The sequence below is a fragment of the Physella acuta genome, unplaced genomic scaffold (assembly GCF_028476545.2).
Source record: "Physella acuta isolate Inbredline_101_S28 unplaced genomic scaffold, ASM2847654v3 ptg000845l, whole genome shotgun sequence".
NCBI classification, from domain to species: Eukaryota; Metazoa; Mollusca; class Gastropoda; family Physidae; genus Physella; species Physella acuta.
The window spans coordinates 54,265-126,353 of NW_026732362.1; the positions used below are offsets into that span (position 1 = coordinate 54,265).

A 72,089-nucleotide genomic window follows, 5' to 3' on the forward strand; every position below is an offset into this window, starting at 1 on the left:
TAATTGTTAGTTGTTGTTTTTTTCATTGTCACATAGATTTCTCGACGTGAGTCCATGTTTTTAGTAAACAATACGTCTTATTTTCTACATTGGGGTTGTCCATAATTGACGTCACACTCGTAGGGGGAGGGGGGGGGTCGGACATTTTGTGACGACGAGTGACGGATGGGGGGGGGGGGTTAAAAATCGTCCAAAAAAGCGTGACGTCATTTATGGATGACCCCATTTGACATAAAGTGTTTTGAAATTGTGTTCCAAGTTTCTAAAACAAGTAAATTAACAGAATCTCACGCACAGCGGAGAGGGTTGGGGTACCGAAAATATGATTTCTCTGCATCTTCCACGTCAAACTATGAAAAAATGTGTGGTTTACGGCAAAGAAAAAATCAATTACCCCTCAGATCTAAAACGTTGTTGTGGCATTTTAAAGAAACAGCACAGGAACCGAACTGAAAACAGTCGTCTAAATACACACTGCACTAACACAAGACCACACATGTAGTCACACCGACTACAGTTATGTTACGAGTTATCGATTGTTTGATAGTAAAGTTCATTTTTCAAACCTGACGATCTATGGGGCAAGTGAAGTAGAGTTCACTTGTTTCTGTGACCTCGGCATATGAAGGGATAGTGTGGTCAGCACTATGCCCAGCCACCTTGACTTTCCCTAACGTGAGTTAGGTACCCATCAGAGCAAATAGCAGCAAGACATCCCATTGACCACACAATATGCCACAATACATCCTACTGACTTGAACCCGGATTCGAACTGGACTTACTGGTTAGCAGTCAAGCTCTCTACCGCTAGGCCTCTCCGTATTAATATTAATGTTGATTGGGACTTTGATCTCCGTAAACAATGTCTAAAACCATTGGAGCGGAACAAGTCTAGAAATAAATAAACACGAGACACACACTATATACTTAATGCTTTTAATGAATGAAAATTATAGTAAGGGTCGCCCATAAAGACGTCACATTCTTAGTGGGAAGGGGGGTGTGTAGTGTTGTGACAATGTGTGATAAGGGGAGGAAGGGGGGGGGGAGTTCATCTAGCGAGATATCACACGTTTACTTAAAAAAAAGTAATAATAGAAACATAATTTTAGCCGCTATTTCGCGTGTTAGAGAGTTGTTTTTGTGTAAAAAAGAAATTGATGAATAAATTATTGTGATAACCGAGGTTGAATTGTTAGGGGTAGAGGGGTCTGGCTTCTGTGACTTATGAGAGGGGGGTGGGGGCTTAGGTAAAAATAAAAAAACAAAAACAAAGCAAACAAACAACGAAGCATGATGTCATTTATGGATGAACTCTTTATTATTTAACGAAGAATATTTAACAAAGAAATATTTTTATAAATGAAGGATTACATTTTATATGAATTAACACTATTTAGGATATTTTGTAGATAGTGTTTTACATTACACACTGGATGTGAGGTTGTATGGATGAGAGTAATATTTAGCGTTTGGTCTAAAAACATGATTTAATCTAATGAATGGTTGCTTTTAGTTTGGTCGCTGGTCGGAGACTCCCCCCCCCCCCCCCCGAACGAAATGGAATTATATAATTTTAACATTTGAAGTGGCCCCCGGAGAAAAAAGTCTGGAAGAAACGCTGTATCCACTGAGAGTTACAATTTTATGATAGACGTATCAGGCTATATAAAAACATTGCTTCAGAGCGTTTAATATTATGGAATATTACTGCTAACCGGCAAGCAAATCAATTACTGTTCCTCCTCTACGGTTCGATTGTCCGGTTTAACAAACACTCAACACCATCCGGGAGACCAAACTCCCCCAAAATTGGTCGGATCCGCGGCCGGATTATCGGGAGGATTATTCGAGGGGACATAACTCTTCTTGTATTCGTCTAGCCTAGCTTGGAGACGTGCGGCCACCCTGGGGAGTCTGTGGTACAGATTTTGCCGCTCCGTGGGGTCAGCTGGGGGTAGAAGTGTAAAGCGTACGTTAGTAAAGGTGTAAAGTACACGACAGTAAAGGTATACAGTACACGTTAGTAAAGGTGTAAAGCACACGTTAGTAAAGGTGTAAAGTACACGACAGTAAAGGTATACAGTACACGTTAGTAAAGGTGTAAAGCACACGTCAGTATAGGTGTAAAGCACACGTCAGTAAAGGTGTAAAGCGCACGTCAGTAAAGGTGTAAAGCATACGTCAGTAAAGGTGTATAGCACACGTCAGTAAAAGTGTAAAGCATACGTCAGTAAAGGTGTAAAGTACACGTCAGTAAAGGTGTAAAGCGCACGTTTGTAAAGGTGTAAAGCGCACGTTAGTAAAGGTGTAAAGTACACGTCAGTAAAGGTGTAAAGCACACGTCAGTAAAGGTTTAAAGTACACGTCAGTAAAGGTGTAAAGCACACGTCAGTAAAGGTTTAAAGTACACGTCAGTAAAGGTGTAAAGCACACGTCAGTAAAGGTTTAAAGCACACGTTAGTAAAGGTGTAAAGCACACATCAGTAAAGGTGTAAAGCACACAGTAAGTAAAAGTGTAAAGCACACGTCAGTATAGGTGTAAAGCACACGTCAGTATAGGTGTAAAGCACATGTCAGTAAAGTTGTAAAGCACACAGTAAGTAAAGGTGTAAAACACATGAGTCAGTAAAGGTGTAAAGCACACGTCAGTAAAGGAGTAAAGCACACGTCAGTAAAAGTGTATAGCACACGTCAGTAAATGTGTAAAGCACACATCAGTAAAGGTGTAAAGCACACGTTAGTAAAGGTGTAAAGCACACATCAGTAAAGGTGTAAAGCACACAGTAAGTAAAAGTGTAAAGCACACGTCAGTATAGGTGTAAAGCACACGTCAGTATAGGTGTAAAGCACATGTCAGTAAAGTTGTAAAGCACACAGTAAGTAAAGGTGTAAAACACATGAGTCAGTAAAGGTGTAAAGCACACGTCAGTAAAGGAGTAAAGCACACGTCAGTAAAAGTGTATAGCACACGTCAGTAAATGTGTAAAGCACACATCAGTAAAGGTGTAAAGCACACGTCAGTAAAGGTGCAAAGCACACGCCAGTAAATGTGTAAAGCACACGTCAGTAAATGTGTAAAGCACACGTCAGTAGGGTGTAAAGCACACGCCAGTAAATGTGTAAAGCACACGTCAGTAAATGTGTAAAGCACACGTCAGTATAGGTGTAAAGCACACGTCAGTAAAGGTGTAAAGCACACGTTAGTAAAGGTGTAAAGCACACATCAGTAAAGGTGTAAAGCACACAGTAAGTAAAAGTGTAAAGCACACGTCAGTATAGGTGTAAAGCACACGTCAGTATAGGTGTAAAGCACATGTCAGTAAAGTTGTAAAGCACACAGTAAGTAAAGGTGTAAAACATTGAGTCAGTAAAGGTGTAAAGCACACGTCAGTAAAGGAGTAAAGCACACGTCAGTAAAAGTGTATAGCACACGTCAGTAAATGTGTAAAGCACACATCAGTAAAGGTGTAAAGCACACGTTAGTAAAGGTGTAAAGCACACATCAGTAAAGGTGTAAAGCACACAGTAAGTAAAAGTGTAAAGCACACGTCAGTATAGGTGTAAAGCACACGTCAGTATAGGTGTAAAGCACATGTCAGTAAAGTTGTAAAGCACACAGTAAGTAAAGGTGTAAAACACATGAGTCAGTAAAGGTGTAAAGCACACGTCAGTAAAGGAGTAAAGCACACGTCAGTAAAAGTGTATAGCACACGTCAGTAAATGTGTAAAGCACACATCAGTAAAGGTGTAAAGCACACGTCAGTAAAGGTGTAAAGCACACGTCAGTAAAGGTGTAAAGCACACGTCAGTAAATGTGTAAAGCACACGTCAGTAAAGGTGTAAAGCACACGTCAGTAAATGTGTAAAGCACACGTCAGTTAAGGTGTAAAGCACACGTCAGTTAAAGTGTAAAGCACACGTCAGTTAAGGTGTAAATAACACGTCATTAAAGGTGTAAAGCACACGTAAGTTCTTCTACAAAATAAAGGGTTTTAATTTTTTGTCAGGTATTAGCTGTACGTACATTTTGAGTAAATCTTGGAATATTGAGCGCCCAGGTTTTAAATTATATTCATACCAGTTTAAAGCTTTAGTACGTTTTTACTATGGAAATATGTAGAAAATGAAAGAACATAAGCATTTTAATGAATCTGGGCGAAATGTATTAAAATGAATAGTTTGTAGGCACATATTTTTTATTTATTTTACAAGCATACTAAAGTTATTTTTACTTTTGGTACATGTTTCATGGATGATTTTGTTGTTATTTGTAAATACAATATCATCCTTTTTTTCTTAATTTATGTTAGGGTTATTTATAATCAAGTTACACTTTGCAAAGGATGAGTCAGTACTCATTAAAAAGGGTTAGTCTCGCCTTTCATACTTTCCATAGGAAACCTTAGGTAAGTTCATAATAGAGTTCAGAGTAAACAGGTACTTGCTATGTAGTGTTAAGACTATACAAAAAAAGTTGATGTTTACTTTTGAGATTAAGCATGTACTTGTTATGTAGTGTTAAAGACTAAATAAGATGTTTACTTTTGAGATTAAACCATGTACTTGCTATGTAGTGTTAAGAATGTATAAGAAGATGTTTACTTTTCAGATTAAACAGGTACTTGTCAGTCTTCTGCCCCTCCACCCACGACACCAAACACTCCGAGGGGTAAAAGAAGTCGGTGTATGTGAGGTTGGGGCCCTGGTAGGGGTGGTCAGGTTGGTACCAGCACTGGTGTGTCCCAGGAAATCCTTCAATCAGCTTGTAGTCTTTGAGTCTGTGGGTAGAGCATGGAATTTACACTTAGAGTGTAGTTTATGTTATAAAACGATGCGCATTTTATTGAAATTGAAACACCTTTAGGGGTCGGCGTGGTCGAGTCGGTAAAGCTCATGGTTGCTAAATCGAAAAGTCTCGAGTTCGAACCCTCGGGCAGATGAGGCTCGTTAGCTGTTGACAGCCACTCTTCTAGGAGAGACAACTCCAAAATCAAATAACTGCTGCCTTGTTGTCTTTTCTTGGTTTGACAAAGGCTATGGATGCAAATCCAAAAAGAACAGCAGGCTGAAATCGGAGTCGATGGCCACAATGGCGCATAACCAGTTGACACGTATCCTTAATTGTGTTGGAGGGTGATACCTTCCAACACTAAAACTTAAGAACAAAGAAGAAAAAAGTAACACCTCCTAAAAACAATTATGGCATTTTCCAGTTAAATTAAAAAAAAAAATTTCACACTTATTCGAAAGCTTCTTGAAGCAATGATTTCTTAGCAAATTAATGCGTGGTTGATATAATGAATGCAGATATGCGAAGCTACGTGTTCACTCATATATACTTTAGCTGCGATAATCTTAGTTATTATAGACTCTAGAGGATTCTGGCAAACATAAATTACGATATCCGATAAATTATATTTTTTCTTTATTTTTATCACGTGATAGAAATAGTTGTGTTCGGGTAAAGAGATAAGGTAAAAATGTGCCTTCTTAGAAGTGTGCGTGTTTTCTTACGACTTACAAAACAGCTTTACAGTTCTTACCGTGATATTGTAAATTTTTACCGTTCGATTTAAAACAAAAACTAATCGTAAGCAAACAGAGTAAAAATGAAGCGTGCCAAAACTTAAAAAGTCATGATATCGAAGAAAGTCTACCCCCCTCCACGAAAATATTAAGTGACCCCCCTCCCGGGAGGGGGTGGGGAAGGAAAGAAAGCCTGGAAGAAGCCATGGGTTCAGTTATTATGTTACGGGTCATATGTGGGTAAGATTAGATTAGGCTAGAAGATTCTAGAACTTAGAGGATAGCGGGGATGTGAGTTGAGTTAACCCCGGTGTGTTTATGTATTGTTATCGTAAGGTCGACTGCATGTATGCAAGTTGAGTGAACGATTGTTGGAGGGCTTTTTGGTAGCGACTAACTTAAGAGTAGGTTACGTGGATATAGGTGATCTGAATTAAACTACTTGAACTGTGTAGCCGTTGTGGAGTTGAATAAAAGCAGACAGCAACATACACGCTGGCGATAATTCAAGACGCTGTAAATTATTCTACCTGATAGCCGCTTGACCTTGTAGTGGAAACGGGTGGTAATCGAGGTTATAAACGAACTCTGTCCGCTTTGATTTCGTCATCGATTTGATGGCGTCCCATTGATCCACGCCGTCAAGTTTTTCATCTGACAGTGTATACATACATACATACATACATACATACATGTATATGTATATATATATATATATATATATATATATATATATATATATATATATATATATATATATATATATATATATATATATATATATATATATATATATAATATATATTGACATTTTTTTATTTTTAGGTATATTTTAAAAGGTAAACCCCACATACTCATACTTATCTACAATTTTAGATATACAATTAACAACAACACACACATACTTTCGTAATGAACGCAATACAAAACATACTCCGTATTATTAGCGATCCCATCTCCCAATATATGCCTACACTTATACACAAACCTACACAAAATATGATACATTCTGGCAATAACACCCACACACACCCACACGTATATATACACACATACACACACGAATACACATATAATTACCGTGGCTAGCAATCCCAGCAGCCTTGAGTAAAGTGGGGAACCAATCAACGGCGTGGATCATTCTAGAAATACATGCACAAGTCAAAGGTCAGGAGATACGTTGATACAATGTAAAGTGTATAGAGAACAACAAGTATCGGTCTACAATAGTAGTGGATAGTAGAGGACATTATGTCGATGGTCCTAGAAGTTAGACATTTCAATTTACAGATTCTTTTGGAATGGGTTCTAGTTGATTGACCTTGTAGTAGAGCCCAGTGTGGCGACGGCGTGGTCTAGCAGTAGATCGTCCTCTATGCTTGCTAACCAGAAAGTATGGAGTTCGGATCCAGGTTCAAGTAAGCAGAACGTCTTAGAGTGCGTTCAGCTCTAATGAGTACCTAACTTAAGTTAGAGAATGCAAAGGCGGATGTTCGTTTTGCTAACCACACTATCCCGTCATTAGCTATGCCCAACTAATAGAGATAGTTTAACTCTACTTCACTTGTCACATGGACCGTCAGGTTCGAAAAAAGGATTTTATAAATAAAGTTAAATTGGTACCTAGCACATCAAATTGTGCTTGAGATTATACAACTATTTTGCTGAGAGTATATGGGTGAGAAATTACATAGAAGATTCCATCACATAGATAAACAAGTACACACCCGTTATAAATTTTCCCCTTTCCTTCCTTTAACATCGGAGCATGGACAAACGCGGGCACTCTGGTGCCGCCCTCAAAGATGGTCAGCTTGCCCCCTCTGAGGGGCCAGTTGTTGCCGCCGAAGTACGTCCAGCCGCCGTTCTGAAGTGAGATTTACATTAGGCTTATAGCACTGGGATATAGTCCAGCCGCCGTTCTGTAGTGAGGTTTACATTAGGCTTTTAGCAGCAAGTTATAATCCAGCCGCCGTTCTGAAGTGAGATTCAAATTAGGCTTTTTGCAACAGGACATAATCCAGCCGCCGTTCTGAAGTGATATTTAAATTATACTTTTTAGCAGCAAGACATAGTCCAGCTGTTTTGAAGTGAGATTTAAATTTGGCATTTAGAAGCAGGACATAGTCCAGCCGCCGTTCTGAAGTGAGGTTTAAATTTGACTTTTATCAGCAGGACATTTAAGATTATAGTTCGTAGACACCTGTCACACAATGTAGTGTACGGGAAATTATTTTTTTTTAAATAATTAATAGGTTTTAGTGGTTGGTAAAGCACGTTGTTTCTAAACCGAAAAGTCCATAGTTCGCACTCCAAAAAGATGATGCTCAATAACTGGGGACTGCAACCCATTTAGGAGAGAACTCCAAAATCAAACAACAGTAACCTTGTTTATTGTCGTTGGATGGACAAAAGCTATGAAATAAAACCGAGAAAGCAAAATAGGCTGAAATCGGATTTTACTGGTCATATAGCGCATAACTTGTTAACACGTAATACTTAATTGTGTTAGAGAGAATCTCATCCAATATACATTTAAGAACGAAGAGAAAGAAGAAATGATGTAAAATAGGTATACAATCTCTACAGATTGCAAACATTTACTTTGTCTTCCACAAAATGTTTTAAACACAATGATTGTATCATTAAAAAATGTTGGTGCATTTGACTTACGTCTGAGGTAAACACGATGATTGTATCATTAAACATTTTGATGTAGGTGACTTACGTCTGAGGTAAACACGATGATTGTATCATTAAACATTTTGATGTAGGTGACTTACGTCTGAGGTAAACACGATGATTGTATCATTAAACATTCCCTTGTCCTTCAAGGTTTTTGTAATCCGACCAATATTATCATCTAGTGACGTCACCATTCCTGTCATAAGAACATACAGCTTTAGTTAGTGTCAGGGGCGTCACCAGGTTTTCTGTGTGGTGGACTGGGAGGAGGGGGGGGGGGTGAACTGAGAACGCTGACTTCAAAACGGGCGATTTTATTAATACGCATGTTTTAAATTTTTTATTATAGACCGCCATGCATTGTTTTCAATTTTGATAAGACTATGATAAAAAGACACAACTACCATGAACATACTGTCAGTTTAAGGTGCAATCCACATTACGTCCTCCCTGGCTACGCCTATGGCTACGTTAATTGCCTAGCAGTGTAGTTACAATGTGTTTTAATTCAATTCTTACTGACTTATGTTTTTAAACTCCTCTTTAGTATTTTGTTGTGCATTTGGTTATAGTTTGTTTTACAATTTAAAAAAAAAGTAGAGTTTTGGTCTAAGTATTGACATTCAACCACTAAAAGATTTGTAAGACAAAGGGTAATAACTTGGCATGTCAAATAGGTTTGTAAGTAAAAGGGTGCAACCCCATGGCATATCAAATGCCTCCCGCACCTCGCACCCCAACTCTCGATTAATCCAGAACGTAAACCACTTTTATCTATTTCGCCATGTACTTAATTTTAACCTTCGAATCAATTATATGACTGTTTATCTCGAAGTTATGTTAGATTTGTTTTAATAACGATTGAATAACAACTCATTAATACTTGTCAGGAAACAAATTACGATAAAAATAATGACAAATTAACCGAATACATTATTAGTTCTGACGATATTTTCTATTGAAATAGATTGTATTTGAAATGAAAATAAGGGTTATAAAATATTATAAAATCAGAATAGAATAATAAAAAACTGAAATATGAACTGAACAATACTAAAACGTACCTGATATAAACCGTCTGTTTTTGTCTCGAATGTTAGGGTATTTATCTAGGTAAGGCTGAGGCACCTGTAGTTGGATTTACAATAGTGCAGATAAAGTAGAGTCAAGCGGTTTCTTAATCCACCTTACCAGAATGCATTATGAATTGTTATACAAAATTATTGCTGCATTATATTGGTAACAACATTTACATTTCCTATACCATTCACATTTTATAAACACACTGATAATGTCGACTAGCCTATAAAAAAAATTAATATATTGCGTCTATTTATTTAATGGTTACTTTGCCAGAGACACTATCGGCTTGTAGATTTTGAAAATTATCCCCCAACGTGTTAATAAATAGGCAGAAAATTATGCTATTTTTAAAGGCCCAAGACAGCTAAAACGCAGACAAATATCTAACCGAGGCCAACATTGATTTTTCAATACATTAACAATTTAAATATTTGATTTTTATAGAGAGCAGGATTTCGTTAGTATTTGATGTAGGTATTCTGTATTGACGAGTAGAGCTAAAATATTACCTGTAGAGGATCGTGGACGCTGTTGAAAGCTATAAACATGAAGAGAGGATTATCCGGATTATTTTCATTGATAATTTTATTCACACGATCGGCAAGCTGATCCTGGAAGGTAAGATGATAAAAACAATTAGGTGTACATACATTACAGTTTTTTTTTCTTTCAATGAATGCGAACTCAACATGAGCGTATTAACTGTTAATTGGCGCATAACCAATTGACACGTATCCTTAATTGTGATGGAGGCGTGGTCGAGTCTGCAAAAGCTCATGGTTAATAAATTTAAAAAAGTCTCGAGTGCAACCCTCTGGCAGATGAGGCTCGATCCCTCCCAACGCTAAAAATGAAGAACGAAGAAGAAGATGAAGCAGTGGCGTAGCGAGGTCGGGTGTCACCCGGTGCGGCACTTAATGGTGTCACCCCCAGAGGGGTAGTGACCCTTCCCGGGGACAAACTTTCAAACTTTCTATTTCTTTCTATTTGCCCCACTCCCTCAAACTTTCGACTTGCACCCCCCCCCCTTCAAACTTTCGATTTGCAACCCCCCCCCCCCTTCAAATATTTTGCTATTTTTTGCCTTGGTGTAACCCCCCCCCCCCTAAATGGTGTCACCCGGTGCGGTCTGCACCCCCCGCCCTCCCCCTCGCTCCGCCTCTGAGAAAAAGAACTGTTAATTAAAATTTAACAAAATCTTACTGTCATGTAGCCACCAACCACTGCTTTGTCCACGTTTTCATTATCTCGAAAGTCAAACCCGTTGTCTGAAAAATCAAAGGTGGAATATTTACCTGTAAACGTACTTCAGCTGATGTAAAAAAATATTTTTTTGTTTTTCGTGTGTTGAAAAGATAAGGCGATAACACATTTCAAAATGTGATAAGAAGCATAGGACGTCAATAAATTGTATGGGATTGTTACAGCAAACTAGTGTATGATAAAATGTATACGTTAATAAAGTCAACTTGTAGTCAATTTAAAAAAAAAACAAAAAAAAAAAAAAAACACAAATGAAAACATTGATTTTACTTAAATGACAATCACTAGCACTCAGATTCCAAAATAATCAGTACGGACATGATGGTTAAGATTTGGATTTTTATACAACTTCTCTGGCGTACCTATTTGTTTGGTGTAGTAGTCTATTGCAGGGCTGTAAAAACCGTAGAAGGTGTCGAACCCTCGGTAGGTTGGTGTACAATCCCATTTACAGAATCCCATATGCCACCTGTTGCACGTGATATATACGTCTACATTACTTGCATAAGTATGGGATACAATGAACGTTAAAGTAAGTGTAAGCTACAATTACCAAAACATGAACTAAGAAAAGACTTGGTACATTGTACTAAACATATATAATGAAAAACAAAATCAAGCACTTTATTCCTCCCCAAGTTTCATCTGTAAGCCTCAGCTGAACACTGTCATGAACCTATGTTTTAACATAAGTAAACAGCCTTCTAGAAATTCCGTGCTTCTCTTGAAATGAGTCTATAGACCAGTGGTCGGCTGATTGTATGTGTATGTTTTTATATGAATAAATATTATTTCGCACTTAAACCCATTTATTTAAAATGGATTTACCTAATCCTACTCAAATACCATAATATTGAAAAAAATAGTTAGTGGCTAAAAAGAAAAATCGGCGTAGATTCGTTACTAAAATTAGAAATTTTGAAATTAAATTATTATGGTTAATTGTCTATCTTATTAGATTAGAAGTTATTGCATAGGCATCGAAGAAGAAGGCATCTAGAAATCGTTGTATTAAAAGGATATGAAGTGATATATATTCAAATTAAAATCATTTTAACAAAGTCTTATTCTGAATATATTATAAAAACAATGTCTTCGAATTGTAGAAGTAGTTTCGCATTGAAAAAGAAAAATTGACGATCTTTATAACCATGCTAGTAGATAAAGTGTGTGTTTTGTGGTTTTTAGTAAAAATTACATTTTTCAAAGAACATTTTAGAGTAAAGCATTTTTTACTTAAGTAGTTTATAAATATTTTATACGAGACTAAACGTCACACAATCCCGCGAAAGATTAGCTAATTTTAAAATTAATACGTCACATGGAGTCGAGGCGAAAAGCTTTAGAATGGGATAGGGGTAAAAAGAGTCACTAAAAATAGAAGCAGAGGCGTAGCGACCCTACTTGGCGCCGGGGACAAACTTTTCGATTTGCGCCCCCCCCCCCCCCTCAAACTTTCGATTGCACACCCCCCCCCTCAAACTTTCGATTTGCACACCCCCCCCCCCCCCCCCCTCGAACTTTCGATTTGCACCCCCCCCCCCCCATCGAACTTTTCATTTATACCCTCCCTCAAACTTTCAATTTGACGACCCCCCTAAGGTCGGCGCCCGGGGACATTTGTCTCCCCCCCGCCCCCCCCCCCCTCCCCTCGCTACGCCTCTGAATAGAAGCGTTGATGTTATTCGAGCTACAAAAACACGTATTCTTCCTTTACCAATATAAAAACTAACAACATATTGTAGAAGTTGAGTTTCGAGAAGATACATTCAGCCTCATTGAAATACATAATTTACTTCAACGATAGTGCAAGCCATAGACAGCGTAACAGAAACTCCCTGCTGAGACCAAAGACAATAATGACCAGAGGCGTAGCGACCGTTCCCGTTTGCCTGTGGACAAATTTTTATTTTGGCGCCCCCCCCCCCTCCATATATATATTTTTTTTATTTATAATGCAAAAATGCAGTTAAAATGAGCTATACATTTTTTTTCAACCCATTTTGGCGCCCCATAGGGTCAGCGCCCATGGACATATGTAAGCCCCCCCCCCCCCTCGCTACGCCTATGATAATGACACCAGTTTGACAGTGACAGGTGAGCCATAAGATAAGGACTAACATCGTACAAACGTTTACATCCAAGACATACGAGCTGAGCTTGAGAGACTAACATACGGATACCATATCAAGTTATAAACGTTATAAAACAACAATTAATTATTAAGAAAAAAATAAGATCTACCTTCTTTATCAGGTATACATTTTGATTTTATATTGAATATTTAACTTTTTAAAAACATGACACTGATGATTTTTTAAAATCATCGAGCGTATATTTAACATTAAAAGAAAATGGTAAGTTTGTGGAGGATTATTCTAAATCTAATATCAATGTGGAATTAAAGTGCAATTTGATTATCTCCCCTTTCGAAAACTAGTTAGGGGATGTAACTTAGAGTAAAATTGCTAAAATCGCAAGAAAATATAAAATACGCGCATTAAAAAATACAATACAATGGCATTGATGTAGTTGTACAAATTATCTAATTAACCATGTTTTAAAATTATCAAAGTATATCAAAATAGTATTATTGAATTATTTACTACTGAAATAAAATAAAAAATATTATAAACCAATAACAATAGCGTTATATTAAGACCAATTAATACAAGTTAAACACATTACGCTTCAGTTGATGGGGTTATTTTATAATGAAACAAACTTATATTTTGGCTTCCTCCAAATGCGAGGAATGTTGTTTGATGATTTATTTGTTGGTACAGGACCAGGGGTCAGAAGTCTAAGGATCGCGAGCCGTATGCGGCTCTCCAGTTCCATAATATACTTTATTATTTACAAAACTGATATTAAATACCATATTATAAAAACAAGTTTAAACAAGATAAAATCAGATTGAATAGGTGGAGCATAGCGTATACTGACAGCTGCTTAGGCACCAGGCCCGGCCCCAATGTTGTGTTGTAGCCAATCCTGTGGCAATGTAACCCCGGGTGACACCATTTAGTGGGGGCGACACCATTTAGTGGGGGTGACACCATTTAGTGGGGTGACACCATTTAGTGGGGGTGACACCATTTAGTGGGGGTGGCACCATTTAGTGGGGGTGACACGTTTTAGTGGGGGTGACACCATTTAGTGGGGGTGACACCATTTAGTGGGGGTGACACCAAGACAAAAAATTAAAAAATGTTTAGTAGAAAGATGCTTTTTTTGCTAGTTAAATTAATGACTAATTAGATTTAAAAAGTCTTATTAAGATTCCGATTTGGGGGAAGGGGGTGACACCTGGACGTAAACCTGCCAGTCATAGAGAAAACAATTTCACATATAACTGTATTACATACAGCTTTATATATATATATATATATATATATATATATATATATATATATATATATATATATATATATATATATATATATATATATATATATATATATATTTATAAACTAACACTTTTTGTTGGGGGAGGGGTGACACCAATAAGTGCCGCAACGGATAATACCCGACCTAACACTGTACTGAAGTGCATGTTTTATTCGAATATCGTTCAACATTGAGTGTTATTAAAGAACGCATTTCTTTATCTGTCAGTATGCAATTATTTGACCTGAGCGACGTAGTTTTATTTTTTTTAGATTATAAGACTCTAAATTGAGTAGGGATAGTGATATGGTTATATAGTTTGAGTTTATTATCCTAGCAGAGCTAGCTAAAATACTTCAATTATTTTTCTGTGAAGCGTGTATGTTGTTTAATGAATAAATAACTTAAGCCTATTTATTTTAAATGTGTTTACCTAATCCTAATCAACTACCAAAAATTGAAATAAAATACTAGTAGCTCTTTAAAAACTGGGATATGTTGTAAATTATAACTTTTGGCTCTTCCGCCTCAAAACGTTGCCAACCCCTGCTCTAGACCTATATTTATCTGTATACATTTAAAAACTGTTCCGACAAAGAGAACGTCACGGTTGCAATGCAGTTATTATATAAATTTGAGCGTGGCATGGATTAGTAGTCAGAGTTTGATTAAAATAATGATCTTGACTTAATTATATATCGCTCACCTCTGAGATCGCAGTTTTGTTACCTAATAAGCCCATTGGCTTCCATTGATGGTCATCAAGTTCAAAGGTCAAGTTAATATTTTCTTCGAATGATATTAAAACATAAAGCCATGTTTACAAGGTACTCAGATTCAGACCCGTGATCTATTTCTTTAAATACCACTTTACTAAGTATTTTAAGATAATGACCTACTTACTTTAGATTTGACCTACTTTCTCAATAAATTACTTGTAAACACCATTGATGTCGTAAGCAAGTACAAACACATCAAGAGCATCTTTAGTAAAATTTCATAACCTATTTATGAATGATGACCTACTAGCTTCAAAATTGACCTACTTTCCAATCATGTGTGTTGAGTAGCCGTGTGCTTTGAGGATCTTTGGGAACATGGTCATATTGGTCGGTACACACACGTCCTGCCGGTCAGTTATGACCATATGCTGGGGAGATAGATACATCATTGTAAGTTTCTTCTCAAGGTTTTTTTTTTCAGACATTTCGTCTGAGGGTGGTGGGGGGGGGGTGAATTGAAGCTTCCGGTTGGGGAGAAAGAGATGGAAGGCGGATAATACTAATAGTTCATTAAAATGTTTTCTATTTAAATTAATACATTTTCCTAAATGTCGGGGGCTGGGGGTGGGGGGGGACGTGATCCAAGGGGAAAAGGCGAGGGGGAGGAGTTGGGGTTAGTTTTGCCTAAAAATACACTGGTCGTTTTGCGCTACATACTCTATTGATATATCTTCTAAACGATTTACATATTTTACACAAGGGGACCTAGATCTAGATGGATTAATCACGCTAATAAAAAAAAACTAACATGAGGCTTAATTAATTATTCGCCGATATTTGAGGAGAAAAAAGCAACATATTTTAAAATTCTTATTTATCAATTAAAATTTATAATTAATTAATTTCAATATAGACCATGCGACACTAACTGACCAACAGTACAGGCGCTAAATAATATGGCTAATTAAAGTAATGAACTATGGCAAATGGAAATGTTATACAAATAATTGACCCCTACCGACAGGCCGTAACGATAGGGAAACACGCCTGTCATGATTGCTGCTCGGGAACTAGAGGACAGAAGATAAAACACATATTTCAATGATTATAATTAACATAACAAACGTAAGGTTAAAACTACAACAACAACAAAATCGGAAAACGTATACAATATTGCTGTGTTGATTATTATAATATAATATTTATAGTTTTTTTTTTAAAATAACTGAATATAAATATATATAAATAAATTAAATTATATGGCCTATATATATATATATATATATATATATATATATATATATATATATATATATATATATATATATATATATATATAAATATATATATAATTTTATTTATATATATATATATATATATATATATATATATATATATATAAATAAAACGAGATACAGTCTTGAGAGACTATTTACGGTGAACAAAGAGGTTGGACATAGCTGTTGTTTAGGATGGTTCCTTTCCTAGCTAGAGCGTCTATATTTGGGCTTATTATATCCGGGTTGTGGAAGCCTACATCGTTCCATCCTGTAGATTTACACAACAATTTGTTCACGGAATACATATGGTAGTGTTTTTTTTTTTTTTTTTTTTTTTTTTTTTTTTTTAAATGTCTTCTGATTGGATAGAATCTCCACGGTGGCTGTTACTAAACAATTCATGTTCCGGCCATATTAAGTCAAATGAAAATGAAATTCCAAATGTTGCACGATATTTGTTGCGGACTATTATTTGTACTTTATAAATTCGTTTTTTGAGAAATTTGATATCGCGAAAATTACTACTTCCGTTCAACAGAAGTTACTCAAAATTTGACAGAAGGCAGATAATTAGATCTTTTACTTTCATGTGAAATTTTATTTATATATCTGAAACAGTACTCAAGTTACAGGCTTTTGGAAAAGTTACACTTCCGGTTTTCTGAAATCGCTCAAAAGGTTATACGGATCTACGATTTTCATATAATATTAGCAAGTTTAGATATATAAGAAATGTTATCGATTTTTTGTGTGGCACGATTACAAGAATTTCTCTATACTTAGTATATACGAGAAAGTAAAAAAGAATTGAAAAGAAAAACAAAGAAGATAGCAAAAAACGTATTTATATATATACAAATCGGAAAAGTAATTGAAATATTTAAATCTTTAAATTACCCACTCTTACCCAAGTCATCTGTTACTATAAATAGTATATGAGGCGATGCAGGTTTTGACCTACTCACACCTAACACTGACCACATGAGTATCCAGAACAAGATCATTCTCTGCTCAAACACGCCAACCGTGTGCTCACTCCAGAACGACAGGGTTGTAAATAAACCATAAAAATATGTTTTTTATAACCCTATTCAATAACTTGATACTCAGACTGCTTCAAGATCATTTGATCTGTTAGGTAAATCGATAGTTATCATTGCATTGATCTAAATTCGTCACTATTGACTGTTATGGTGTTCGTGCAAGTATACATTTGATGTTAATGACCGTGGGGTAAGTCGGGAAAAATAAAATGTACTTTCTAACTTATTAGTTTCACACCCCCGCAATGTCTAATTAACCTTAACATAAATATTGATCTGTTTTGTATTAGGGTTGTTTAGTACGTCAGGACGTAGGTATCTGTGCCAGTGGCGTAGCCAGGATCGTCTCAAGGGGGGGGGGGTCCAATTTTTACCCGAGGACAAACTTTCGACTTGCACCCCTACCCCCCCCCCCCCCCCTTAAACTTTCGATTTGCACCCCCCTCAAACTTTCGATTTGCACCCACCCTCATACTTTATATATATATACCGAGGGGTCTATGGGGTTTATGACCCCCCCCTGCCTACGCCACTGATCTGTGCATCAACATAGTAAACAACACGGATGTTTTGTAGCCTTTCACTTAACCGTTGGGTTCGAAAAGTGACTTTGTTTTTGTGTAACGGCGTGGCCTTGCGGTAGAGCGCTAGAATGCTAATCCAAAAGTCTCGAGTTGGAAACAGGGTTCAAGTCAGAACAACGAACCTGAGTTCATCCTCCACTGATGGGTATCTAACTCAGGTTAGAGAAAGTAAAGGCGGCTGGGCATAGTGCTGACCACACTATCCCTTTATAAGCTTCAGTCACAGAAACAGGTGAACTCTACTTCCCTAGCTCTATGAAACGTCAGGTTTAAAATGGAAGTTTACTTACCTTTAACTTTTTTGCATTTTAGCTGAAGGAAAACAAGCCATAAGGTAAATTTCATAAGGTAAATATGGTTCTACAAATACTAAAGATACTTAGGTTAAAATATCAGTAGAATAGTTTTGGCCAAATACTTGAATTATTCTCGTTTAAGGGACCTAACTCATATTTACGTCGACTTGTACCTTTGATGTCGATATGTTGTAGATCTATATGCTATTGGAATAGAAAGGAGAAAAAACAGAGGAATAACCATCAACTAATTTTTTTTTTGGTTGTCGTGGTTCGCTACAAAAAATAACCGGATCAAATCTTTTCTTGTAATCAAGCTTAAGGTCTATGTCGGTGTCATTTTTAATGTCAATGTCCGTGGCAACGTCCACGTCTGCGTATGTGTATTTTTATGTGCATTTGTTTGTCCATGCGTCTGTAATCGTGTCTGTATCTGTGTCAGTTTCCTAACCAATGTCAACGTTGGTATCCGTAGGTGCAACGTGTAACGTGTAATGTGAAACGTACATAAGATGTGTTCATGCACATGCACTTGCACGTGCGTGTCAGTTAGCGTGTGTGTTCATGTATGTGCACATGTCACATTATTGTTATTTCCGAGTCTCCAACTTAAGTGCTGTCCTAAGCTTTCTATTGTCCTTCTGACCCATGTTTGTAGTGTCCTTCTGACCCATGTTTACAATGTCCTTATGACCCATGTTTGTAGTGTCCTTCTGACCCAGTTTACAATGTCCTTCTGACCCATGTTTGTAATGTCCTTCTGACCCATATTTATCGTGTCCTTCTGACCCATGTTTGTAGTCCCTTCTGACCCATGTTTGTAGTGTCCTTCTGACCCATGTTTGTAGTGTCCTTCTGACCCATGTTTGTAGTCCCTTCTGACCCATGTTTGTAGTGTCCTTCTGACCCATGTTTGTAGTGTCCTTCTGACCCATGTTTGTAGTCCCTTCTGACCCATGTTTGTAGTGTCCTTCTGACCCAAGTTTGTAGTTTCCTTCTGACCCATGTTTGTAGTGTCCTTCTGACCCATGTTTGTAGTGTCCTTCTGACCCATGTTTGTAGTGTCCTTCTGACCCAAGCTTGTAGTTTCCTTCTGACCCATGTTTGTAGTGTCCTTCTGACCCATGTTTGTAATGTCCTTCTGACCCATGTTTGTAGTGTCCTTCTGACCCATGTTTGTAGTTTCCTTCTAACCTATGTTTGTAGTGTCCTTCTGACCCATGTTTGTAGTGTCCTTCTGACCCATGTTTGTAGTGTCCTTCTGACCCATGTTTGTAGTGTCCTTCTGACCCATGTTTGTAGTGTCCTTCTGACCCATGCTTGTAGTGTCCTTCTGACCCAAGTTTCTATTGTCCTACTGACCCATGTTTGCACTGTCCTTCTGACCCATGTTTGCACTGTCCTTCTGACCCATGTTTGTAGTGTCCTTCTGACACATGTTTGTAGTGTCCTTCTGACCCATGTTTGCACTGTCCTTCTGACCCATGTTTGTAGTGTCCTTCTGACCCATGTTTGTAGTGTCCTTCTGACCCATGTGTGTAGTGTCCTTCTGACCCATGTTTGTTATGCCTTCTGACCCATGTTTGTAGTGTCCTTCTGACCCATGTTTGTTATGCCTTCTGACCCATGTTTGTAGTGTCCTTCTGACCCATGTTTGTAGTGTCTTCTGACCCATGTTTATCGTATACTAATTTCTCCCAACACTCTGATCAGAAAACGAAAACACATCACAGATGCGAGGCTATGACATACATACGACAGGTGCTGATTCCCCCCCCCCCGCCCCCACCCTCACGTCTCCTGTGCAGTGAGTAGTGTCTAATGAGACCGAACGTCCCTCCGATGTGTCGACACAGGTAACAGATGCTGAGGATCAAAGCTGTACTTTCGATTGTCAATATCATGTTTGATGTTTATCAGCTACAGCCAGTGGCGTAGCGAGGTCGGGTGTTACCCGGTGCGGCACTTAATGGTGTCACCCCCCCCCCCCCCAGAGACATAGAGACCCTTCCCAGGGACAAACTTTCAAATTTTCGATTTGCACCCCCCCTCAAACTTTCGATTTGCACCCCCCCCCCCTCAAACTTTCGATTTGCACCCCCCCTCGAGTTTTTCTCTATATATTTTGCTATTTTTTGCCTTGGTGTCACCCCCCTATATGGTGTCACCCGGTGCGGTCCGCACCCCCCGCCCCCCCCCCCCCCTCGCTACGCCCCTGGCTACAGCTAGTGTTGTTTTCGTTCTGTTGTAACTTAAACAACATATTTCATTATACAGTTTATAGCCTATATCTTGAGCTCTTTCCAGTCCTCACAAGGTGATTTCCAAAGCGGAACTTACGTGTTTTAAGTTTGACTGTCTTTAGTTATAATTGTAAAAAAATGTCTATATTGTGTGATTATTTAACGTACTTTTTGTTTTTGAAAAATAAAAGGTTATAAATGTTATAGATTCCAATCTAAAACTGTTATATATGAATCTTTTAGGAGAGGGTGAAAAATATAAAAAACAATTAATTAGATGTTAAATTAACGACTAAGACTGTATGTCTACTAATATTATGTGTTGCAATTTACAATGACTACTGATGTATTTGTTTTTCAACTTGATAATGCTAAAAAAACTAGCAAACTATTTTGTTTAGAACTTAAGCTCTATATATTTTTTTTTACAATAACTTAAAGTAGTATTTATATGTGAGAGGTCAACCTAGGGTGCAGGAATTTTAAATGAATGTAAAGTTAAGCAACGAATTATCTCCCATTTGAAAATACAAATTACAAAATTGTATTCAAGGGAAATAGCTTTCACAAGAATAGCTAAATTAACCAAGTGTAACTAAGACATGCTTCACAAACACAATAAAGCGCTCTAAATTTCATTACGTAATAATTATAACAAATCTTTTATATTTGATAAGTAAACTTGTAAAAAAAAAATATATTTTATCTATTGAATACTTAACTGTAAGTTTTGTTTTAAAGTCTAAAACTGGTAGCTTTATTGTAGCATACTTCTATTTAATTTAGATGACATAAGTTTTTTTTGTGTGTTCAGAATTACAAATACCATTAAATTTTTGATCCCTTAAGTAAAGGGACAGTCCTTAATTAGTTTTTTTTCTTTTTTTTTTAATTTTTTTATTAATTCAATTGTTTTTAACATTTAAATCAGTAATAATTATTTATTTGATAGATTTTACACAGCATCAAAGACATGAACATTAATTGCATATATAATAATCAAATGGAGAAAATAAAATGGCATAAGAACTAGACTAAAATAAGGTGTGCAAACTAGGTTTCTCTTGACTGCTTAGTTTACTGTGCTTTGTCCTTAGCTGAGGAGTCAAAAGTTCACATTGTAGCCGCCCATGGACAGATATAGATGTTTGAAAGGGAAGAGTGTTTGCTTTTACGTGTCTCATTGTAATAACATAGCTTTTCCGATTGCTTAAAATTTGTATCATTTTAATTTTCTGTAATCCCAAATTCATTTCAGCTCTACTATAAAAAAAAAAAAAAATTCCCCCTCTCCCCCCTCGTCCCCTCAGCCCACCACGCCGAGAAAAAAAAAATCCCTTGAATCCTCATTTAAGTACACATTTGCATTTTCAGTTTCAGGTTGATTTTTAATTTTTATTTTTTCTGTATATTTAGACGTTTTGTATTAGATCTATGTATAAGTAAACCATCTTAAATGAATGAAAGCAGGCTACAAGTAAGAAAGAAATATTACTATTGTAAATCTGTATCAGTCCTCACAAGCCGATGATGAAAACTGTAATACTAAAGCGAACACACAACAGACGCTGTAAATTACATGTCTGAGGCCAAAAAAAAAGAAAAAAAAATTGTCTAGTAAAGCTAATTACTTGTAAAACAAAACAAAAAAAAAAAAAACAAAAAAAAAAAAAAAAAAAAAAAAAAAAAAAAAACTTAAATAAAGGGACGTTTTTCAAAAAATCAAATACTGGTAATTGTTTTAAACATTGCTAGAAGTATTGATTGATTAAATAATAAAAAAATTATTTGATAAAACAAAGTTTACGGTTAGTTATATATTTCATCCTATTTTTAATGTTATATATTAATACTTTAAGAGTTATAATATAGATTCCTAAAAACCTAAAGATTTTTCAACTATAGAACTCCTACCTTTCTTTGTAGTGTGTTACGCACTGAATTGAAGTAATCTAACTTACGATAAACTAGACTAATCGATATACTCTACTTCATTCACAACACATATCACACTTCGATACCTAAACATAACGAGACCCGATACTCCAGAACTACGACACCAACTCGTTTACTTCACCAAGCTATACAAACGGTACTCCCAACCAACAACGATTTCATTAGACTTACTACTACTCTTTAACAGTCAATATAATTCGATACCTTAATACAACAAGAATCAATACTCCCAAACTCCCGAATTCCAGAACTACGATACTTCATCACCTACATTCTCATTTCTCTATTACCAATCAAATTCCATTAGACCTCAACTACAAAACAGCCAAATAAAAATTATGACACTTTAACACTTCGATACTTTGTACCTACGAAACCATATCAGCAGCAGCCTTCAAATCTAAAAGATGCATCATTACTTGCCAAACAAGTGACAATACTCTGAACACCCCGTCATTATAAAACTCTATACACCAGGACAGATTTCTAATTCAGAGTCAAAGAAAACGAGACTTACACGCCCTATTAAAATTAGATAACCGTTTGAAATGTTCGAAATTTAAATAACGAAAATATTTAATAGTTTTCTACATCAATTATGTGACACCAAATTAAAAACGCAATGTGACTGGTAAAAAAACGCCCAGACCTTTCCTAATTAGGGAGGTAGGGTTGCATTTTCACCATCGCGAATAGTCATAGGCCTATATAGACCTAATTTTGGGATGGGGATGCAAAATCGATAGTTCGTCCTGGGTGCCGAAATAGATCGCTACTCCTTTATAAAAGTTATTAATTATTAGGTACTTTTTGATAATAGCGATTAAACCTTTTTGCGCCCCCTTAGGAATGGCGCCCTAGGCGACTACATAGTTCGCCTTAATGCACGGACCTTTGACCATAGGACTTTTGACCATAGGGGGTTTGACAATAGGTGGTTTGACCACAGAGGGTCTTTGACCATAGGACCTTTGACCATAGGGGCTTTGACCATAGGGGGTTTGACCATAACGTAGCTTTGACCATAGGAGCTTTGACCACAGAGAGGGTTTGACCACAGAGGGTCTTGACCATAGGGGCTTTGACCATAGAGGTTTTGACCACAGCGGGGCTTTGACCATAACGTAGCTTGGACCATAGGAGCTTTGACCACAGAGGGGATTTAACCACAGGGGGTTTGACCACAGGTGTTTTCTCAGGAGATAGTTTTTGATCACATGTCGTTTGTCAACGGATGATAGATCACAAGCGCCCAGTCTGCCTTTAACCACAAGTGTTAGTCCATATAGGGTTTATGATCACAGGTGTTTTGTCTACGTAGGGTCTTTGATTACAGGACTTTTAGTTCATATAGGGTCTTTGACCACAGGTAGTTTGTCCAATGCTGGCGTTTGATAACAAGCGCTTTGTCCGTAAATTGTAAGGATTAATTTTAAAAGTTGTGTAATTATATTTTAAATTGCGACAGGATATAATAATATGTTAATTCGACATGTATAAATACAAGTCATTTAAACCTTACAATTATTTCTTTGTCGGCATGTTTTTTAAAATGTATTTTCAAGTACATCTACATTATTTATTTGCGAAACTTGGATACTCGCATTATTTGTGTTTCATTTATATTTAAAATGAATCTATGAGGACTAGCACCAGCATTTATGTGGAGACTAAAATATCGTTCTTGGCTTTTATTTTAGTACATATTAATTTCTATTAACGGACTCTCAGAAAACATGTATAGAATCTTATTAATTGTATCACAAATTTAAATCAAATAACAATTTATAATTTCTATTTAATATATATATATATATATATATATATATATATATATATATATATATATATATATATATATATATATATATATATATATATATATATATATATATATTATGGTAGTACATGTATTATCTGTAGTCAAAGTCCCGTTGTGGTCAAAGCCCCGCTGTGGTCATACCCCTTATAGTCAAAGCCCATCTGTGGTCAAAACCTCGCTGTGGACAAAGCCTCTATGGTCAAACCTCCTATGGTCAAAGCCCAACTGTGGTCAAAGTCCCGCTGTGGACAAAACCCCTATTGTCAAAGCTCCTATGGTCAAACCCCCTATGGTCAAAGCACCTGTGGTCAAAGGACCTAGGACCTTCGCCTTATAGGTAGCGTAGGCCCTGTTTGAGAAGAAGAAGAACATATGTCTTGCATGTAAAACAAGTTCTGGAACAAATATATTGCATGTGTACTACATGTTCTGGAACAAATACCAGGTATGCCTTTAAGAATCAGGAATGAATGTCTTGTATGTAGTAAGAGTTCTAGAACGAATTCATAGCATGCCATTTACAATCTGGAATAAATGCCTCGTGTTTAAGGAGTGGCTACTTCAATATACAGACATGAAAGAAACCAGTAAAAGAGAACGTGAGACATTAATATTTCCAGCCTGCCTTTTTTACTCTTTGTTGCCCTTCCTCCGATCTTGGAAAACAGGGGTCTCCAAACTAAGGCCCGCGGGCCGGATGCGGCCCGCGAGGTCCTTTCATCCGGCCCGCAGAGATCTCTTTGTCCACAGAACATATGTTTGTTGATGATGGCTGAGAAACTTGCCCAGAAAAATCAAAGACATGCCTGGAAGAAACTGGCCCGCGAACTGAAATTTGATAGTTAATGCGGCCCTCGGACTGAAAAGTTTGGAGACCCCTGTTGTAAACAGACGGTGCCAAAATGGTGTCCTAAGCCTACTGATTGGTTGGCTGGCATTGAGCTCAGAGCCCTCCAGCTTGCCCAAAGAGCGAACGTCGTAGAGGGCATTAGAATAAATGCGGGCCATTTGCACACTAAACGGTTGGGTTGAGTGGTGATCGCTCCGAGACCGATTCGATTTCTTGATAGCGAAGCAATGGCAGGACGAGTTCTGGAACAGTCTGGAACATTCCGTTTACTTTCTTTTAAAAAAAAAATTGGTTTGATGCGTCGAAATGTTTTTATGTTGCTAGTGAAAATGTAGAAGCAGAACAAACATGAAGAAAGTTTGGTACACAAAAGTATTGGACATGCGCAGAGTAGACGATGTTGAGTTATTACATACCTATATATATATATATATATATATATATATATATATATATATATATATATATATATATATATATATATATATATATATATATATATATATATATATACGAATAAACTGTTAGATGTATTTACAATTTTTGTTGGAATAATTATAAATTAGAATCTATCTGCATAATAATGCACAAACAAGTATGTCAATTACAAGATCGAATATTTATTGAGAAAATGCATGGAATAATGACCTGCATGCTAGATAATATCTTGAAATTTAAAATGCTTCATATTTGATTCAAAAATGTTCTGCTTAACAATATGTGTTGAATTAGTTTGTATATGGGTTCGTATACATGAAATTGACAGCTTTTGCGCGTTAAAAGTTTAGTGGTGTTGTGATGTTTCTACACCTGTATGTGTGATTACTTCATGATTAGAATCTATTAAAGACATGTTGCTGCACTCCACTTAAGTCAACCATTTGAATTACTCTTCGTCGTTTCGTGTATACACATATCTTAAACTATCATGCATTGGCTATTTATATTGATACTCCATTGTATGTTGTTAAGCTTTTGTTTCCTTCACATTGAGACCTTAAGTTTTACAATACCCTATTAAAATAGTCTACAGGAAAGGACAACTGCTATGGTGTTAGACTGCGTAACACATATTACACATACTTAATATTAGAGAGCCATGGTAGTGTATTAAATGTTTTTATCACAGAATCAATTATCTGAGTATATATAAATGAAATAAACACTTTGAATATTTACAAAATGTAGACTAGTATTGCTTTTAAACCTAAAAAAAGGGTTTGCAATGAACACAAATTCTTTTTTTTTTTAAATATGAATAACAAATGCAACGTGAATATCAATTGTAATTTTTTTTGTGCACATGTGCAATGGAAAGCATGACAGATTTAAACTCATGTTAGTTAAACATATGATCGAGCCTAAAATAGCACAACCACTGTGACATAAAACTAGCACCAGCCTGGAGACCACACACCACCATAGTTGCTGGGGTCAGCCCGGGGGTCACTGGGTGGGAAGTTGGGGTCGACGTATCCTCTCTTGTATGCCTCTAGTCTGTCGGTCAGCTGGCTAACGATGTCTGGGTGTTGGTCGTAGATGTTGTTGTGTTCGTTGGGGTCATCTGAAATGTGTACAATCACACGAATGGTTCATTCTTAAAAATGATTAAATTACGTGGCAAGTTAGTCGACCCAGACATTTGACAACAAATGTCTGGATTTCGATCTTGTCTAGTGGGATCGACGTGTTCGAGTCGGTAAAGCTCATGGTTGCTAAACCGAAAAGTCTCGAGTTCGAACTCTCGGGCAAATGAGGATCGTTAGCTGGGGACAACTACTCATCTAGGAGAGACAACTCCAAAATTAAACAACTGCTGCCTTGTAGTTTGTTCTTGGATAGACAAAGGCTATAGAAGCAAATTCAAAAAGAAAAAACAGGCTGAAATCGAAGTCAATGGCCTCAATGGCGCATAACCAGTTGACACGCAGGCTAATTATTAATTGTGTTGGAGGGGATACCTTCCAACAATAAAATTAATAATGAAGAAGAAGATGGTTTTGTCTAAAATGCCGGAAAGCTTAATAGATATATTCATATATTCATGCATCTGTATAATTAACTCTGGTAGTTTTTTTTTTTCTTAATAATATCATATTTTCATTGACGATTTAGTATCTTGACTTAATTTAGAAAGAAACAAACACATTCTAAACATCATTAGCAATTCGAAAAGTATTTAATGTTAACTTACCTTTTAAATTAAACAGTAACTTGTCATTAGCGCCGATGAGAACCTGTTGGATTACTTCCCCTGGTAGTGACTCCACATTCAGCTTCTCCAGCATGTCTAGAGAGATGTACAGGCCCTGGTCTTTGTCGTCTGGCTGGTACCAGCTTTGGTACAGTCCGGGGTACCCCAGGATCAGCTTGAAGTCCCCCACCCTGCGGGGTTTTACAGTAGAGGATTAAACCCACAGTTAATATTTTGTTTTAAAATGCATACATGATATGTGTTACGGTGGTATTTTTATATCTTAAAAATGTTAACGGTGAGGTAGGCATTAATAAGCAGAGAACAGCAACCTGTTTTGTTGCTGTGGCCAGTGGCGTAGGCAGGGGGGGGGGGGGGTGTTGGGGGATCATAACCCCCCTAACCCCCGCCCCCCCAATAGACCCCTCGGTATATATAAAGTATGAGGGGGGTGCAAATCGAAAGTTTAAGTGGGGGGGGGGGTGGGTTCAAATCGAAAGTTTGAGGGGGGATGCAAATCGAAAGTTTGTCCCCGGGTAAAAATTGGACCCCCCCCCCCCCTTGAGACGATCCTGGCTACGCCACTAGCTGTGGCTATTATTGTACTTATTAAGGTGTAGTATATTACGTTATCTTTATTTTTTTTACCGTGCGCTTTTATTTGAAGTGATTGGGTTTATAACTAATGCAATTCTTTGTTTTTCAGCCGTACGCCAGTCAGTTTTTTATTCTTTATGTATTTATTTTTGTGTTGTTGTTTTTTTTTTATCTCAGATTGTTAGATAATGAACGTAATGACGTGTTACTGCAAATGTTTTTTTTTTTCTGGCATTTCTAAGCTTTTTCTCATCAGATGAGATCCATATAAATTAGCTGTTGTATGGGCATGTATTATACCTGATGGCTGACTGGCCTTGAAGAGGAAGAATGTGATAGTCGAGATTGTAAACAAACTCGGATCTCAGTGGAGCACCGCGAAAATTCAAGGAATCCCATTGGCTGGTACCATCTTGGTCTGGATCTGATTGGTCAAGTATTTTACATAATGTTCATTTAATCACACTGTCCATGTAAATTTAAACATGATAAGCTTTGCATGTTATAGTTTAAAGATTGCAATTCAGCAATTTTAACATCTAAATGTTTTTCGTCCTAATTTTTGCAAGTGGAACATTCGTCACTCCATTTATATTCAGTACTATTCTGTCTATCTCTTTACAACTATTTCAATTTTTTTAATGTATTTTTAATTTTTTTCTTGATTCTAGTAAACTCCATGATATGTCATTTCTTGTTATACTTTTAGCCGGTTAGTTCAGCGTATACCCTATCAAACTCCATCTTTTTTACGAAATTCTCACTTCACTCTACTTTCTCCCGTCTTCTCACATACAGTTGTAAGGTACATTATTAAACTTCTCTAAATTTAATAATCGCCAGCATATAAATAACTAAATCATATTTAAACTCTTTAAAAAAATTATCTTACCTGTGTAATTAATTCCAGCTGCTCCTAAAATTGTAGCGAACCAGTCCACAGCATGAAATATGCTGACAAATTACAAGCTTATATTTATGGTAGAAAAGAACATACATGGGAACATATAGGTTTTTAGAAATGATCAATAAAAATGCTAATGAATTGCATCATTAAAAAAAAACTACAAAGATCGCTAGATTGCTAACATGAGAGTCTTGAGTTCGAATCTAATAGTCAGTAGAGTGTCCCTGAGTCCACCAAGGTCTGATGTATATCTAACTCACGCTACGGAAATGTAAGTAGGCTCGGCATAGTGCTGACCACACTATCCCTTCATACGCCGAGGTCACAGAAACATGTGAACTCTACTGCACTTGCCCCATGGACCGTCAGGTTCGAAAAGGGTACTTTACCTTGAAGACATCCTAATTATGATTGTTCTAATCATTACTCTGATGATTACAACCAAGTAAGATGCATTGTGATTTACGTAATGTAATATAATGTTAATATTTAATCAGCATTAACCCTTCAGAGTTTTGTTAAAATAGCTTTTAGAAAGGGTTGGAAAACAACTAGATATGAAGTCTGGTGGTAAAGGTAGATAACTCACCCATTATACGTGGATTCAGACTTTTCCAACATCGGCCCATGTAGGAAAGCAGGAACTCTGGTGCCGCCCTCGAATACTGACATCTTACCACCCCGCAGCGGGTAGTTGTTGCCCCCATAAGGAGTCCAGCCGCCATTCTGGTGACACGGTGTTTTAGGTCGTGATTTTAATGACTCAGTGGCTCAACGCTTAACTGTGGCGTTACTTAATGTGTTTATTATACTTTAGCGACTAACAGCTATATTATTCGCCCCGATAGGAAAAAGTCGCGGGATTCAGTGTTATTTAAACATATCATGTTATAAAAAAAACGTGATTGTGTGATATTTATGTCTTGTCTAAAGATTGAACATTATTACTGAATTCTGTATTTTCGATTACTAATAAATGTAAAAATACAAAACACTGTGGTTATTTTCTGTTTTCCTTGTGTAAAATATAAATAAAAATATGAGGTAAGTATGCCATGATGTCGTTAAAATGTTCATAGGCTTACGTATTAAAATTTTTACCGGAAAAAAAAATCAGCACAAAGTGGGGGCTTGCGAAATGAATTGCATCACTAATGTAAATAAAGTAAAGCTCCCTTTCGAACATGACGGCACATGGGGCAGATGAAGTAGAGTACTTTTGTTTCTGATACCTTGGCATATGAAGTGATAGTGTGATCCGCTCTATGCCCAACCGCCTGTAATTTTCCTAACAAAAGTCAGGTACCCATCAGAGCTGGGTAGACTCAGCGACGCAAATGCTACGACTCCAGCCAGGGATGCGATCTCAATACGTTCGTGTTATAACTCGGATGCGCTACTATTCGACCACACCTTCCCCATTTAGCGTTGATGGTTAAACATCTTTTCTCTCTGCATTCGAACATACATAATATTGATTCATAAAAAGTGAGAATATTTTTTTCAGCTCAACAGTTTTAGTTTCATATCTGACTATTTGACGCTGTTAGTGGTTTAGAGGTAAATGTGGCATACTGACCGCGTAATTTGCTGCGTTCGAGTTATTTTGTGAAATAAAAGCAACTGTGACGTACACACTACACATCTGTGACACGTGTCATCATATAATCGAATGCCATTGTGAAATTGTTAACTTTCGTTTTTATGCACTCGTTAAACACGTATTAATTATACAGATAATTAATTATACCTATACAAATGGCGTGTGGGACGTCGTGGCATAGAGGTAGCGCGCTAGACTGCTAACCCGAAAATCTCAAGCTTGAATCCGGGTTTTTCAGTGGAATGTCTCCGAGTCCATCTAGCTTTGATAGTACTCACTTTAGGGGTGGTAAAGACACAATTCTTACCACATTATACCTTCATATGCCGAAGTCAAGAAAGATGTGAGCTCGATTTCAGTTGCCCATTAGATCAATAGGTCTAAAAATGAATCTTTACTTTTAAAACTAAAATTGACGTAGTTGACCGTTTCGCATGAGTACATCTCAAACGAAATTCAGCGTAACAGTTGTAACAATACGTCATTTTAAACTCTGAGTTGGAAATTTTAGCAAAGACGATAAACTTGATTAACCTTAATATAAAGTGTAGTTTGGTTCAATCTAGAAATCATGTGATGGTCTAAGCCTTATTAGGAGCGATGACGACTTACATCCGATGTAAAGATGATGAGGGTGTCGTTATACAGTCCGTTAGTCTTGAGAGCGGCGACAACTCGTCCTACGGCTTCATCTAAAGCACTCACCATAGCTGAGATAGAGAGCAGCAACATATTACAACATAGGCATTCAAAGATAATATAGATAATAATCATTTAAAAAGTTTTTAAAAACCCACGTTTTCTGATTGAACTAAAAAGTAGAAAATAAAAGCTATAGATCACAATAATGCAAGCGATCACTCTACTATAAGCGATGAAAAACGTGGGGCGCCGAAGTAAAAGTTATATTACTATTGATTAGATAATACTATTGACTTTTATTAGGGAGCTTGTAGAGAGTCAACAGTATTAGAAACTGTAAGAAAATCACGGCACCCCACGTTTTTGATTGCTTATAGTAGAGTGATCGCTTGCATTATTGTGATCTATAGCTTTTATTTTCTACTTTTTAGTTCAATCAGAAAACGTGTTTTTTTTTTAAAACTTTTTTAATGATTATTATTTTCTACTTTTTAGTCTTTGTCTGTTTGTTTGCATTAAAATCTTGCTATCGATTTTATCTTTTCACTTTTTTTGGGTAAACGAAGACAACTCGTAAAAAACACGTTGTGTGAATACGTTACTGGCTAGAACACATAGATTTGAACTCGTGTCGAGTGGGATAGCAATCGTGTACCCAACCACTCGATCATATCGTCTCCCCCATAATGGCCAACAGTTGTTACCACCGCGTGAACAATACTCAGTAAGCAAAAAGAGGGAGAGTACCGAACCTTGTTTTCATCAAGTTACAGTTACTGGGTTTTGTCCCCTTTTCCCCACGTTTTTACTACAATTATATAGCGGTCTAAAATGCGCAATAAAATGTTTCCATGGATCAATTTAGTAATAATAACAATTGAATATTCTATGGTCATCGGAAACAAAGCTTCCCTGAAAATTTCAGCGCGCTAGCTAACTGGGAAGTGCCCGAAATATCGATCGCAAGATTTGATTGGAGAACCGGACGCGAAAGCAAGTTAAAGAAAACGTGGGAATATTAAAAGAAACGTGAAATTTCGTTTATCCAACTGAAACAGTACTCAAATTATGGGCTTTTGGAAAACAAAAAATAGAGTACGTTCCACTTCCGGTTACTGGAAATCGCTGAAAATTTTAACATAATACTTATATATAAAATTTCATTAACCTAGTTGTTACGGGTCTCAAGTTATTGTGTTCACAGACAAACATCCACACATCTATACATCCACACAGACACACACAGACTTAAGGACAGAATTTCAAACTGTGTTTTTCTGACATACATATGTATAAAACGTCGCGATATCTGAAAATCTCGATCTCGATTGTTGTACGATTACAATACTTCCTCTGTATTTCGTAAACGAGAAAGTAAAAATACAGGCCAATTAACCATGTCCAAATATATACAACTTGTAATTTCTTAATTTAACTTCATAGCTCTCAAACGTAGACTAGTTAACATCATCGCTACGTATTATATATCAATAATGTATTACCTTTTTAAATATATAAAATACTCTTGTTGAGATACATACTCACATTTTAGTAAAAACAACAACAACAGAACAACAGAAGAACAATGACCTTCATGTCTTACCTGATAACTCTTTTCTACTCTGGTTTGTGACGTTAGGGTATAGGTTCAAGTATCGTTCAGGTACCTGATCGTACACACAATTAAAAGACATAAGGTAATGGACTATCAACGAATATTACAGTATATTAAAACCAATACAAAATTAAAAGACATTAGGTAATGCACTATTAACGAATATTGCAGTATATTAAAACCAATACACAAATAAAAGATATAAGGTAATGGACGATCAACGAATAATTCAGAATATAAAACCAATACAGAACTGAAATATAGTGGGGTTACACAGACAAACTACAGAACACATTAGCAAATTAATATTAAAAAGTAAAAATCAGCATCAAATAGGCCAGTAGTTTTCAGTATCAACACATATTACACTATGCACACTTCACGTTAAAAAACACTACTGTGTAAAATATCATTACAGTATACGTGCATTTCCCTTTCCGGAACGTGACGACCCATGGGGCAAGTGAAGTAGAGTTCACCTGTTCATGTAACCTCGGCATACGTACGGATAGTGTGGGAAGCATTATGGTCAGCCGCATTTACTTTCCCTGGATCGACTCAGGTACGTTCTAATGAGTTGAACCCAGATTCGAATTTGAGACTTTCGGGCTAAAAGTCTAGCGCTCTACCGCTAGGCCACGCTAGTAGTATTTATCAAATAAACATATTATATATATATATATTTTATATGAAAATAGCATCAAATACTGTGTATAATTAGCATACATTACAGTTTATGAAAGAATCAAAATGAATTATATAAGATAAACACAGAACTGCAAATACACACACAATACACAATACTTAAAATAACATTTCTCAACTGGTCAACTTTCTGTAAGTGTTTGTAAGTATTGATTTATTTTTTAAAAAGTTTAACTCTTGTTTAAGTTCCTGTTTTATTCATTTTTATTCTTCACTTGGGAGTCATTGTTTAATTCTCCTCCAACACAACTTATTTGAGCTATTGTATTCATTCGAAATTTCGACCTTACAATTTTTACCTCCCCTTATCATCACGGACTTTTAAATGCAAAGTTATTCTCTCCCTTCTTAAGCAAGGACATTTTTTTTTAAATTTTCTCCAAATTGGTTAGGCTATATGGCAAAACATAACATTCTATATATACTGTACAGGTATTAGAGCTAAATTCCCATAAATTAACATAACATTTTATGCATCTAATTAAGCTTTAATCAAGAGAGAACGCACGTGTTACCTGGAGTGGCATATGCACGCTCTGAAACGGCAGGTATAGGTAGAGGGGGGTATCTGGATCATGGCTTTCAATGATGTCAACAGCTCTACTGGCGAACTGTTCCTGTCAGGACATAATCCCATCAGAGTAACACACGTCGGGAGGTATATTGTATGGGCAGTTAATACAATTACTACCATTTAGGGTATATATAAATATATACATATACATATATATATATATATATATATATATATATATATATATATATATATATATATATATATATATACGATGTATATTGTGTGGGCCTTTAATTGTATAATTGTAACTTAGTATGTTAATTTATAGCACTGTAAAATGTATATGTCATATAATCGTCACATTGGATATATAATATATACATACATATATAGGCCTATATATATATATATATATATATATATATATATATATATATATATATATATATATATATATATATATATATATATATATATATATATGTATATAACGAGAGGGAGAGAGGGAGATCATTCAAAGCTATATAATAATTATATGGTCCTCTATTACTAGAGCTGTCACTTAGAATATATATAACACAATAATTTGTATAATGTATGCCCTTTTAATACTTAACTAACACTTAGGACATCAATACCACCATAAGCCGTACTGAGTATGGGTAGTTTATTCTATACTAGTCCATTAGGATATTTATAACCCTGCAAGCAGCATGTCCGGTTAATACAGCAATAGTCGCCTGGGCTATTTATAGCACAAGCACTCACCGCTGAGTAGCCACCTGTTGCTTCCCTGTCAACTGACGTATTGAAGCGGAAGTCAAAGCCATTACCTGGTTAAACATTGTCATTGTAGTTAGTTGTTTTTTCATATCTCTTTCTCCAACTCTCCAACTATCTCTCTTCCTCTCTCTCTTTCTCTCTCTCTCTCTCTCTCTCCTCTCTCTCTCTCTCTCTCTCTCTCTCTCTCTCTCTCTCTCTCTATATATATATATATATATATATATATATATATATATATATAAATAAAAGCTGTGTTACATTGTTGTTTTCTTTATAAATATATGGATACATTTTTGATCGTCCCAAAGTGTGCTTATACCTCATCGTGTCAGAGAGTGTATTAACACATTATCATCTAGATTCTAGATGACCCTGTGTTTTCGTTGTCACTAAGCAAATACAAACCACCGTACCGAACGTTTTCTGGTAGTGGTCTTCTCCGCCTGAGTAGAAACCGTAGAAGGTATCGAACCCACGGTAGGTAGGCGTGCACTCGAGGTTACAGTAACCTAGATGCCACCTATTGGATACAGTCAAGACACATTCATCAATAAAACGAGCTTTAAAGTAGATGTCAATAAAAGGCTGAAGTTCAATACGAGGTACATTAAGCAGAGGCGTAGCTAGGGGGAGGGCAGGTGGAGGGAGGGTACCAAGGGCGCCGACCCTTTATGGGCGCTAAACTGGATACAACACAATTAAATTTTATTCTAAGCTGCGTTACTGTATCCTGCACATTCGAAGTTCAGAATATAAACACCTACTTGGCTTATGACTTATTTATCTGTCATTTTTTTTACATACATTGTGTGACTCCAACAAAAAAAAACAATTGTTAATGGACAGTGACCGTCGAGAAGCGCCCCCAAACTTTTGAAATGGGGTTGAGAAGGCGCATTTCGACAGCCTTAAAAACTATATAAAAGTGAGGGCGCAAAATGTATAGTTCGACCGGGTGGCGGAATAGGTTGTTAAGCATAAGACAATACAATAATTACGATCCTATGTTCAAATTAACAACTGTATATACATACAATTAAGGAGTTTAGAATGGATCAATGTGTGTTGATTTTGAGCGTAGTTACCTGTCTATTTGTGGGAACTGTTGGCCTTATGGTAAAGCGCGAGATTGCTAATCCGAAAATCTCGAAAATGAATCCGTGTTCAAGTCAATAGAACGTCCCTCATGCCACGTTAGGGATAGTAAAGTTAGCTGGGCATAATACTGACAACATTATCCCTTCACATGCCGAGGTCATAGAAACTGGTGAACTCTACTTCACTGGCGTCATGGACGCTCAGGTTCGAAAAGGGAACTTAACCAGTTGTCTACTTAAGGAGGAAACTTACTTCCCAACGATGTGAGTAGTGTATCCCTCAGCTTTGAGAACCTCTGGTAAGAACGTCTTGTTCTGTGGTACACATACGCTCTGTTTACTGCCAATAACCAAGTGCTGGAGAGATTTAAAAGGTTCTAAAATTTTCTTTTTCTTCTTCGTTTTTTTTTTCATTTTTAATTGGGTAATATTGAGGTAGATTCACTCTAACACACTTTAGTATATACGTCAACATTCGAAATATGGGACGTAGACCTAGCCTGCTTTTCTTTCTGGATTTTTAGGTTCCGTATACTTTGTCATCACGTGTTTGATTTTGGAGTCTTCTTGAAGTGTTGCTCTTCCCAGCTAGCCAGCAGTGTTTCTTTCAGATATTTTTCTTCGGTAGTGGGGGTAGGGGGTAGGGCACTTGAAACTTGGGGGGGGGGGGGGGCGACTTTAACAATTTCGGGGTGGGGTCTGGTACTAGTTAAGTAGATGTTTTCTGTAAAAATTATATTGTTTTCTATTTCGTTAATTTCCCCCCTTGAACCCCCTCTCGAAGAGATTACTGGAAAAAAAACAACTCAGCTTTATAACATTTTTATATGTTCTCTACCGGGATATTATACGTAGTTTAACATGAAAATAATAGGGCTGGTAAGTAGGTCACCAACCAGTTCTACGGCTCATTAAAATCTGCAATAGCCATATAACTATATGGTGACCTACTTACCAGCCCTATTACAACCACTGTTAATCTATAAATAGGGACCAATCAGCACAGTTGTTTTATACAGCGACCAATCAAAACGTGTTTACTTACTTGCAGCCCTAGCCTGAATGGGTAAATCCCTGTCATGAATGCGGTCCTTGACCTTTGAAAAACAACAATTATCACGTGATTCTTAATGGAGTAGATTGTTTTAATAAATACGTAATTGGTTATGGTTTCTATTTACTTACTTTAAGTGATGCATCCCAAACATCGTTTTCATATTAGGATTTATTTTATTTTGGAATTAATTACAGACATATACATTGTAAACAATAGACCTATGTGTTATGTGTGTGTATGTGTGTGTGTGTTTGTGAGTGTGTGTGTGTGTGTGTGTGTAAGTATGTTTATCTACATGCTTCATACAATTCACCGGGGGCTACTCAGATGAATGGAAACCTGGAAAACTTTCATTTTTCAAACTAACACAATAGTACACGGATTTGATATTGAGTGACTTTAGACTTCACTTTGAAAGCGAAAGTTGTACAAAAACAACAACAGGGCACCTAGTACGTATAGTAGGCGTGGTGGAGTAATGTGTCGGGGTGTGGGGCTGAAGTGAACTAAACTAGGCATCTTTATTGAACTATATTTGGTTGTAAAATGTGTGAGGTTGTGTGGGGTAGGTCTACGACTGCACTAGATGGTACATTGAATGTTGTAGGTGTGGTAAAAGTGTATGAGGTTGAGGTATAGTGTACTGCATCAGACATGACATATTGTATATTGTCGACGTTGTCGTGATATATGGGGTGTGTGTGGTTTTCTTCTGAATGTGTGGGTTTGGTCATACATTGTGTGGGGTGTGAGGTAGCACTGCACCAGACACTACATATTGCATAGTGTGGATGTTGTTGTGAAATGTGGGATGTGTGGGGTTTTTTTCCATCAGAAAGCACATACTCTATGTTGTAGGTATGGTTATACATTGTGTGGTGTGTGGGTTAGTACTTCACCAGACAGCACTAATTGGATGTTGTTGGTGTGGTCATAAATTTGGGTGTGTGGGGTGTGTGGGGTAGACAGCACATACTCTATGTTGTAGGTATGGTTATAAATTGTGCGGTGTGTGGGTTAGTACTTCACAAGATAGCACATATTGGATGGTGTATGTTGGTCATAAATTTTTAGTGTGTGGGTTCGTACTTCACCAGCTAACACATGTGTGTGTGGTTATAAAAAGGGTGGGGTGTGTGGGTTTCTTCACCATAATCACATTTTGGATGGTGTGGGTGTGATCATAAATTGTGTGGGTTGTGTGGGTTTCTTCACCATACATCACATATTGGATGGTGTGGGTGTGATCATAAATTGTGTGGGTTGTGTGGGTTTCTTCACAAGATAGCACATATTGGACGCTGTATGTTGGTCATAAATTGTGTGGCTGTGGGGGGGGGGGGGGTTCTTCACCAGACAACACATATTTGATGGTGTAGGAATGAACGTGAAGTGTATGAGCAGCGTTGAGCAGGTGACGAGTACTCACGGGGTACATAGAGGCTGGACGTAGCTCTGGTTCAGCTTGATGCCAGTGTTAGCCAGTTGGTCAAGATTAGGGCTGATTATCTCTGGGTTGTTGTACCCGATGTCATTGTAGCCTGCATACACAAACAGTCATTTGTAATCGTCATTTTAGATGAAAATTATTTAAACACTTTTCTTGTTGTATTTGGTTCAAAATCTACATTGTCATTTTTAAATTAATGTTAAAGAATGTTTAACAAATATAGTAAGCGATACAGTTATTGTAGTTGCATAAAAAAAATTAAAGCCATTTGTGAACCTCCGATTACTGTCAATTTCATATTTTTGTATAATGGATAAACCGTTCAAACGTATTTAATTTTTGTGTTGTAACATACACCCTTGTTCTGATCTATTACGCAATGTTGAACTTTAAAGAAGACACGCTTATAAGGTTTGTAGTTATTAATTTACGTAACATCAAATTTAATTTTTATCCTCATTAGTTAGTTTGATCTGAATGTTGACCTTAAAAAAGACAACACATCTAGGGTTTTTAGTTTTTAGTTTACGTCACATCTATAATTGTTATCAGCATTAGTTAGTTTCATTTATGAGGAGTCTTACTCTTGTTTCCTTTTTTATTAGTTAAAAACGTCATTTGTTTTCCTTTTGCAAACAATATTTTTAGGGAAACTAAAAGGACTCTAGTTTTTGCACTTGATGAATTGACGGTTTAAAAAATGAAGGTCTTTAAAAGAATGTCCGCACTTTTGTGTCCGGCCATTTGTAATTACCAACCAATCAATGCTCCAATTTTAACGGAGTAAAAATTAGCTCAACGGTCATGTGCACTATTAGCTATAAAGGGAACATGTTTTAAAGTGTTAAAAACAAAACATGAACACTATATCTCCTGACATCTCTATGTACCAAAAATATTACCCTTTGGTTTCTAGCCTTAAATGCTCTAAGAATACTAAACTAAACCTCATTTTACTGTTGTTTTACTCACCATATGTAGGCCTATGTTACTAAAAATAAATTGATTAGTGTGAACCGAATTTAGGTTTGTCTGCACGTGTGATCGTAGTTTTCATTGACACACTTATTGGAGTACTTTAAGCCCTGGTTCGATAACCCAAATGTTAAAAGCACAATCGCCAACTTCAAGCCAAACTAAATACTTTTTCACTATACAACGCGATGCATAACAGGGTGATGACTAGCCAATTTACAAGTAAATTTCCCAACACTCATGTTATTAATATATGTATTTAGTTTAGCTGAAAATATCGATATACATTTTCAACCTAGAAAGATTACCTTTGGCAAATGAAGTGGAGTTCGTATATTTCTTGCCATCGACATAGGAAAAGAAGGTGTGGTCAGCACTATACACAGCCGCTTTTACTCTCCCTAACATGAGTTAGGTACCCATCAGAGCTGGGTGGACTCGGGGACTTTCTACTTACATGAACTCGGATTCCAACTCGACTTTCGGGCTATCAGTCTAGAGCTCTACCGCTTAGGCCACGCCGGCCCTCTAGACTACCATTGCTACATCTGCCCAATGGATCGTTAGGTTTAAAGAGGATTCTTTTATTTCTACTTTACTAGTAAAATAACCTGTCTGACTGTAACCTTAGTACTGGACCAGCGATTTAGTATTAACTATACAGATACGTGCATGTGAATGGCAATGTAAATATGTGTAACGTTCGATCTAATTTTATTTAAAATAAGTTTTAAAAACCCGGGTAGATGAGGCTCGGTTGCTATGGATAACAACTCTTCTAGCTGAGAAAACTCCAAAATCAAACAACTGCTGCCTTGTAGTTTGTTCTTGGTTGGGCAAAGGCTGCTAAAGCAAATCTATAATGAAAAGCAGGCTGAAATCGGAGTCAACGACCTAGAATTCGCATAACAATTTGACACGTAATTGTGTTTGAGGGAAATCCCTTCCAACACTAAAATAAAGAAAAAATAAGAAGTAATTAAAATGTAATTTCAATCGCCATGTCGCTATAATCCCTTCCAACACTAAAATTAGGAACGAAGAAGCAGTGGCGTAGCTAGGATTTTTGGGCCACAATGCAAAAAGTGTTAGTGGGCTCCTCAGAGGCGTAGCGACCCTTCCCGGCGACCGGGGACAAACTTTCGACTTGCACCCCCCCTCCTCAGACTTTCGAATTGCACCTCCCCCCCCCCCCCTCAGAATTTCGAAAAAGGGCCGCTATTTGCCTTGGGCCCTATGCCTTGCTTATGCTAGCTTTTCGGTAGCTACGCCACTGCGAAGAAGAAGTAATTAAAATGTAATTTTAATCGCCATGTCGTCGTATTCAAATACAAGCGGAGGTAACACGATTAAGAATTAGCGACGCAAATCGGTTCGGTGATTTTTAATCACGGATGTTTACAAACATAGGACCCACTATAGACCCTATTTACGAGCAGATAATTGGCGTGTCCGGCTACTGATCACGTGACAAGAAAATATTTACAGACTTCTAGGGGGTCAGCTTAATGAAATGGAAGGCACGTATTTAAAATTTAAAAAAAAATGGAGAAATTATTTTTAACTTAAATTATTATGCTTACACTTCTATTTTACAATATTGCGGAGCTAAAATATATAAAGTCGATCAAGATTGAAATGCTTTTTTAAATTACAAATTTAAATACATTGAAAAGAAAACACAGTTTTTTTGAAAACATAATAGAATTATTGAAAGGTTTGAAAGGGAACTTTAAACTTTACTTTACTTACTCCATGCAAATACAACAGCTAGCCAAGGGACATCACCATAAAAAATATAATAAAAGGAAAGTAACCAGCTATCAAGACAAAGCATAAGTGTATGAGATATTGTTCCAACACTAAATCAAATCAATTACATAATATGTTAGTATAATTTGTCACTATTACTTGCTAATTCTGAAAGATATACGAAACTGTTGTTTAGTAACATTTAAAAAACATTTCGATGTTTTTATTTTGTTTAAAAACCTAAGAAATAAATAATGTATTACAAAACTACAGTATATTTAAAAAAAATAAAATTCGTCATTATATGCTCACTGAACAATACGAGGTTAGGCTAAACGCCAATTGTTAATTTTCTAATCAACATGGTGTTGTCACAATTCTAATCTAAAGGAAAGAACAGGACAATCGAACGAAAAAAAATGAGCACACAACGTGGCAATGTTTCTCGCACACGAAAACAGAAATATCAGAATAACAGAGCCTACAAAAATGATATGCATGATAAATCTGACAAAACAAAACTCATTAACAACTTGAATTTTGAAGGCATTTGTCTTCGCTGTAAGGATATAATTCAATGGAAAATAAAGTACAAAAAATACAAACCATTATCCCAGCCTGCTACATGTGTCAGATATCACAAGAAAACTGTGAAGAGAGCTTATTACACAGTGTGTCAGCCTTGTGCAACCCAAGTTAAAGTTTGTGCTAAATATAATACCAAACAAGATAGTATAATACAGGTGGGGCAGAGTGAGGAAGAAAAGAAAGCCCAAGAAGAGCAATTCAAATTTGAAGTTCAGCACTTAAAGGAAAGGCAGAGAAGAACTTTATATCGACATATTGAGAAGGGAGAGAATCCTGAAGATGTTTTTGGGGCAACTGCTTTCAAAGATAATGTGGATGATGACGAAGAAGAAGATGATGAAGATAGTGGTGATGAAGATTTTTAGCGATTATTTACAATAAAACTATACGGTCATTAAAAATGCTTGACGGTTGAAAAAAAAAAGTTAATTTTCTTATGTTTAACTCTAAAAGGGCAATAAAAGGCAATGCTATCATTTTGTGGTATTTCTCCTCGGTCACTAACAATATTGCGTAAAGCTTTTGCTAACCGTTTGATTCAGAGGAGCAGCATTTCAAACAGGCCAATTAAGGACCATGTGCCCAGACATCCTCAAGTCAGTCAGTGCTCTACTAGTCAAAGGTGTCAAGAAGGTGATTTGTGTGGCGGTCAATGACCCATTTGTCATCGCAACCTGGGGCAAGTCTTTAGGACACTTTAGGTGCATCAGGAAAGATTCAATTTTTAGATGACCCATGCAGTGCTTTTACTAACTCTATTGACTTATTCCTGGATCTGACAGCAGTTTTATGAAGTGTACACAGCAAAATTTATGCCATGGTGGCGGAGAGCGGTGTGGTCAAAGCAGTGGCGTAGGCAGAGGGGTTAGGGGGGGTCATTACCCCCCTCCATAGAACCCTCGGTAGATACATAAAGGTTGAGCGGGGGGTGCAAAATCGAAAGTTTGAGAGAGGGGAGGGTGCAAATCAAAAGTTTGAGGAGGGGGGGGGGGGGGGCAAATGAAAAGTTTGAGGGGGGGTGCAAATGAAAAGTTTGAGGGGGGGGGGGGTGCAAATCAAAAGCTTGTCCTCGGGGGCCGTGGAGGGACGCTACGCCTCTGATATATACATTTATAATGCGGGAAAAAATTTGACCCCCACCCCCATGAGAAGATCATGGCTACGCCACTGCGTCAAAGCAATCAGTGTGGAGCCAGATGGATTTGGCCACGCCTGCATCAAGTGATACGAAATCCTCAAGTTGGTCTGGTATGGCGGGGGGGGGGGGGGGTAATCCTTGACCTAGCAGGAGTAATCTCAATATTTCTAATACTCATTTGATATCTACTGTCTATGTGAGAAATAAAACAAAATAATCTACATTTTCAAAAAAAAAAAAAAAAAAAAGAATAGAGTTTTCTTTTATGACTCTATGGCGGATGGCAACTTGGGACATCGACACATAAACAATAAGCATTATATATTTTTAATCCATTCTTAATTACTTTATAAAACAATTTTTACAAAAAGAACACAATCCCGTACAAAAAAAAAAGAAATACGAACCAAGTGAACTGCAAATAATATTGTGGAATATTAATACTTTATAAATTCATAAGCGGGTTTTTGGGAAATCGGAAATAGCGTAAAGTACTACTTCCGGTATACGGAAAATTCCCCAAATTTGAAAGAAGGCAGAGAAATATATTTTTTACTTATATGTGAAATTTTCTTTATCTATCCGAAACAGTACTCAAGTTACAGGCATTTGCATATTTGAAAGCAGAATAGCTCATACTATATAGGAAATCTCTGAAAAGTTGAAACCGAACTACAAATTTGATAGAATACTTATATATGAAATTTCATCAACCTAGCTGTAACGACACCTAAGTTACTGTAATCACAGGCATAAATACACACATACACACATACATACAAACACAGGCCTACGGACAAAATTGCTAAACCCAGTTTTTCCGACTCTATAGCGCTTAAAATGCCGACATTTTGATGCACCTGAATTTAGAATTTTCGCCCGATTAAAATAAGTCCCTTATATTCCGTATGTGATGAATTACTCAGGTGTAAAACGGTGAAAACTGTTAAAATACAATGTGATTTTTGTGCACGATAACAATACTTCCTCTATACTCTGTATACGAGAAAGTAATTCTATTAAATTTATGATTATATAAATATAAAATGTTCTTCGAATGTGTAGAGTCTAACATCCATAATTTTCTTTTGTAATTGTATCGCACAAAATGGCTTATATAAGATATAGTAATATACAGTTGACTTTTATTAATAAAAATATGGGTAATATCACATATAACACAGCAGGTAAATAATGTGCAGTGTATTAAAAAAAACGAAAATCGTTTTAATTACAATGTTGAATGTCATTAAAAACAAACTACAACCTAAAGCTGCTAATTAAATCACAATAATTTAAATACCGTAAATCAAAATATTAAAAACAAATAAATAAAACTTCGCACAACTCACCAAAGTCATCTGCCACTATGAAAACCACGTGAGGTAAAGGAGTTTTGGCCAGGCACGCACACAATCCGAAGGTCAAAATTAACAGTTGCTGCAGCATGGTTTAACAAAGGGTTCACCTTCTCAACAACATTCATTAACGTCTTGTTCAAATATATTGTCCATGTACGGTAAAACTTCAGTTATGCGGAAACTTTATTGTACTGTAAAAATAAAATAGCATGTTGCAAGTATTTATATATATATATATATATATATATATATATATATATATATATATATATATATATATATATATATATATATATATATATGTATATATATATATATATATATATATATATAATATATATATATATACATATATATATATATATATACTGAGAAGTATCTACACACTGACATCAATGTTGATGAAATAAGAATACTGACAATATCTTACTGTTTATTAATCAGAAACTGCTTGCTAATCGAATAGAACTACAACCCGGCTACTAAAGAACAGGCCATGCCAATAAATGTAACAATCATTGTTACGCATCCTGAACTGCACAGTTTACATTAATACACAAATGAATTGACTAATCTCCTTCGATCGACACTACCTCACATGAATTAACATCATACCGAGACACAGAATTCAGCACTCTCATAGTAGATTTAGTGTTAAAAAACGACTGCAGCTATTGGCTAGAATAAACGTTGTCCGCGTGTCACTCAGACTGACAGGTGTACTTTTTTTCAACATCTGAACAACGGCACGCACATACAGAGCGCCCTCCCCCCCTCACCTACTCAGCATCATGTACCATATGGGTTTACAGATGATTTTTATAATGCGAGCTAGAATATTCATTTCGTTTTCTAATGGCGTTCGACAAACGACGGCAATTGTATCAGCTGTGGTACACACACACACACGCACACACACACACATATATATATAACAGGATTATATCTTTGTGGAAGGGGAAGGGGTAATTACCCAGGGTGGTAATTGACAAGAGGGGGGGGGGGGGTAATTGCTCTGGGGGGTACATACGGGGGGTCCGGTATGTCCGGGGGGGGGGGAATGTCCGGGGGCAGGGGTAATGTCCTGTAGCCGTATGTTATATAGGTTACGTGTTACATCTTTAGTTAGGATAAAGATTTTTTAAAGAAGATAGAAGTGAACGATTAAGCGTTAGTCTCTCTGACGTTTACACTCTCCCAATAATAAAACATCACTGTGCGTGCCGAATTCAATAACCCAGAATAATAAAAACAAATATTGTTTTGAAATTCAATATTGTGTTTTACTTACATTATGAAACCAATTTTTAATTATTTTTAACATCTAATTGGATAACACTGGCCCCAAAAAAATTTTTACTTTGCCACTAAATCTTGACATGTTCCTAACATTGTTGTCGCCCATAACATATTTTAAACAATCCACACAACTCTAACAATCTACAACCCCCCCCCCCCACAACATATTTACCTTCCCACAACAGCTTTACGTATCCACAAAATCTCCACTATTGCATTCCATTTCTACTGATCAGTTAAAATATTCACTGACCCACACAATCTTTACTGGCCTACTGCAATTGTGACTGGCCTAAAATAGTCTTTAGGCATCAACATACTGTTTGTAAATGGTACGCTTGTCTACAATCATTAGCGTGGCGAGGGGGGGGGGGGGTGGGGGGCGGGGGGGGGGGGGTGCATATGTACCCGGTCGCCGACCTTAGGGGGCGCCAAAATGGGTTGGAAAAATAAATTGAAAAGTTGAGGAGGTGCAAATCGAAAGTTTGAGGGGGGTGGGGTTCACATCGAAATCTTGAGAGGGGGTGCAAATCGAAAAGTTTGTCCCAGGACGCCGAGAAGGGTCGCTATGCCTCTATCTACAAAACCTCAATCCCGAACCCTCGAAAATAAAAATAAAATCTGATGTCTATTATGGTTATGTTGGTTATAAAGTCTTTGTATACCACCCATTTAAAAAATTCCAACATTTAACATAAAACAAAATGTAACACAATTTATCTTTCTAATTTCTTACGCCCTTCTAAACATATTTAAGCAAGCACCAAGATCAAACCCTGATTGAGAACCTCTCACTTAAAGTACACGACAAAAAATGTTGTTTTCCTCAATCATTAAGGTGCCCTTGTAAAGTGTGCGAGCACTTCGATAAGGGCTTATTTAGGTATAACACGATCTAGGCTAACAATCAGATAGGGGAGACAACTGTAATACATAAGATAACAGTACATGTACAGATCGCACATTTCGGCTAATTGAGTTATTTTATATCACTTACCTGTTTATAAATTACACACACACGCTGACACAAACATATATATATATATATATATATATATATATATATATATATATATATATATATATATATATATATATATATATATATAGGCCTATATATATATATATATATATATATATATATATATATATATATATATATATATATATATATATATATATATATATATATATATATATATACTTTTTAAAAAGTCATTTATTCATATTTGTAACAATATTTTAGCAGTGAAGAATCACGGGAAGTTGTCCACCTTTCTTTTTTGATAGTTGCTTAAATATATGCTAAAATTCATTAGATATCAATGCTTTATCCAAGACTGCAATGTTGTTTTATTTTACTGCTCCATCTTCTTCTTCTTCGTTCTTAAATTTTAGATTTGAAAGGGATCGAGCCTTATCTGCCAGAGGGTTCGAGCTCGAGATTTTTTCGAATTTATTAACCATGAGCTTTAAACGACTAAGCAACGCCACCATCACAATAAATGATACGTGTCAACTGTAATGCGCCATTGAGGCCATTGACTCATATTTCAGCCTGCTTTTCTTTTAGGATTTGCTTCCATAGCCTTTGTCCAACAAAGAACAAACTACAAGGCAGTAGTTGTTTGATTTAGGAGTTGTCTCTCCTAGAAGAGTGGCTTTCCCCAGCTAACGAGACTCATCTGCCCAAGGGTTCGAACTAGAGACTTTTCGGTTTAGCAACCATGAGCTTTACCGACTCGACCACTGCTTTTTTCAGCCCATTTGAAAGTGTGTTATTTTAAATATGTTTTTAGAATTATCGATTCATTTTCTCCAGAATTGATTTACTGCTGTAAATACCAGTTAATGAAACAATAGTCCCAAGTTTAAAAATGTTTTCCGACCTATTCCTCTGTCATTTGTAAAATTCAATTATCCCTGCCACAAAAGCTTATCCTAGAAATATAAATCAATGTCTATTTTCAAAGTGCCAGAAATATTATTCGTTTTTCATTCTGTCTAACGTCACAACGGTTTCTAAATAATACATTAAAAACAAAATATTGATCTTTTTACTATACCCCCACCGCCACCCATTCCATCAAATTAACCCCTCCACCATCCATGTCGAACTAACTTTAAACGGATTAAAATCAATGTCAAAATATTTTTTTTTTTTTTTTGCGAGACGTACAAAGCACGAAAGCACAAACTAAATGTAGGCCTACACATGTTAGGAAACATGTTATTTGGAAATTGATACTGAAAATATTTTATTTTGATTCTTAAAGGGATCAGAAGTACTTAACCATAACTAAATTCGCAATTCGCTAGTACGTTAAAGGGCACGTTCATCTAAAGATCTAGACTGGAGCTGCCTTTTGCTGAATGGTAATATCCTTAGTGTTTTTGTCTCAAGTTTTGGGTTCGGTTAATTGAAATTTCTTTTTTTTTTTTTTTTTTTTTTTGAACTCAAACTTCGAATGTAAGTCACCGTGCGTGTTGTTAATCACATGACTTTTTCGTACTGATCGCCAGGTCAAAATGATCTTGTATAGAACATTACATCAGTAAAGTTGACCCATAGTTCTATGGAATATTCTAACTGCTAGTTTAGCACGAACATGTTAAGAACAATTTTAACAGTAAGTTAACTTTTTTATATAGAATATTCTGACGGAATCTTTTTTTTTATAAATATGTTATGAAAACAGCCAGATAGTACTTGCTCAACTATTGTCTATTTGTAATAAATGATTTGTAGAATATATTAGATTGAAGAGGTGAATGAATAGGTTGCGTGTAATGTTGGAGCATGTCGTCACACAAAGCAAGGACGTTGTTAGGTATGTGGATGTGAAGGTACGTGAGGGAAAGAATTGAGATGAACCAACATGGAGGGCGTACAGGTAGGTATAAAACGGTGGACAGACCAGGTAAGTTCACAAACCTGTGTTTGGGACTCAGATAGACGACAGGTGAGTACAGGTGGGGGCTACAATATTTTGGTCCGTATGAGTCAAATTTTGTGCTAAAATATTTTAGTCCGACAGACAAAGTTTTGAGCTAAAATATTTTGGTTCGTCTGAGTCAAAGTTTTGAGCTAAAATATTTTGGTCCGTCTGAGTTAAGTTTTGAGCTGAACTATTTTAGTCCGAATGAGTCAAAGTTTTGAGCTAAAATATTTTAGTCCGACTGAGTCAAAGTTTTGAGCTAAAATATTTTGGTCCATCTGAGTCAAGTTTTGAGCTAAAATATTTTGGTCCGTCTGAGTCAAGTTTTGAGCTAAAATATTTTGGTCCATCTGAGTCAAGTTTTGAGCTAAAATATTTTAGTCCGCCTTAGTCAAGTTTTGAGCTAAAATATTTTGTTCCGACTGAGTCAAGTTTTAAGCTAACATATTTTGGTCCGACTGAGTCAAAGGTGTGGGCTAAAATATTTTGGTCCGAAAGAGTCAAAGTTTTGAGCTAAAATATTTTAGTCCGAATGAGTCTAAGTTTTGAGTTCAAATATTTTAGTCCGAATGAGTCTAAGTTTTGAGCTAAAATATTTTAGTCCGAATGAGTCAAGTTTTGATCTGAAGTATTTTTTAAGTAATTAATTATCAACTGAAAAAAAATTATATTAACTGACGTTACATCAAGTTTAAATCTGAACTATTCGTTTTTAATTAAATATGTTCCCCTTTTAGCCATGGGGTTACTTTAGGCGGGTGAAGTAGAGTTCATCTGTTTCTGTAAACTAAGAATATGAATAGATAGTGTTGTAATTTCTTATAACAGCCGCTTTTACTTTCACTAATATGTCACATACGCTATGTAGACTTAAATTAGCGATGGATCATAAATTAAAAGCAATCAGACGCCAAAATACATCGTCAAAGGATTCGACATATTTCTGCTATAAATTATTATAACAGTCATTGATATTTTTCAGAATTCTTGACATCTAACATTTCTGCTATAAATTGCTATAACAACAATTGATACTTTTCAGATTCCTGACATTTAACATTTCTGCTATAAATTGCTAAAACAATCATTGATACTTTTCAGATTTCCTGACATCCAACATGGCGCCCTCAAGAAAAACTGTCGTCTGCCTCGTGATCCTAGTCACGGTTTGTCTGGTGTTGGACCTGGCCGCCGCCCACTCCAGCAAACACCACCACCACCACCACCACAAGGTGGAGGCCTCCCACAAGCACAAACACGACCACAGCCACAGCCACAAGCACGAGCACCATCACCACGGCAGCAGTAGCAGCAGCAGTGGAAGCAGTGGTAGCAGCTCCAGCAGCTGTAGCTCTGAGAGCGAGGGCGGCGAGAAGGAGCTGCTCCTGGCTATGCTTCTCCAGGCTGCCCAAGCCGCCGCCGCCGCTGGTTAACTCCCCTGAGACACCGCTCCGCCATGACATATCCAACATACACTCTTCATCATCATCTGATATGGGAATGTACATCATCATCATCAGAATATGCTATCCTTTGTTATTGTTATGCATCGCTAGTTATTCATATATACAATATATACGGTCATCTATAAATAATTATACTAACCAAATAAAACAATGAAATAAAACAAATTAAAAAAAACAACTGAACATGTTCTTTTGTTGTTATTTAAGTATTGCTAGATAATAATAATAATAATAATAATAATAATAATAATAATAAAAATAATAATAATAATAATAATAATAATAATAATAATAATAATAATAATAATAATAATAATAATAATAATAATAATAATAATAATAATAATAATAATAATAATAATAATAATAATAATAATAATAAAAAAAATAATAATAATAATACTAATAATAATAATAATAATAATTATAATAATAATTATAATTATAATAATTAATAATAGTAATGAAGATAAAAGAGTGATCATTAGGAAAGCTACATGACATAGCTAAACGAATTAATTTATATAAAAAAGCAGACACATTTAGTTACATAGTTTGGCATCGTTGGTAATCCAATTAAGACCACACATCACACATAAGCCTAAAAACTATCCTATAGTACCAATACAGCAAATGCACTATCGAGTTTCTGTAACTTATATGAAGTTCCAATATTGCAATAATAAATAAACTTTCAGGGGAAGTAATATAATGCAAAAGCAAAGAGGCGATATATGTTATACTAAAACAACATAACGAATGCTTGTCAGTTTATTAATGCAAATAAATTAATTGTTAAACTATGTATTATTTTTATATTTGTTATAAAAAAGCTTACAATTGGACTAAGAAAATTATATGGGAACCTATTCAAAACACGTCGACTAGACTAAATTTGTATCATTGTTATTTATATATTAGAAATTGACAATAAATAACTGTTCCTTCGATGTCGCCAAAGCCTAAATTTTCATGTGCAACTTTAAAAAATACTTTCTGATCAACGCCGGAGACATTTATTATTTATTAGAAGTCAAAAAAAAAAAAAGTAACTTTAAAAAAATTGAAGTAATTTTTTTTTTCGTTCGCATCTCGTTCTTTGTCGTGGAAGGAACAACAGCGTTTCTGTCGTCGTCCGCTGAAAACCACACTATTTTACAATGCCTGGAACAAAGGATGATGTTGCTGTTGAGTCAGAAACAAAAGAGACCACAGAGCCAATTGTAGCAAAGACAGTTGAAGATGTGAAAGGCAAAGCTGATGAGCAGAGGAACAAACAGAAGAAAACACAAAAACAGAAGATTCAGAAGAAAATACAAATGAAAATGCTAGCTCAGAAGAGACAGAATCAAAAACAGAAGAAACAACAGCAGAAAAGCGATCTGTAGATGAAAAAGAAAGTGAAGATGCAGAAGATCAAAGTCAGAAGAAAAAGGCAAAGACAGACTCAAATGAATCATCGAATGGCACCACAGAAACAACTGAATCTGCTTAGTTCTATTATATATATAATTATTTTTTTCCTTTTCATTTTGAACTTAATCACAAACTTGTAAAAATGTGTTTATCATCATGTTCAGGAGAAAACTGAGATATTTATAGTCAGGGTGTACACTTCATCATGGTTCTCATCATTTGTACTGTTCTTGTAATAAACATCTTGATGTATTTAAAAAAAAAAATAATAAAAAAATAAAGTAACTTTAAAAAATAAGTTAAAATGTGTTGTTTGAAAATAAAAATAAAAACCTTTTATCTGTGAACAAATAATTAGTTTTTTAAAATAATTTAAGTTTGCATGAATACTGGTATATCCACATCAGGAATTTAAAATACCACTTCTGCTTTGATTGATCCTTCTGATCGTTAGATGATGTAGGTAATCAATTAATGATATTTAAAAAAATTGAACGTTGGAAATTAAATTAATCAACTAATTAAAGAAAAGAATCACCTTTAGCGATCCATTGGGCAGACGAAGTAGAGTTCATTTGTTTCTTGACCTCGGCATATGAAGGGAAGGTGTGGTCAGAACTATACTTTACTTTACCCTAAGATAGGCTTGGTTACCATCGGGCCGGCTCGTATTGGAACTCGAGACCTTCGGGTTAGCAGCCCAGCTCTGTAACGCTTAGGCCACGCCGAACAATTCAACTAATTTATATAGTTACAATTGTCCTGACGTGATACATTTTAATCGTTACTAATTGACTTTCTTGTGACTTCATGGTAAGCGGTGACAAGCAGGGCTAGAGGGGGGGGGGGGGTTACTGGGACACCGCAAGGAAATATCCTAGTGGGCAGCCAGGATAAAAATTCCTGGTGGGTCATCAGGAAACCATGCGGGTGGGTCATCAGGAAACCATGCGGGTGGGTCATCAGGAAACCATGCGGGTGGGTCATCAGGAAACCATGCGGGTGGGTCATCAGGAAACCATGCGGGTGGGTCATCAGGAAACCATGCGGGTAAGTCATCAGGAAACCATGCGGGTGGGTCATCAGGAAACCATGCGGGTGGGTCATCAGGAAACCATGCGGGTGGGTCATCAGGAAACCATGCGGGTGGGTCATCAGGAAACCATGCGGGTGGGTCATCAGGAAAACATTAGGGTGGGCCATCTGGAAAACATTACGGTGTACAACCAGGATGCAATAATCGAAGCATTTATAGTCATATAGGCCTTAGTTCTCTGATCTTAATTAACAATCTTTACTTAATTAACCCTTCCGGATATATCGACTTGTTAATGTATTATATTGCAATTTGTAAAGTGACGTAAGACTTTGTAGGCATTGTCCTCAAGATTGTATAAAGAAAATGCACTCTGCAAAATTAAGTCAAGACGGAGCCGCATTTATTTGAAATACCCGTCCTATTGAGCACAGTTTGTTCTTGTAAACATACGTCTCTTATTCTCGCTGATTCCAATATAGAAAAAAAGTTTGTATTTATATATCTATTTTATTTGATCATCATTTTTTTGTGCAACACATACTTTACTTTCTAGGATTGTATCTATAACATTTATCTAACAGTTACGGAGGACCTAGCGTTGCAAATAAATGAATACATCTTTCACATTTTAAACAGCAATATAGTTTAAGATTCAGATCTACGCAATGCATTTAATTGAATACATTTTTTTATAATAACAATGCAACAACTTGCAATAACCAATATATGCGGTTATATAGCTTGAGAGCTATGCTTTCTAGTATATGTTATGTTCTAACATTTCGTATTTAGTCATTCATTATTATAAACTGACGACGTATCAATAATATTTCAAACAACACAAGAACAAGTTTTGTTTGTATTATCTTTTAATACAATATTTCAAATATTTCATTATCGTTTATAGATGACATAATGGAATAATTATGAATAACTATCGATAAATAACAATAACAAAGGATAGAATATTCTGATAATGATGTGCATTCCCATATCGGATGGCGATGAAGACTGTATGTTGGAGATGTGAGTAAAGTCGATGGAGGAAATTGAAGTTGTCTACCCGTATTTGTAAATACATGTTCAGGGGCGTTAACCAGCAGCGGCGGCGGCGGCTTGAGCCTGGAGCAACATAGCGAGGAGCAGCTCCTTCTCCCCACCCTCACTACTGCTGCTACAGCTGCTCTCACTGCTCCCGCTGCTACTGCTGCTGCTACTGCTGCCGTGGTGATGGTGCTCATGCTTGTGGCTGTGGCTGTGACTGTGGCTGTGCTTGTGGGAGCCGGATTCCTTGTGGTGGTGGTGGTGCTTGTGGGAGGAGGATGAGCCCAGGGCCGAGTCCATTATCAGGCAGAGGGTGACCAGCACGGCGAATAGAGCCAGCAGACATTTGGATGAGGCCATCTTGTCAACTGGAACATGTTCAGAATTAAATTAAATAGGTTCATTAATTATGCGATTGATGATTACCCATTACTTTTATCCAGATAAGTTGTTTTTATATTAAAACGAAATATGTAATTACAAATATACATTGAACTTTTAACGTTTAAAATATAAACTTATTTTTTTTGTAAAATAAACAATTGAAAAGTCTTGAGCTAGAAATTGTCTATGTAAAGTTCCTTTATAGAGAGCATTGCGGTCCATGGGGGCAAATGAAGTAGAGTTAATCTATTTCTGTGACATCGTCATATAAAGAGATAGTTTGATCAGAAATTTACTTTCCCTAAAATGGCTAACATTAGCATCATAACTGGGTGGACGTTCTATACACGTGAAACGGATTCGAACTCGAGACTTTCGGGTCTACCGCTAGACCACGCCGTCACATCTTATCTATGTATTGTTATAAAATAAATATTAATATACTTAATTCAGCAAACGGAATCATGATCTCTGTTTATTTCATCTATTTTTATATCAAACAGTCGGTTCAAATATAAACTTAAAACATGCCAGTTTTTACTTGGAAAAAGTAAATTCCAAAAAAAAAAAAATTAGCTTAAATGTTGTCGTGTTACACTTACTTGCTGAAGACCAGTCAATGTTGGTAGCTGTCTGTGTACATTACTCAAGCTTATATAGCCTGGTGTAACAGACAAGTTAGCGGTACTTTTAATGTGGGGATCTGAGTTTTTGAATCGTTGAGTCAGAGAGATTAATGCGATCAGTAATTCTTTAAAACGTTAGGGATAGAATGCCTGAGTTTCAACATGGGTGAATTTTTTTTTCTAAAAGTCACGAATGTTTTCATACTTTTGTCATTATAATGCTGGCAACACGAATAGGGCTGGTAAGTAGGTCACCAACCAGTTCTATGGCTCCTGCAGGTTTTATTGAGCCGTAGAACTTGTTGGTGACCTACTTACCAGCTCTATTAGATCAAGGCCTACAGTACCTGACCTAATACTAAGGTATTCACCTGAGAAACGAAAGCATTACGGGACTATCCAGGCCTTATACACAACTATGCCGCATCAAACTTTCACGAATGCTCGCAGGTGAGCGAAACATCTCACATATCGTGACGTGTCACAATGAGTTACATTACCTGTGTTACCTGCTCGTGACGTCATTCCCCCACTCAGCGTACTGACCATCAGGGCTCTCCTGGCTATTGTGACTTGACCGCGGTATTTTTTCAACCAGGCACGAAGATCTGTTTCTACGTCTGCAATTGTTTAGTTCAGTAAAATAGTCTGCTACTATACAGCAGAAGACTCTTAAAAAGCATCGCATCTAAATTGGTGCATGCTCAGGTAATTTTAAAGAGGTACGTGGTTGGGTAATTAAAAAAATGTTTCTTAAATTCAATATATGCGACTATGTACCAAATACAAAATCCTGACGTGTCTTACATTATTAAAAATCACGTTTCATTCTCTCTCTGTTACTGTTCTTCTAATGAAATACCTGCGCATGTCCTTCTATGTCAGGCAGGGCTAGATTAAAGTCACGTGATCAAACAATAACTAGAACCTATCGAAAACTCTACTGCACCAGACTATATAAGCTCTTGTCGAGATAGCAGAAGTTGGACACTCACTCCTGCTCAACATCGCCAGTAAGTTTGAGAACTTTATTTAGTCTAATTACTTCTAATTAATTATTAATTTGGGAATAAAATGTTAAAGTACATTTTTAAATAACAAGGATGTAAGTCAGATAACAGTGTAACGAAATATCGATGAGCGAGACTGAAGTAAATATTCATCTAATCATCAGTTAAAGTACTTTAAAATCTAGTCATATACATTTGTTTGCTTAAAAAATTATTAAAAACAACATTCTTTGAAACATGGTAACAGATACAGTCCTAGCATTTCTTGAAAAAATGTAAAGCATAAAATTGATCTCAAAGCATACGCTTACAGTAAAGAATGTAGATACAAATATAAATGAAAAATTAAAGGAAATGATTAATATTAAAGTGTCCTAACATTGTTTGGAACTAAAGGTTTACCTATAGAGAAATACGTCATATTTTCTCTAAACTACAAAACTACATTAAATGTTATTTCCTGACTTAGAAACACTATACCAACATCACTTCATGTCCCATAAGATTTGTTTTAATGTACTGTCGGTAATTAAAACACTCATGTGAATGAATGAAAGATTTTTTGGTAAAGTATTCTGTTATTCATATAACACTTTTTAATAACATTGTAAAATTAAATTTATAATTAAAACATATCCGTAATTAAATATCTGCATTGTGGTCATGATAAAAACTAGAAAAAAAACAAATGGAATACAAAACATCTCTAAGTCTCTAAGGAAAACAAGAGTCGACAAAATTAGAAAAATATATGTAAATTTTAATCCAAAGCCAAGGATTCTAATTATTATCAATTTTTAATTACGTTTATCTAAATGGTTTGATGTAGCCTACTCATTGATTAGATTATAATAAGTTCTCGTTATTATTTGGTGACATGCATTTTAAAACCGAAACCGAAGAGCATTTAAAAATACTACTTATGAAAAAATAACACGAAACACGTTAAATACTAGATTCATAGTTTCGTTAAAGTTAGCGCCATAAAATAATAATACAATGGCATAGACCACATTTCTTAAGATAGGATATTATAATTACAAATATAGCCTATTTAAACTATTAAATTCGAACTAAAATAAGTAACCCATGATATTTGTTTCGTTTATTTCTTAATTTGAATAAAACAACCAAATTGAAATTACGAGAAAATCTACTTTTATTTTCATTTTCATTCGTTTTACAATTTAATATGTTTGCCCTTCATCACGATGTAATTTAATGTATTTCACAAGGGCTGCACATTATTTTAAGAATATTTTTTTTTAATTAATAAAAAAAAACCAAACGTTTTTAAGTTATGTTCTCACAAAAAAACAAACAAATACCTTTTTGATTAGAAAGTACATCGCATTATGAAGCTAATCAAATCTGAACTTTTTCAGACGACAACATGACGTCATCCAAGAATCTGATCACCCTCTTCGCCGTTCTGGCCGCCATTTTCCTCGTGATGGACCTGGCCGCCGCCCACTCCAGCAAACACCACCACCACCACCACCACAAGGTGGAGGCCTCCCACAAGCACAAACACGACCACAGCCACAGCCACAAGCACGAGCACCACCACCACGAGAGCAGCAGCAGCAGCAGTGGCAGCAGTGGTAGCAGCTCCAGCAGCTGTAGCTCTGAGAGCGAGGGCGGCGAGAAGGAGCTGCTCCTGGCTATGCTTCTCCAGGCTCAAGCCGCCGCCGCCGCCGCTGGTTAACTCCCTTGAACATATATTTACTAATACGAAGAGACAACTTCAATTTTATCCCACTTGTTACCACATCATAAAATTATATTTATATTGTTTCATGTTGTTATCAATTTTCATTATATGTTTTCATTAGCGCATCACAAGCTTATACGTTGCTTCATTTCGGTATGAACTAGTATCCTATGTTTTCAAACAATATCCACGAGTAATATGTTAAAGTAGGTATAAAGATAATAAAAACATGACTATACCCAAATTAGTTTTATTTTGGTCATCTAATATATTCACTGTCATAATAATAATAATAATAAAGAATTTTACTCTCTTATTTTTACAATAAATTCCTGTTTAATGATAAGTGGATAAAAGCGTTGGATGTGAATCCATGGAGAAAATCCACTCCATCCTTGCAATTATGTGAACACACATCAAGAAGGATGATTTTTTTTTATTTAAACAACAACTTGAAGGTGCTTGTAAAAAAATCTACAACATGTAAATTTAACAAAAAATGGATATAATCAGATAATTCTAACTTTGATAAGAAATTAAAGCAGGAATCTAGTATTGTGTCAAATATATACCCTTTAAACCAGGTAAAATAAATTCACCAACTCGAGTTTTGTCAAACTTTAAAGCTTAAACTTGCATTTTAACAAATCGAACATCCTAATGGAATACTAAGGCAATATAGACGAGTCATAGCTATACAAATTATTTGACTCTGTGGAGGATGACTGAGGAATTAAACGGTGAATCTAAGTGTGGTTGGGGAACTCTCGAGCAGAAGCGTAGCGAGGGGCGGGGGGGGGGGGGGCGGTGCGGACCGCACCGGGTGACACCATTTAGGGGGGTTACACCAAGGCAAAAAATAGCAAAATATATAGAGAAAAACTTGACGGGGGGTGCAAATCGAAAGTTTGAGGGTGGGGGGGGGGGTGCAAACCGAAAACTTGAGGTGGGGGGGGGTGCAAATAGAAAGTTTGAGGGAGGGTGCAAATAAAAAATTTGAAAGTTTGTCCCCGGGAAGGGTCGCTACGCCTCTGGAGGGTGACACCATTAAGTCCCGCACCGGGTGACACCCGACCTCGCTACGCCACTGCTCTTGAGGACTAATTTAGCCGAGTTGCTTTTTTCATGAGTCTATGTCGTAGTAAAAACACAGCAGTCAACTATGTTTATTCACTCCATGCAGTTGAAAACACGCTTTATTAGAATTAAAACACGCTAAACAATTATAATCCCCCACTGTTCGTTAGTAAACCTACTTTGTTAGATAACCTCAAGCTAAGCTGTTATAATACCACTCTTTTCATTGGTAGATCCATTTTGTTAGATAACCTCAAGCTAAGCAGTAATAATCCCACGGTATAAAGTAGTAAACTCACTCTGTCCGGTGGTATAACAACCATGTCAACAGGACAAAAACCACCCCACCCCGAGGTAACATGACCTCCGAGCTGTATCTATAAATAAATCGAGTCCTTGAAATAAGTGATGCTCTTTGAACATTAAGTTTTAAGTTTCTAATACCTTTAACAACGGAACGATCTGCAGTTTATGCATACAATTAATATAGTTTCATTTTTTTTTTTTGCTTCAGACACGTAATTTATAGCGTCAGTTGTGTGTTCGCTTTAGCATTACAGTTTTCATCATCGGCTTATGAGGACTGATACAGATTTACAATAGTATATTTCTTTCTTACTTGTAGCCTGCTTTCATTCATTTAAGATGGTTTACTTATAGATAGATCTAATACAAAACGTCTAAATATAAAGATTTTTTTTTAATTAAAAACAAAAAAACCAACCTGAAACTGAAAATGCAAATGTGTAATTAAATGATGATTCCATGGAATTTTTATTTTCTCGGCCTGGTGGGCTGAGGGGACGGGGACGGGGACGGGGACGGGGGGGGGGTGGAATTTGGGTTTTTAAGTAGAGCTGAAAAAAAACATGGGATTTCCGAGAATTAAAATGATACAAATTTTAAGCAATCGGAAAAGTTATGTTATTACAATGAGACACATCAAAGCAAACATTCTTCCCTTTCAAACATCTATATCTATAGGGCCTACAGTCCTCAAACAGTTTTTTTTTATTAATTCAATGGTTTTAAACATTTAAATCAATAATAATAATATATTTGATAGATTTCACACAGCATCAAAGACATGAACAATGAACATCAATTGCATATATAATAATCAAAGGGAGAAAATAAAATGGCATAAGAACTAGACTAAAATAAGGCGTGCAAACTAGGTTTCTCTTGACTGCTAAGTTTACTGTGCTGCGGAGTCAAAAGTTCACATTGTAGCCAACCATGGACAGAAATAGAAACGACCGTGGGAGAAGTGTCTCTGTAATACACATACTATCATTCTATCTATCATTCCAAAACTTTCCTTGACATAAAGTTGACCCTTGGCAATGAGGGCACGCTACCTTGAAATATCCGCCAGTCCGGTTGAGTGGGGGGGGGGGGGGGGGGGGAGTGTGTGAGTGTATGTGTGTGGGGGGGGGGGTTGAGGTGTGTATCTCTTTCTACCGTTCAGGTTGTGCACTTTAAAAACCTGGGAAACAGAAGACTTCTAATGTTAATTTACTTGGGGGCTGATCGAGTGATGTTTGGCTTGCGACTCTAAATTAAAATTAATACTTTAGTTATTTCTTTCCTGTACATTGCTTTTTTCTCAGTTAAGTGAGAGTTCGCAGTCTATGTCTTAGATTTGCTTGAACATATATTTGTCACAATTTAGTTTCAAGGAATTCATTTTTTTAAGTAAATTTACTTTCTTTGGTCATTGTTTTTAATAATGGATTGCTACTATTTATTTTGCTATTCTATGAACAAGCGTCTTGGTTTATGTTGTAATACATGTTTTATATATGATATACTTTTGTAAAAACAAACAAAAACATTCTACACCGCTTTACAAAATTATATTTAATTCAACTATAAGTAATTATATTCTTGAATTATATAAGATTGTTAATTTTTTATTAAATAGTATAGAAAATAATATTAAAGATGGTTTATTATTTCCCTTACTTCTAAATAATAGCCGCTTACACAACAAAACCGCAAACACTTTTTACGTTTCGCGGGGAAGGGGGTGGGAGCATCCAACCTGTTAATGTCCACTGTTACGTCACTGAATTTGTCCTGTGTAAGACACGGATGAAGTAGAGTTCATTTATTTCAAGTTCCTCAACATACTAAGGGGAAGTGTATGTTTCTTGTGTAAGACTTTGGCCCGCTGGCATAATCTTTTCTCAACACAACACATGGGGCAGATGAAGTAGAGTTCATTTATTTCAATGACCTCAAAATTCAAGTCGATAGTGTAGACAGTACTACACCTTAGTTTTCCTAACGAGAATCAGGTACCCATTAGAGCTGGGTGGACTCATTGACGTTCTACTAACCCACGGGTTCCCAACCTGGGGGTCGCGACCCCCCTGGGGGTCGCGAAGGTCTTTCTGGGGGGTCGCCAACTGGCATACTAAACCTTAGTAATTTGAAACAAAACATAAATATTTAGAAGAATTTTTTGAAATTCGGCTTCATTAACATCACTGGAAATGTAATTGAGAAGAAACAAAGCGCACTGTACAAAGTTGTTCTCAGTCACGAATCTATGAATTCTTCAAAACTAAACGGCATTTGAGACGAGTCATTCGGAACACACCAACAAATATATGGAGTTCTTTCGTCGGTAAGAAGCTAGTTGCAAACGTCAGAGACTTGATCGAACAGGAAGTTTTCACCAGCATTAGTGCAAGCATCAAATGAAGTCGCGATAGACAATGCCAAGAAGCAAAAAAAAAAAAAAAAAAAAAAAAAACAATAGGAGAAAATCTCATCAAACGCTGCATGTACGTAAATGTTAAATAACACATTTTTTATCGAAATTAAACTTTCACCATTGTTTGCTTTTCAAGTTGATAAATCAACAGACGTGAGTTTGTGTTCGCAGTTGCTGGTCTGTGTCTATATTCATGCGGATGATAGCAAAGAAGAGTTGCTCTTTTGTGAAGATAGCATGGGGAAAATAAATACCTTTTTTGAAATTGGATGATTAAAATGGGTTAGAACGGCTGTGGGGGTTTGTACGGATGGTGCGCCATCTATGTTTTGCTCAAAATCGGGCTTTCAGAAAACAGAAAAGACTTAGCTCCCTAACCACTGCCCTAACCAATCGACATCAAGATTCCATTGCTAGTACAAGTCGTAAATTATATAAAATCTGGAGCCTTCAATGAACTGAGCAAAAACATTAATATAGATCACGAGGTTCTGCTCTTCTACACTACAGTACGCTGGCTGTCAAACGAAATGTTGTAAATTGTGTTTTTGAATTGAAATCTGAATTCAAATTGTTCTTGGAAGTGCAAAGGAAACAAGACTTTTTGGTATACATAAAACGACATAGAGTGGTTGGAGAGAGTATCATACCTAGCAGATATGTTCGAACATCAAGATAAGCTTAACCTGAAGCTTCAGGAAAAATGAACGAATATTACAACTTTCCATGATAATCTCGGGGCATTTTTATCAAAGCTGCAAAATCGATAAAGAAAATAAATCTTGGAAATATTGTAAATTTGATAAACTCTGCGGTGTGGTAGTTGAATCTAATTGTGAGATAATTAAAATTTTGAAAGAAGCAATTTCTGGGCATCTTGAATCTCTTGAAAACGAACTGCATCGCTATTTCTCTGAGCTGAAAAAAGAAGAATCCGCATTTACACATTACCCATTCTCTTCTTCCCTTGATGTTGCCACCATTCCCGATGAATTACAAGATTAATTCTTTGATTTGCAGAATGATTTCGAGTAAGATGAAAAACTGCAGACACAATTTTGGTGTAGTATTCACCATTCATACCCAAACGTAAAATTGATTGACTTTTCGAGAATATATTTTTAACACATTCTTCGATTAAAAACAAAATTAAGATAATTATAATGACATAGGTTGGCGTTAACATAAAAATTTTAAAATTAAAAACTTAACCACGAAGGTTTAGTGAATAGTATGTAATTTTACTCATGCTATTAAAATAGTTATCAAGAGTAGTTCATATTGAAAATCTAATATACAATCTTATTTTAGTGCTTATTAATTTCCATACTAATTTCGGCTTTTTAATTCTATGGGGGTCGCGGGTCACTTACTTTTTATAAAAGGGGGTTGCCACTCAAAAAAGGTTGGGAACCACTGTACTAACCAGAACTATTGCTCGACCACTACGTCCCTGTTTGATGCAACGTTTTATCTTCAACATAAAACAAATAAGCAAAATCAATATTTAATGGCAATCTAGCGTTAGTTATGTTCACTAGTTTATTTTTATTTATTTATTTTTTTAACAATTATCTATAATACAACTTTAAATTCGAAAACAGAAAATAAATCACATTATCCTTTACTTAAATTTAACAATGAAATACGTATCCCGTCAATATGTGAAAAGGCAAGCTCTTATGATTTTATTTACCTATATTTTCTGTGAATTTATGCTGGTTTGTTAAAAAAAAAATATTTAACCGTCTTTTATTTTAAATCTTTTATTTACCTATTTTAGTTTCTCGTGTAAACAGTAAACAGGAATTATTGTAATCCTGCCTGAATAATTAACATATATTTTGATAGTGTTCGCCGCTTTAAGTCTCCATACTTCTTTTACTGTAGTAGTATGACAAGTCTAAATCGAGACTTTGAAAAAAATCGTAACGTTTCACAAACTTTACCGCGAAAACCTGCGTACGTTTGAAAGGTAAGGCCACCCCCTCCCAGTGTATTACTGTTCAAGGGCTCCCGGCTGATGTGTTACGCCACTGATGCTATCATGTATATATCCGCTTTAATACTAGAACAACATGAGGAGAGCTCAACAACACAATAACAAAATGACACAATGTCACAATCATTCCTGACACACTTAATCCTGACACAATCATTACTGACTGACACATGCATTCATGAATGACACAATCATTCCAGACTGACACGATCATTCCTGACTGACACAATCATTCCTGACTGACACAATCATTCCTGACTGACACAATCATTCCTGACTGACACAATCGTTCCAGGCTGTCACAATCATTACTGGCTGCCACCATTATTTATGACACACTCATTACTGACACAATCTTTCCTGACTGACACATTCTTTCCTGACTGACACAATCTTTCCTGCCTGACACAATCATTACTGACTGACACATGCATTCTTGAAAGACACAATCATTCTTGATTGACACAATCATTTCTGTTTGGCACAATCATTCCTGACTGAGACAATTATTTCTGACACAGGCATTCCTGGCTGACACAATCATCCCTGTCTCTATTGTCTGTTTGTCATCAACTCAACACATCATTTAAAGACTACCAGCAAACATGCAACTACACCACGTTTCATCTGTTTACCCACACAGTAACACATCACATAAATACACATTCGCTGAACTACACACCTTAACAAATTCTGATACATACACTGCACACCTATACATCAACAGGACATTTTGCACATAAATACGTTCAGCACAAAGACACATTCACACAAATACACATTCACACAAAGACACATTCACACAAATACACTTCAACATAACTACACATTCACACAAATACACTTTAACACAACTACACATTCACATAACTACACATTCACACAAATACACTTTAACGCAAATACACATTCACACAAATACATTTTGACACAACTACACATTCACACAAATACACATTCACACAATTACACATCAATACAACTACACATTTGCACAATTACTAATTTTGACAACTACACAATCAAACAAATATACATTCACACATCTACATATCAACACAACTAAATACAATCACAACTGCACATTCCCACAATTACAACTTTGCACAACTACTCACTTACACTACTACACATCAACACGAAAACACATTCACACAACATCTCATCCACACCACACCTCCATACAACAACTCAACCCCAACAACACATCAACACTAATGCTCCCCACAGAAATACACATCCACACTTCATACCCCCACACAACTACTCTCCCACAATACTATATAATCACACAACAACATCAATTCCCCACACACAAATCATCTACCCCGCACATCTAATCAACACACTCACTGTCTACAACCCCTGCCTTCGCCAACCATCATGTCTCGACTACACGTTTTCACCACAATAAACGTCACATTCATTGTTATATACCTCGCTATACAGCCACGCTTGCCCTACCTGTAATATAATGCTACTGCTTGTAGCAATACGTGACGAAATAAAGTATATTTCTACATTATACTTTTAATGAAAAGTATACTTTAAAGTGCCGGATTCTGCGTGATTTCTCAATAATAAAAAAATTACTTTTTTTAAAAGAATTTCCAGAAACAAGTCGTCTTTAAGATAAGGTACCTAGAAACGTAACTTGTCTGATGTCGATTTTGTGGAGTTTAAATTGTGGTGTCACGATTTCAACAGCTACTGTCTATATAAACCAGTTTGGTGGACATAATCAGACATCTTCAGCTATAGGAAAACTGCAAGTAAGTTGGAGGATTTTTATATTTTTTAACGAGTGTTTAAAGTAATTTTTTTGCAACCGCTTATCATTTTAATGTGAGTAGTACTAGTAAGTGTTAAGCTAATTCTAGTGTTAGTGTTACATTTTCGTGTTCATTTTTTACCAGCTTATTTCGCTTATATAATAATAGAACTTTTCAGTAGGCAGTTAAGAAAAATTACGTTCCATTTTTAAACCTCAAGGTCGATAGGGACAAGTGAAGTAGAGTTTAATGGTATCATAGACATATGTGACATAGACATATAAAGGGATAGTGTGGTCAGCACTAAACCCAGCCGCCATTACTTTCCCTAACGTGAGTTAGGTAACCACCATAGCTTGACTATAGGCAGCACTAAAGAATGATCATGTGAGTTATATTTAGAACACGGATACAGTATACACTTATTAATAGAGTAGCCTATACATGCATATGTTATGAATGTTATAGGTCTATGGAATAAATAGAAGGGCTAAATACAATCAGCTTCTATAAGAAACGGATTCGGTTTCTAGGATAGTTATCTTAAATATGTTTTTATTTTCTATCGAAACTAACATTAAATGTAAATATACATCTAATATAGGCATTCTTTATCAGTGTTTTAACGAATATTTTCCTCATACAATATACGTATATATTTGTAGTATTTATATTTTTGTAATTATTCTATTATCTCTGAGATAATGTTTAAAAATAGTATTTGAAGGCAGGCAGTTGTTAGAAAATAGTAGTACCATGACAAACGCCTCTTACAAGAGAGTTCCCAACTACTAGATCTAATCTTATACACCCACTGTCGTTATAATAATTTAATTTTTATTCGTTAACATTGCATTTTAGTGACACGCGTATTTTGTGCATTCCCCAGTTGCAGAAATGGCGTCTTCAAGACGACTGACAACCTTGCTTGTACTTCTAGTCACGGTGTGTGTATTGATTGACGTGGCCGTCTGCTCCTCCAGTAGTAGCAGCAGCAGTAGCAGCAAGAGCAGTAGCAGCAGTAGCAGCTGCTGCGAGAGCTCAGACAGCGGGGAAGAAGAGCTGCTACTCGCTATGCTGTTGGCACAGGCTGCAGCAGCCGCCGCGGCCGGTTAATTCCCCTGATGAGCTGGAAACAAAATAGAGTTGCCGCCCTTGTTATAAAAAATTATATTGATAAAAGTATGTTGTTCTTTGTTATGGTATTGTTACACAATGTTTTCAAAATAAAAATTCTACGATTGATAATTTCGATCAAATATTCATCATGAAATGCTAATAAAACTCTCATTTATACTTCAATTAAGCGTTTAACATCTTTTTTTGCTATACTGGTTTTTACATTTGTCCCATTCGGGCAAGTGTCCATTACGGCATTTGTCGTAGACACAAATGGGTCAATATATGTACATGATGTAACCATAAACACAACCACATATATAAATAAAACGTAAATAATGTGTAATATTAACACATCAAAAAACAAACTTACATGATCAAACATTAAATTATTTGTCTCAAATGGCGTAAAGAGAAACCCATAGCAATTTTAAAAAGTATTATTTTGCTTTAGTAATTATGTTATTTTACATGAGACAGTCACGTTATGACTATAATACAGCAACTGGACTAAATAATTAGCTAAGTAAGTAAATCAGCACCGCTCAGCTATAAGCAACACGTGAAGTGTGTACATCAGTATTGTGACACATCACGACCTAACTCCATGTTGTATGTGTAAAGGTGAAACACGTTTATCTAGTCAATCACTTACGTTCTGTGTACATATCTCTCTTAACAGCATCAATTAATTCTTCTAATAAATAATTGTAGTTAAACCATGAGGTCTTGTCTTTTAAGTTGAAATCGTAACCACAGTAAAAATAATGAGCTACAATTCGTGTTCGCGAAAAACATACAATGTATTGTTTTCTTATATAAATACAGTTACATTTAAAAGAAATCAACACAATAGTGCATGAATTATCAACGTTTATTTTTTTATAGCAGCAATTCTACATTCTCCAATAATCGCAATTTTTACATTTATATAATTTAAAAACTCAAAATAGTTTTTGAAGATAAAGCATACATGAAACATTCCTTATGCATCAAACATTAATTTTAATTTGTTTTTAAATGTACGTTAATTAGATTTATACAATATTGGCTTTTGGGAGCAATTTATGGTATTTATTATAATTTTTAAACATACATTTAATAATGGCCGCCAAATACAGCTCTCTAGAGTTTTCTGGATGTGTATTTACATGAAGCTAAGATAATGTTATCAAACGTTCATTGGTATGAGTACGAATTTATGTTTTGTATGAGTATGACCAATAATTCGTATATACATAAAACGCTGTTTGGTATGTTTTATGCAATGCTTATGGACTTACAGCAATGATAATAGTTCAATGAAAAAATGGCTGGTATCGGTGTGTGCATAATGCACAGGTTTTTTAAATATCTGGCTTAAAGATTTGAAACAATGATTGGTTCAATATTTTACAGATTTATTGTGATCAATAATTATCGATCTAAAACATATAGTATATTTAATGCACTTTTTACTCAATAGCCGTGTAACTGATTTTGGATTAAAATTGGATGACAATTATTGTCTAGTACAACCAATGGTACAGTTTTTTGTGTGATGATTACAGACAGTAATTATAAATGCGTTTAAAACAATGATTTTGATCTATGTCTGGTGTTTTGCATAGATCGAAAATTATCATCTATATAAAGCAGCTAATGGTAAATGTTACGAAGAAGATCTTTGTTTTGACATGAATGATGGTAGCCGAGTTGTAAACATGGTATAGTACAACAATCAATTATTATTATTATTATTATTATTATTATTATTATTATTATTATTATTATGAATTATGTGCAGCTGTGGCGAGATTCAGTAGTATGACAGTAGAGAATGTAGTACAATCGTGTAAAGTAATGTACCAATTATTAAAGTGATGAATGAAGTCAATGGTTTCGAATGGCTCTGTATAATGTTTAGAGAATTATTGACAACTATGATAAAAGTGATAATTGGAATAAAATAGTTGCTCTCAGCTAGCGATGATTGTGAAATGCTTTTGCAATGATTGAAGTAATGATTGTGGCGATGATTAAAGTTTACCAGTTGCTGCAAACGAGCGGATATATGTGAAAGGTCTTGGATACATGATTGAAGCAATTATTGAATTCAATGTTTAAAGTAATGGTTGGAGTCAACGATTGACGTAATGATTGGGGTTAAGCTATTGATGATTGTGAATTGCTTGGAGCAGTGATTAAAGCAATGATGTAAGTGATGATTCAAGTTAACCAGTTGTGAGCCTAAGTTGATTGTGAAAGACTTGTAGCGAGGATTAGTGCAATGATTGTAGCTATGATTAAAGTTTACCAGTTCCTTCTGTTGGCTAGCTCTGAACGAAAAAGCATGGGTAAAGATTGAAGGAATGATCGGAGTTAAGATATTAATGATTGTGAATTGCTTGGGGCAATGATTGAAGCAATGGTGGAAACGATGATTATAGTTTAACAGCTGCTGTTAGCTAGCGATGATTGTTTAATGCTTGGAGCAATGATTGAGCATGAAGTTACCATGTAGATGAACGATGAATGTAAAAGGGCATGGATAAGTGATTGAAGTGATTGATAAGTTGATTGAAACGTTGATTGACGCGATGATTGAAGAGGTGGTCGTAGCTAACCAGCTGACGTCAATTAACAATGATAGTAAAATACTTTGTGCAATGATTGAAACAATGATTGTGAAAGGCTTCTTGTAGTGATGTGAGCAATGGTGCAAGCGAAGTTTGGAATCAACAAGTTGCTGTCGATTGACAATACATGTAAAGCCGCTTAGAAAATATTTGAAGCATTGATTAAAATGGATAATGAAAGCAATACTACAAGTAATGATTGGAGCAATGAATGAAGGTATGTTAGAAGCGATGTTTGATGTAGATGATTGAAACAATGATTGAGGTCATGATTGGAGTTAACAAGCACTTTCAACTAACGATGCATGCAAATGGGCTTGTAAGCTTAATTAAGGCAACGATCAAAGTATATGATTGAAGGAATGATTGAAGTTATGATAGGTGTTAGCCAGCATCTATCAACTGATGATGAACGTAAATGGGTTTGTAAATATGATTGAAGCAATGATTGGAGTCGATGGTTGAATCAATGATTGAAGTGATGCATGGAGTCAATGATTGAAACAGTTATTGGAATCGATGATTGAAGCGCTGATTGAAGAGATGATTAAATCAATGCTTGAAGCAATGATTTGAGTGAATGATCGGAGCGATTATTGATGCGATGGTTAAAGCAATGATCGAAGCAATGATTGAAGCGATGATTGGAGTCGATGAATGAAGCGACGATTGACGCAATGATTGAAGCAATGAATGAATTCAATGATTGATGCGATGATTGAAACGATGATTGAAGCGATGATTGGAGTTAGCCAGCTGCGGCCTGCTGTTGAGCGAGCAGCATGGCAAGCAACAGCTCCTTCTCACCGCTCCCACTCCCAGAGCTGCAGCTGCTACTACTGCTGGAGCTGCTATGGTGATGGCTGTGGTGGTGGTGGCTGTGGCTGTGGCTGTGTTTATGGCTGTGGCTGTGCTTGTGTGAGGCGGACACCTTGTGATGGTGATGGTGGTGATGGTGGTGGGAGTGTCCAGTAGCCAGGTCCATCACTAGGAGTACAGTGGTCAAGATGGTAAACACAACCACAACTCTGCGAGAAGGTGCCATTCTGGAAGTTAAAAACAGAATCGGCGTTAACAATTTTGACGTGCATACTTTTTGACAAGATTAAGCGTTTCAAATAAAAACACTATACTATTTAAAATGATGTAACCATGCCGCTATTACTTTCAATCAAGAAGTTGAATTACCGTTTACTCGTCAATTTCACCAAGGAATAAATAAGCTTTATATTAACTGTCGTTTAAGACTTGTTCATTAAATGTGTCGTCAGCTCAAAGCGCTGAATTCTTCGTTTTATACAACTCACGTTCATTGTGTAATCTAAGCTGGGTGAACTCATGGGGGGGGGGGGGGGCAGCTCATAGACAAGAACATATGAAACGAGATCCCAAAATTTTGGTCCGCTATCGAAATCAAATAGGCTACCACTCGACCATATCATCTTACTTTAAATTGTGTTCATACTATTCATACGGATTTTGTTGTAATTGGTATAACAGAGGGCTTATTTTAATTAAACAAGGACTTCATTAATTTACTCGGTCAAAAAAAAAACAGGCCGGCATCTACAATATTTATTAAAGAAAAAAAAACTTGTTGACTCGAAAAGATGATAAACGATTTGGGAAAACTTAAAAAATCAGCCAAAAACAAAATGCAGGTCGGTAAATTCGGTTCCATATAAAGGGAGACAACTACAAAACTATTTCCAACCGTTTTAAAACTATATACTGATGTATAAATAACGCATAACAAAACATGTATAATAAAGTTTAATATAGCATAATAGTTATCATATAAAATTGAATAAACAGTATTTCGTACAACTTTTAAAAATTTAATATATTTCAATTAATATTAACACTGCATGTTTACAAAAAAAATTTCAATTAAACAGTATTTTCTATCGATTTAAAAAATAAAAAACGTTGCTATTAAATATTGTTACTGCAACTTCCAAATGATTTTTCTTTTAATTTCTAAATTATTGTTAACAAATCGCACACACAGCAATCTGTCCGTCAAACCCTCCCCTCCCTCCTCCCTCCCCCCCCCCCCACCCACACACACTATAAATGGTAACACCTCAGCAGTCAGATAACACAGCACATATTTTGACGCTTGGCTTGCCTTAAAAACACGCAGACACCCTCTCCACGCCTCGTCAGACACATCTACCCACTCCCCCCTCTCCCCCTCTATCCACTTACCCTCAGACATGAAAACACCACTTTCCCTTTAACTATTCCAACGACCCCACCACCCACCCCAACATCAATTTCGAATATCTATTCATTTACTTATTTAAAGTTCTAAATCTTGTTTCTTTCCCCTCATCTTTCACACAGCAACCTTTTGAAAACTCAATGTGACCAGTACATAAATAAACACTCTTTTAACTAGTCAACTTAATTTGTTTCCCTACATAGAAAATGCTTCACTGTCCCATTGACCCTCTCTGAAAAATTTCCATTCCTCTCCCCACCCAGACTTCTGACACTTTTATTTGACCTTCACCCCTTTTACTGTCATCCTTTGTAATTTTTTTTTTTATAATCATATACATGACATCATGTAAATATTCATTATGTACATGTTCAAAACCTTTCGTTTTCATTTGAAACTATGTAAAAAAATTGATGTTGATGTACTTGTTTTAATTGCAAATAAAAGTATTAAAAAAAAATTGTTAACAAAATTTCTTCATTTTAATAAGGGCATAGAGTTCATTAAAAATGTATTAACTACTATACAAAAGGTATTGAAATAAAACAATTGAAACTAAGTTTTCATACCACGAACAAACTTCCGATATCATGAAAAGTTGCATTCCACCGTCTAATCTAAATCAAACTAATATCATTGTGTACATTTAAATAGGAAACTGATTATCCGTCACCCATTCCAGGTATTCATGCTCGATTCTCTGCCCTCCCGACTCATCTAAATTCATATATAACTAGCCGTCGGTACCCGTTACACGTGAATTATAGACATATATATTTTAATGTTATACTTGTTTGACAAAAATGTTTTATAAAAAAGTTATTGGTCAAAACGCTATGTTGAACGATATTAGTGACAAAGCAAAGAAATAATTAAATAGCTAAAAAATCCGACACATTTTAAATAACATACTACCAATACTTATTAGAAACATTAAAACCAAATTATATACATTATTAGTGACAAGGAAATTATACGCTAGAAATACTCCATGTTTGAGGAATTTAGAAAAAAAAATTCTTTCAAGAATGCAACATAGCAAAGTGCCGACAATACTGTAAATGGCCTTAAGTACGTAGCGTATATAATTGTCTTTTTGTGACAAATGGTGAACCTAGTAAGACAGACAATATAATTGAACAATTGCTAAATAATTTGGTAACATAAAGGGAGATAACAACATAATTATTGTCTAGCGATTACTTTATTAGCATGTTTGTTTACAACAGTGAACTGCTTGTTGCGGACGGCTAGTTTCTTCTGACGTTAAATAAAGCAAGTTTGTTTTAATATCTTACTTTCAATGCATTAACAGCGTATTATTTTAAAAATTGTTATATTCGTTTTGTTAACAATAATAATATGAATTAAAATTGTAAAGCATAATTAGTAATAGTGTGATGTTATTGCGTTAATTTTAAAGGTTTGTTTATCTAGCATTTTATATTTCGAAACCCTATGGCCTATGCAAAATTTAGGCGGTATACACAAATGTATAGGCCAGGGCTCGCGAGCCGCATGCGGCACTCCAGCTCCTTGCCAAATTATCAATAGTTATATTATTTCATTTTCAAAACTAATAACAAATATTATACTGTAAAGAAACACGAATTTAAAAATAGTAAGAACACTCATCAGGGAACAGTGAGAATAGGTTGTATAGACAGTACACGGAGAGCTGACAGCCGCTTGGGCACAAGGCCCAGCCCCACAGTCGTGATGCGGACAACTCCGTGCTTGCCACTGCCCAGTGGGGTGGAAGATAAGTATGGTGAGAACCAAAGGACAAAAGCGACCGGTACATGGTAATTAAGCCGATATCCAAGCCAGTTAGTAGGTGTTTGGCGTGTTGAGGCTTGTCTGGCTAATTAGTAGACATCGCCCA

The 72,089-nt window shown here is 36.0% G+C and overlaps 5 protein-coding genes across 5 annotated transcripts; 2 read left to right on the forward strand and 3 right to left on the reverse strand.

The window, feature by feature from the left end:
- Positions 1 to 4,579: 4,579 nt before the first annotated feature.
- Positions 4,580 to 16,966, reverse strand: LOC131952028 (arylsulfatase B-like). The gene is made up of 13 exons (XM_059314494.1): positions 16,860 to 16,966; positions 16,109 to 16,220; positions 15,691 to 15,742; positions 14,997 to 15,100; positions 10,923 to 11,029; positions 10,501 to 10,565; positions 9,807 to 9,908; positions 9,279 to 9,342; positions 8,313 to 8,410; positions 7,257 to 7,396; positions 6,610 to 6,671; positions 6,060 to 6,183; positions 4,580 to 4,781 (listed from the first exon to the last, which is right to left on the reverse strand). Exons 1-13 carry the CDS (start codon positions 16,954 to 16,956, stop codon positions 4,580 to 4,582), a joined length of 1,329 nt encoding a protein of 442 aa, XP_059170477.1. The 5' UTR covers positions 16,957 to 16,966.
- A 1,585-nt stretch (positions 16,967 to 18,551) lies between these two features.
- LOC131952029 (uncharacterized) lies at positions 18,552 to 19,049 on the reverse strand. Its single transcript, XM_059314495.1, has one exon. It carries the CDS (start codon positions 19,047 to 19,049, stop codon positions 18,552 to 18,554), a length of 498 nt encoding a protein of 165 aa, XP_059170478.1.
- Positions 19,050 to 25,346: 6,297 nt separating this feature from the next.
- On the reverse strand, positions 25,347 to 44,322 carry LOC131952031 (arylsulfatase I-like). Its single transcript, XM_059314497.1, has 15 exons — positions 44,158 to 44,322; positions 43,719 to 43,918; positions 37,893 to 38,004; positions 36,452 to 36,503; positions 35,660 to 35,763; positions 34,723 to 34,829; positions 34,295 to 34,359; positions 33,525 to 33,626; positions 32,293 to 32,356; positions 30,660 to 30,757; positions 29,034 to 29,170; positions 28,430 to 28,491; positions 27,838 to 27,961; positions 26,941 to 27,131; positions 25,347 to 26,310 (listed from the first exon to the last, which is right to left on the reverse strand). The coding sequence occupies exons 2-15, from the start codon at positions 43,813 to 43,815 to the stop codon at positions 26,138 to 26,140; spliced, it is 1,488 nt and encodes a 495-aa protein (XP_059170480.1). The 5' UTR covers positions 43,816 to 43,918; positions 44,158 to 44,322; the 3' UTR covers positions 25,347 to 26,137.
- Positions 44,323 to 47,979: 3,657 nt separating this feature from the next.
- LOC131952030 (high-affinity zinc uptake system protein ZnuA) lies at positions 47,980 to 49,574 on the forward strand. The gene is made up of 2 exons (XM_059314496.1): positions 47,980 to 47,999; positions 49,067 to 49,574. The coding sequence occupies exon 2, from the start codon at positions 49,084 to 49,086 to the stop codon at positions 49,396 to 49,398; it is 315 nt and encodes a 104-aa protein (XP_059170479.1). The 5' UTR covers positions 47,980 to 47,999; positions 49,067 to 49,083; the 3' UTR covers positions 49,399 to 49,574.
- Positions 49,575 to 54,931: 5,357 nt separating this feature from the next.
- On the forward strand, positions 54,932 to 56,809 carry LOC131952025 (putative uncharacterized protein DDB_G0287191). Its single transcript, XM_059314490.1, has 2 exons — positions 54,932 to 54,953; positions 56,336 to 56,809. Exon 2 carries the CDS (start codon positions 56,344 to 56,346, stop codon positions 56,656 to 56,658), a length of 315 nt encoding a protein of 104 aa, XP_059170473.1. The 5' UTR covers positions 54,932 to 54,953; positions 56,336 to 56,343; the 3' UTR covers positions 56,659 to 56,809.
- The last annotated feature ends 15,280 nt before the right edge of the window (positions 56,810 to 72,089 follow it).

Bases quoted from the DNA above. Each gene is read 5' to 3' on its own strand.
- LOC131952025 (XM_059314490.1), top strand. From the start codon at position 56,344: ATGACGTCATCCAAGAATCTGATCACCCTCTTCGCCGTTCTGGCCGCC.
- LOC131952030 (XM_059314496.1), top strand. From the start codon at position 49,084: ATGGCGCCCTCAAGAAAAACTGTCGTCTGCCTCGTGATCCTAGTCACG.
- LOC131952028 (XM_059314494.1), bottom strand. From the start codon at position 16,956: ATGATCTTGTTCTGGATACTCATGTGGTCAGTGTTAGGTGTGAGTAGG. The intron at 9,909-10,500 runs GTAAGATTTTGT...CTTACCTTCCAG, and splicing joins TGGTTGGTGGCTACATGACA to GATCAGCTTGCCGATCGTGT. The intron at 4,782-6,059 runs GTAGAATAATTT...CTCTACCCACAG, and splicing joins CAAGGTCAAGCGGCTATCAG to ACTCAAAGACTACAAGCTGA.
- LOC131952031 (XM_059314497.1), bottom strand. From the start codon at position 43,815: ATGCTGCAGCAACTGTTAATTTTGACCTTCGGATTGTGTGCGTGCCTG. The intron at 35,764-36,451 runs GTAAGTAAACAC...AAATCTCTCCAG, and splicing joins CATTCAGGCTAGGGCTGCAA to CACTTGGTTATTGGCAGTAA. The intron at 34,360-34,722 runs GTACGGTGGTTT...ATGTTTAACCAG, and splicing joins CCACTACCAGAAAACGTTCG to GTAATGGCTTTGACTTCCGC.
- LOC131952029 (XM_059314495.1), bottom strand. From the start codon at position 19,049: ATGGGTCAGAAGGACACTACAAACATGGGTCAGAAGGACATTACAAAC.